We start from the raw sequence: 72,089 nt of genomic DNA on the forward strand, positions 1-72,089 counted from the left end.
CATGCTTCATCCGCTCATGGCAAAGTTGCCGGGTTCTTTTAATTTTATGTGCGGGGGTTACAATTATCCCTTCCGCCTGAGTCTCTTAAAACATTAAAATCAGAGAGAGGTATTTGGCACAGCTGCTATATCTTTTAGCTTATTTAAATTGGCAGAAAAATGATTAAATATTCTGTTAAAAATGTTGGCATTGACAGTGCAATGTTATGGGCAATGCCAATCAGCTATGATACATTTCTTTCCCATATTCTTTAATAAAAATATTTCCTTCTTGGACATTTAATTGTCATTAATGTTAGGAATGCTAGTAGCAATTTGCATATGTTCCATTATTATGCTGATTTCTATGAAACGTCAGATCAGCTAGGAATGTATGACATTCGGCGTAAAGCTCCCTTTGTGCCCTCCTATCAAATGCTCTGAAGTCATGGAGATCGTGGGCTAGATATCAGTTATTGCTTATTCCACACTCCTTTAGAGGAAAAGAGTAAAACAATTACTACGCACTACAGTCCTGGGTGATGTACAGCGTAAGACTTTCGACTATCTAAGTAAGCACCCGCAGATCAGGTTCTGCAGGGGTGAAACAAGTACTTTGCATTCCTAATTATTGCATCAAATTCTTTAATATCACATCAAAAGTGCAAAGTGAACCACAGCAAGACAGACTGCATTTGTTGGATAAAAGTAACACGTCTTCCACTCTACATATTTAAGCATTTCCAGGTATGGTGTCAAATAGACTGGTTACAGGTTAAAGCACACTTGAGACAACCTCATTAAACTCAGCTAGCTCATAAGCACCACATTTGTTAGGGAGGAAATCCCCTTCTAATGTACCCCAGAAGAGTGCCCTTTGTCGAAGGTCTGAGACATTTGTCCTTGTTTTCAAAGCTCTGAGGTAAATAGTAAAGTTGTAATGTTCATGCCCAACCTCAGAACTTGTGATATAGGGTTTAAGACAATGAAGGAAAAATATGATTTTAAGATATATCAATTAGAAACATAGAAAACCTACAGTACAACTTTGGCCCACAAAGCTATGCTGAACATGTCCTTGCCTTAGAACTACCTAGGCTTACCCATAGCCCTCTATTTTTCCAAGCTCCATGTATCCATCTTGGAGTCTCTTAAAAGACCCTGTTGTTTCTGCCTCCACCACTGCTGCCGGCAGCCCATTCCACGCACTCACCACTCTCTGCATAAAAAACTTACCCCTGACATCTCATCTGTACCTGCTTCCAAGCACCTTAAAACTATGCCCTCTCGTGACAGCTATTTCAGCCCTGGGAAAAAGCCTCTGACTATCCACATGATCAATGCCTCTCATCATCTTGTACACCTCTATCAGGTTACCTCTCATCCTCCATCGCTACAAGGAAAAAAGACTGAGTTCACTCAACCTATTCCTGCAGTAGCCTGGGGTACATCCCGTCTGGTCCCAGTGACTTATCCAACTTGATAAGTCGGATGTTCTGGAGCTGCTCTGGCCTATGGTCAGGCCACACTTAGATCCCCTCCAGTTCGCCTACCAGCCCCGACTAGGAGTTGAGGATGCCATCGTCTACCTGCTGAACCGTGTCTACACCCACCTGGACAAGCCAGTGAGCACTGTGAGGGTCATGGTTTTTGACTTCTCCAATGCGTTCAACACCATCTGCCCTGCTCTGCTGACAGCGATGCAGGTGGATGCTTCCCTGGTGTCAAGGATTCTTGATTACCTGACTGGCAGACCACAATACGTGTGCTTGCAACACTGTGTGCCTGACAGAGTGATCAGCAGCACTGGGGCTCCACAGGGGACTGTCTTGTCTCCCTTTCTCTTCACCATTTATACCTCGGACTTCAACTGCTGCACAGAGTCTTGTCATCTTCAGAAGTTTTCAGATGACTCTGCCATAGTTGGATGCATCAGTAAGGGAGATGAGGCTGAGTACAGGGCTACGGTAGGAAACTTTATCACATGGTGTGAGCAGAATTATCTGCAGCTTAATGTGAAAAAGACTTAAGGAGCTGGTGGTAGACCTGAGGAGAGCTAAGGTACCGGTGACCCCTGTTTCCATCCAGGGGGTCAGTGTGGACATGGTAGAGGATTACAAATACCTGGGGATACGAATTGACAATAAACTGGACTGGTCAAAGAACACTGAGGCTGTCTACAAGAAGGGTCAGAGCCGTCTCTATTTCCTGAGGAGACTGAGGTCCTTTAACATCTGCCGGACGATGCTGAGGATGTTCTACGAGTCTGTGGTGGCCAGTGCTATCATGTTTGCTGTTGTGTGCTGGGGCAGCAGGCTGAGGGTAGCAGACACCAATAGAATCAACAAACTCATTCGTAAGGCCAGTGATGTTGTGGGGATGGAACTGGACTCTCTGATGGTGGTGTCTGCAAAGAGGTTTCTGTCTAAGTTGCACGCCATCTTGGTCAATGTCTCCCATCCACTACATAATGTGTTGGGTGGGCACAGGAGTACATTCAGCCAGTGACTCATTCCACCGAGATGCAGCACAGAGCATCATAGGAAGTCATTCCTGACTGTGGCCGTCAAACTTTACAACTCCTCCCTTGGAGGGTCAGACACCCTGAGCCAATAGGCTGGTCCTGGACTTATTTCATAATTTACTGGCATAATTTACATATTACTATTTAACTATTTATGGTTCTATTACTATTTGTTATTTATGGTGCAACTGTAACAAAAACCAATTTCCCCCGGGATCAATAAAATATGACTATGACTATGACTATGACTTTGATGCTTTCCAAAATCTCCAGCATGTCCTCTTCCTTAATATCTACATGCTCAAGCTTTTCAGTCCGCTGCAAGTCATCCCTACAATCGCCAAGATCATTTTCCGTAGTGAATACTGAAGCAAAGTACTCATTAAGTATCTCTGCCATCTCCTCCGGTTCCATATACACTTTTCCACTGTCACACTTGATTGGTCCTATTCTCTCATGTCTTATCCTCTTGTTCTTCACATACTTGTAGAACGCCTTGGGGTTTTCCTTCATCCTGTCCACCAAGACCTTCTCATGGCCTCTTCTGCTCTCTAATTTCATTCTTAAGCTCCTTCCTGCTAGTCTTATATTTTTCTAGATCTCTATCAGTACCTAGTTTCTTGAACCTCTCATTAGCTCTTCTTTTCTTCTTGACTAGATTTACAACGGCCTTTGTACACCATGGATATTGTACCCTACCATCCTTTCCATGTCTCATTGGAACTTACCTACTCAGAACCCCACTCAAATATCCCCTCAGCATTTGCCACATTTCTTCCGTACATTTCCCTGAGAACATCTGTTTTCAATTTATGCTTACAAATTCCTGCCTGATAGCCTCATATTTCCTCTTACTCCAATTAAACGTTTCCCTAACTTGTCTGGTCCTATCCCTCTCCAATACTATGGTAAAGGAGATAGAATTATGATCATTATATCCAAAATGCTCTCCCACTGAGAGACCTGACACCTGACCAGGTTCATTTCCAAATACCAGATCAAAGTACAGCCTCTCCTCTTGTAGGCTTATCTACATATTGTGTCAAGAAACCTTCCTGAACACTCCTAGCAAACTCCACCCCATCAAACCCCCTCAATCTAGGGAAATGCCAATCAATATTTGGGAATATTTGGGAAATTACAATCTCCCACCACAACAACCTTGTTATTATTACTCCTTTCCTGAATCTGTCTCCCTATCTGCTCCTCGATGTTTCTGTTACTATTGGGTGGTCTATAAAAAACACACAGTAGAGTTATTGACCCCTTCCTATTCCTAACCTCCACCCACAGAGACTCTGTAGACAACCCCTCCATGACTGTCTCCTTTTCTGCAGCCGTGACACTATCTCTGATCAACAGTGCTACGCCCTCACTTATTAAAGAAGTGGAATTAGAAAAAATCAACGGACTGGCAAAAATACAGAAACTGCAGAGATTAAGTCAGGTTTGTTTTTGTCTATAAATGCACTCCAGATTTGCAGTCCACTTATTTTCTGCAAGGTGTTTACCACACATCTCTGTCAGCCAATCATCATAAAACATTGGGTGCTCTGAAGGGAAACTGACCAGCAACTGGGTACATTCTTAACCAATCAGATTGAAGTTTTGCTTCTGCATTATAATAAATCTGAAACAGGAAGTGTCATTTAGAATAACGAAGTCAATGTCAAATAGGTATAGAAAATGAAATAAAGAGAAAGAAAGAAAAAATGTGGAAAAAGCAAATAAAAGATTAAGAAAAGACATTTGAAAATAAATAATTTTACTTTATAGCAAGACAATTTGCCAATGATAAATGAAAGCTGAATGAATGAAATAATCATTAGTAAAAGTTAAGTTCAGATCCAGAGATCTAAGATGTCGCTTTTGTGTCTTCAGGCTGAAATGGACAAGTTTGTTTTTGGTGAGATCACTTCAAATGTAATGACTTTGCTTTTTCAATTTTAGAGTTGATTATTGTTGATGCAGAAGTTGCAGTCCAATTCATTATGGTTAGGGTTAGGGTCTGCAAATCTACGAATCTACAATTACTGCATCAGAAATGAAATGGAAAAGATCAGATTTACACAGGACAATAGAGAATCAACAGAAAACGACTTAATGAAAGAGTAGCAAACAACTTGCTGGTGGATCTCAACAGGCCAAGCAGCATTTGTGCGTGAAAAGCAATTTCTGATATTTCAGGTCAGGTATCTACATCAGGGTAGTGCATAGTCCTTGTATATCTCAGCAGATTCCAGAACCTGCAGTTTCTTGTGTCCCCATTTAATGAGATATCTCTCTCCTTGTTCTCTGTTCACAGAATCCACAGCCTTGCTCTGCCCTTTTGTAACCTCCCGGCCCACTAGCCCACAAGCCTTTCCTGAATTCTCCTTTCCTGCCTCCATTGGCAAACAAATCTTCAGATATCTAGGCCTTAAGCTCTTCCTGCCTTTGTTCCTCCCTCCTCCTCTTCCTAAAGCATATTTCTTTGACTGAACTTTGTCACCATTTCTAGTCGTCTTTTCGTGTAATCACTTGCTGGCCTGGAATGTTTTATTGCTTGAATGTTTTTTTTATGGGAGATGAAAGATACACAAAATATTTCAGGGAGAATTGTTCAATTACATGCTGCTCCTGTAAAAAAAGAGCAAAATAATAAATTTATAGCACCAGTTATTTTTCTAATTTTGATGTAGGGTCAGACAAATAGCCTTTTGGTCCAACACCTCCACGTCACCTATCAATTGCCTAATTGTCATATTACCGTATACAATTTAGTTCTCTCTACCTTCTTGTCAGATTCCACACTTCACTAAACCCTTATTGAAGCTCTGAGATATTACCCGATGTTATAAAGCACTGTGGTAGTCAAGCTGCTGTGTTCATGCCTAATGTCAGAGTCTGTGGCAGGAGTGACACCTCTCTCCCCCTTGTTAGTGAGAGGGAGAGCCTCTGGTGTGTTGAGCTGTTGGGATGAACAGTGGCTTTTAATGGACTCTAGATCATGGTCTCTTTGGGGGCTTTGCTAGTCCTTGCATGACAGGTGGTGGTGGGGAGGGGGCAGGGTTGATGCTTTTTGCTGAGGCAGGTGGGGAGGGGGCAGGGTTGATGCTTTTCCTGCTGCTTGTGCATGGGAGGGGCTTTGGGGTTCTAATGTTTACTGTCATTCATTCTCTGGGGCTTTTCTTCTGTTTTGTGGATGTCTGTGGAGAATAAGAATTTCAGGTTGCATATTGTATTCATTCTCTGATAGTAAATGGAACCGTTGAACTATTGAAAATGAAAGCTGTTAATTTTAAAATATATCCATCTTTGAAGGAAAGGTGTTAGACAATTGAGCAATCAACCAGCAAAAATTTTTGTCTAATATTTTGTGGTCTACAAGTGCACTCTTTAGACTTTCAATTTTAGAACAGCACATTAATGACAATTTACAGTGGCCATGACTGTAAATTGGGAGATTATCAGATCACCCAGGAGTAAACTGATGTGGTCATAGGGAAAATGAGAAAACTTCAAAGGGACTGTTCTAACATTTGTTCAATCACTTGTCTAGTCACTAGTCAGAGATCTCAGGAGCCCTACCGATGAGGAGGTGCCACTACGTGCAAGAGGTGACAGGGAAGTGGGGTATGAGTGTGGAGGTAGAAAAGCGGGTACAATGTGGTATGGAGGTGGGGGTGTAACCAGAGAGAACAGGTATGGGGGTGGAGGTGTAACCAGAGAGAACGGGTATGGGGGTGGTGGTAGGGAGTAACCAGATGGGTCAGATATTAGAGAGGAGTTAAACAAATGAGGTAGTAGAGATATCAGGCATTTGGGTGTCAGAGGGAAGTCAGTCTGATGGATGTTAAAGAGGGGTCAGGAAGCCAGGGGATTAGAGGGATCAGACAAGTGGGCTTTTAGGTGGAGTCAGGTGGCTGGGGAATTCAGAAGAGCCAGTTAGGGGTGGCAGGTGAGAGTCTGCTGAGTGCTGAAAAAGAATCAGGCTGAGGGTTTCTCGAGGGTTGTCAGCCAGGGTGTTCTTGGAAGGATCAGGTGGGGATAAGTGTAGAATGGAAATGAATCATGGAGCATCAAGTCATTCAGGGCGTGATAGATGGAGTGAATTAAGAATTTCTTACTGCAGGCTCGGGATCACGGGGGGAAACGGTATTTCTCTCCTTGTGTGGAGTTAAACTGGCTTGATTTTCACCACGTGCTCACACCTTGTTGCATCTGGTATTGATTTAGTTGTCCTAGTGTTTGGGAAGGATTTTACAACTGAAGCAAATTTTAAACATAGCATAGAAGTGGGTGCTTTGCTCATTCACCAAAGCGGTCTGCTCACATTTCAGTAATTTCATTCATTCAACAAAGATATGCAGAGAAGTTAGCAGCTATTTAATTCAGGCAGCACTGGAAAGGAAATGAACAGGTAGCAGCTGTAGACTCTGAGAGAGATAAAGAGGTGAATGATGATAAGGCCTGGGAAACACACACAAAATGCTGGAGGAACTCAGCAGGCCGGGCAGCATCTATGGAAAAAAGTGCAGTCAATGTTTCGGGCCGAAATGCCAACTGTACTTTTTTTCCATAGATGCTGCCTGGCCTGCTGAGTTCCTCCAGCATTTTGTGTGTGTTGCTCGGATTTCCAGCATCTGCAGATTTTCTCTTGTTTATGATAAGGTCTGGGATGTGACCCTCAAACACATTCTTGTGATGAATGAAAGTTAATAACTATACATATTGAATGCGGAGTATGCATATTCTCACTACTGTAATTAATTAGGGCTCTAGTCTGACCCGCACTGAAATTTTGTGACCAGGGCTGGTCTTCCTTGGAAGGAACATGTGTCAGAAAAATTGCAATGAAATATCAACAAATTGACGTCTAGAATCAAGGGAATTATCATCTGAGGAGAATTTTTGGTGGTGGAGAGGGCCTTTACAGTCTAGAATAATGAGAAACCTTTCTGTTAAAAACGTATAACATTTTTACAGGGTTTGACTGGGGAGCCTCAGAGATACAAGGATGGTGTTTTCAGTCACAAAACAAGGGTTTGCCATTCAGAACATGTATTTTGTTAGCCAATGGGTAGTGAATCCTTGGAAATCAGCATCTAAAAGTGCTGTGGAGGCACATTGCTGAACATATTCCAAAGCAGAGTTCACCAGATTTTTGAATATTAAAAGAAAAAATGGAATTGGGGTTCATGAAGACAATTGGTGCTGAGATAAAAGATTAGCCATTATCTTACAGAATTGTAAAGCAGGAATGAAAGACTAAATGTTCTATCTGTGCCCTGATTTCATATATTTGATTTTCCTTCCTATCCATAGTGGATAGGAGTGATAATTTACTCAACAACACATTCAATATTGGCTCAGTTGAAATGGAGAAATTGATGCTTACATAAGAACGAGAGTAGCACATCTACTTTCAACTGGCTAACCAAGTGCTTTACTAATTTTGTTTAGAGAGTGCAGACAACTCTCATAGGAACATGTCACCTGACTGGGAAGGGGAGTTGTTACAGTCCTGGTAAACCTGCTCCTTTTTAAATGCTGCAGATGAGATAATTGCGTTTGCTTAGGTGGCTGTCTGTATAAATGAAGTTTAAGGAAGAACATCCAAATATATGTCGAAGGACAAGAAAATTGGAGGTCCATGAGCCAGTTCTCATCTAGAGAGGGCCAACAACTAACTTTCTTGCTGTTACTATTTGAGATCACCTGTTTTGGGTCCAGCACATAAATGCAATTATAAAGGACGCATGGCAATGCCTCTACTTCCTTAGAAGTTTGCGAAGATTCAGCACAACATCTAAAACTTTGACAAACCTCTATAGATGTGTGGTGGGGAGTATATGGACTGGCTGCATCACAGCCTGGTATGGAAACACCAATGCCCTTGAATGCTAAATGCTACAAACATACGGATACAGCCCAGTTCATCATGGGTAAAGCCCTCCCCACCATTGAGCACATCTACACAGAGTGCTGTTACAAGAAAGCAGCATCCTTCATCAGGGTCCCCCACCGCCCAGATCACGTCTCTTCTCACTGCTGTCATCAGGAAGAAGGTACAGGAGCATCAGGACTGCATACCATCACTTTCAGGAACAGTTATTACCCCTCAACAAACAGGCTCTTGAACCAGCTGGGATCTCTTCACTCAACTTCACTTGCCCTATTACTGAACTGTTCCAGACCAATGACTCACTTTCAATGACTCTTCATCTCATGTTCTTGATAATTATTGATGAATTAATCTGTCTTTATTTCTTTTTTCTTTCTTTTTGTATTCGCACAGTTTGTCGTCTTTTGCCCACTGGTTGTCCATCCTGTTGGTGTGGTCTTTCATTGATTCTATTGTGGTTATTGGATTCGTTGAGTATGCCCGCAAGAAAATGAATCTCAGTGTCGTATATGGTGATATATATGTACTTTGATCAAAAATTTTCTTTGAACTTCGGAATTTGAAGGGTGTTGGGTGCCATTGTGCAAGACTCAGTGACTTCAGAAGTTGGTGTGTCCTCGGCAAGGATGAAATGCAAGGAATTTGGTATTATGTGAGAAGTACAGCAGTAGGTGGGCCACAAGCAGCCACACTGCATCACATGATAGAATTTCCAGGACTTTGCCCCGGATGTGTAGCTTCTGCCTGGGGAAATAGTTTCCTCGACTGGACTCTATCAATCCTTAAACCTTTATAATCTTCAGCGCTATTATCCTCAACCATTCGAACTCGAAGCAATAGACAACTCATTTTATGCATTTTGCTTTATTAATTTCATACCAAGCCCTGGTATAATTCTGGTGACTCCCCACCATAAGTCTATGATTATTTAGTGAGTTACATCACTGTTAAGCATAAGATCACAGGAAAGCAGTAAGCACTGACCAGCTTCACCCCTCTTTCACTTGACGGTCCCAGTAAGGTCAAGCCATAGCATCCGCCTGTATATTTGTACTGTTCAAAAACTGAGACAAGCTAACAGTGTGGACAAGACATAAAGCAAGGACCTCCCATTTGGAAAGATTCAGCAGCACATCTGGTGATGCTATGGTCTTTGGGCACTCCATGTTCTACAATATTGACTTCTGACCACGGTCTTACTCTCACGAAGGGCCAGGTGATAGATATCAAAGCTGCCGACACACATCCTGTTCTGAATCTTCCAATAATCTGACACAACCTGTCTCCTGCTTGAGCATCCCTAAGCACTGGCCCTCAATAAAACATAGAAAATTCCAGAAAAAGCACACTGATGGGCAAAGCACAATGGCTCCTCTGTTCTGCCAAAGGGATTCCACACTCCCCTTTTTCCTGTTATTACCCTTGAAATGAAGGCCCAACACTTCCCTTGTGCAGATCAAATCTCCAGTGAAAACATTCCCTATTGAATGGAATTTGATAATTTGGTCCATAATAAAGCAACAATAAATGTTAGAAATATTTTCTTGAAATCTGCTTCGTAATCCTGGTGTTAAGGCTCTTCAACAAGGATAAAAAGTCAGAGAGTTACTAAATAACTTAATTATCCTTATAGTTTATTATTTAACATTGGATCTGTCCAGTTACCCTTGGCAGAGTTGTCTTTTGCTGAACATAATACTTAAGGATTTCCAATGTTAGTTTAAACAGTGTGTCCTCAATGTTTCTTTCTTCAATCCCTTTCACTGGGTGATCGTTGTTCTCTCCAATTTTTGGTGCGGGATGGTATAAACTACAAGAGCTATGTAACAGGAGATAGCCATTATCAGCCAGCTACACATTTAATCCAAGAAGTAAATTGCTTCTAACTTGGAGCTACTTGGCACAAAATTCAGCTTTGTGATATTTTCACCGCCAAAATATTTTCCTGCGAGCCAATCCCTCCGCCTTCCGCTCCAACATTCCTGAACTGATTTCAAGTCAGATTCGTAACCTACAGAAAATGCTTTTGCCTGTGATACTATAACTTAGTCATAGTTTATAAATCAGTACTTCGTAAGTTCAGATAGTGGGATTAATCTCCTACTCATTCAAAAGAGGATAACATTTTTAGGGATAGGCCAAGTGATGAAGTGACATCATTTATCAACCTCAGAGATGTTGCACGTGTTCGATGAAGTAATACAGTATGTCTTATGTGTGATGTACAAATTCCAGCTCAAAATTTCCAGCGTATTACATGCAGTGTGGCCAGCTTGGGTGAAGATTAGTGCTGGGAAGCTCTCCTTTGGAATGATAAGGTTCTCTGCAGCTCAATAAAACATCAGTGTTGAGGGAGTTTATTCTCATGCAGTCCTCCACTCCAGCTCACCTCACACTTGGTGACGTATGATTAAATGTGACACTCATTGCTCCCTCATCTTAAGACCATAAGACCATAAAATACAGGAGCAGAATTAGGCCACTTGGACTATCGAGTCTGCTCTGCCATTCCATCATGACTGATCCATTTTCCCTCTCAGCCCCAGTCTCCTGCCTTCTCCCCTATCATGTTCTGACCAGACAAGAATCTATCAACCTCTGCCTTCAATATACCTAATGAGTTGGGCTCCTCAGCCGTCTGTGGCGACGAATTCCACAGATTCACTGCTCTCTGGTTGAAAAAAGGGAATGTGGCCCAGTGAGTCAACAGTAACTTAGAGTTCCTCCTCTGACCTGTGCTGGAGTTCACGTTAAGATCAGCAAGTGAGCCCATATATTGCCAGGCGTTCCCAGTATTGCTACGGGGCTGCCTACTTGAAGAGCAGATCTCCCCTTGAACATAATTCATGGCCCTATAAGGAAAAAGCTGACGCTTGGCACAAGGCACAGAGAAGCAGAGAGGCCCAAGGAACAACTGACACATTGAACCAAGTCTGACGTGCTGCCCTCACGGCCTCAGTTGGAGAACTCTGACGCCATGGCACAGCATTATAATATGGTGGCTCACGTGGCAATTCCCATTCATTTAACGTTCTTCCACAATATTCCAAGAAAAAGCTAGATGCATGCAAAATGTAGCTCCCTAGAAGTGAGCCAGGTGTCTTTTATATTGGAGTCTGGAACTTCTTTTATGCCATGATTTGTCTGTTCTGAGCTTCTCCTATATATATCCCATGATAGGTGTATAAGATTCATCTCCAAATCATTTTTCCACTAGTGAGAGGGGAGTTGTTTACCAGTGAATTGGAACCTGACACTGGTTCCTTAACAGCTCTTATCAGATGGGTAGAATTAATGTCCCCTCTGCTATGGACGTTATAGTGAGCCATTTTCAGTTCTGATGTGCTTAGGGTTTGGGTTGTGGGCTACTTAAAAAGCAAACAAACGGAAGAAGAACTATAAAAAGAACTTTATTCATCAGACGCAAGCAAGAGAAAATCTGCAGATGCTGGAAATCTGAGCAACACACACAAAATGCTGGGGGAACTCAGTAGGCCGGGCAGCATCTATGAGAAAAAGTAAACAGTTGACGTTTCGGGCCGAGACCCTTTGGCAGGATTGGCCGAGTTATTCATCAGGCTGTAATTTTCAATGAAACGGTGCTTTCTGGCAAAACGACGTATCAAAGTCTGCCACAGAGGAAATACAATTCTTAAATAACACCAAGATTGGGGGTGTAGTGGACAGCGAGGAAGACCATCTTAGTTTGAAGTGGCATCTGGACCAACTAGAAAAATGGGGCGAAAAATGGCAAATGGAATTTAATGCAGAAAAGTTTAAGGTGTTGCACTTTGGTAGGACCAACCGGGGCAGATCTTACGCAGTGAATGGTGGGGCACTGAGGAATATGGTAGAACAAAGGGATCTGGGAATACTGATCCTTAATTCATTGAAATTAGCGTCACAGTTTAATAGAATTATAAAGAAAGCTTTTGGCACATTGGCCTTCATAACTCAAAATATGGAGTACAGGAGATGGGATGTTACGTTGAAGTTGTATAAGACATTGGTGAGGCCTAATTCAGAGTACTGTCTACATTTCTGATCACCTACCCACAGGATAGATGCAAATAAGGTTGAAAGAGTACAGAGATAATTTACAAGGATGTTGCAGAGTCTGGACTGTTCCTTGGAACGTAGAAGGCTGAGAGGAGATTTGATTGAGGTGTACAAAATTATGAGGCATATAGGTAGGGTAAATGCAAGCAGGTTTATTCCACTGAGGTTGGGTGGGACCACAACTAGAGGTCATGGGTTAAGGGTGAAAGGAGAAAGGTTCAAGGGGAACACGAGGGGAAACTTCTTCACCCAGACATTTGTAAGAGTGTGGAATGGCCTGCCAGCACAAGTGGTGCATGCGAGCTCGATTTCAAAGTTCAAGAAGAGTTTAAGAAGAGGTAGGGGTATGGCGGGTTACGGTTCTGGTGCAGGTCGATGGGAGTAGGCAGCTTAAATGGCTCAGCATGGACTAAATGGGCCAAAGGGCTTGTTTCTGCAATGTATTTTTCTATGACTATGTGTTATAAACATGAGAATTAGTCTGCAAATGCTGGAAATCTGAAGCAACGCATACAAAATGCTGGAGGAGCTCTGCAGTTTAGGCAGCATCCACGGAAATTAATAAACAGTCAAGATTTTGGGCCGAGGCCCTTCTTCAGGACTGAAAAGGAAGTGGGAAGACGCCGGAATAAAAAGGTGGGGCAAGGGGAAGGAGGCTGGCTGGAAGGTGACAGATGAGGACTGGTGGGTGGGGAAAGTGGAGGGCTGGAGAAAAAGGGATCTGATAGGAGAGGAGAGTGGACCACAGGGGAAAGGGCAGGAAGACACACACACACAGAAGAAAAATTAATCCAGAAAATAGTTTTCCATTTTTATACATTTTTATCTATTTCCATGAAACTTCAGCTAATTGGAGCAGCCACTTAATTAAGCCAAAATGTACAAAGTACTAGCCTCGATGTGTCCCAATTAATTGGAATCCACTGAAAGTATAAAATTTGACAATCAGTTAAACATGTAGTTCAATATATTTAAGCATATTCATTCAGTATCTTCCTCATTATCCATTGAACTCTTTGCAGCAAGCTGCTCGTGACTTCTGGCATCTTTGGTCAAGATGTCACTGAACTGAGATGCCTGTTGAGGTCATGGCAGAGATTTAGCTGTTTTTCAGGTTGTAGGGATGTTTTTGGGGAGAATACAGGGAGTTAGGGGATCAGGCTTGAGGGGGAGTTAGAGGTCGGGGGTAGTTAATGAAGAATCAGGGACTGGAGCAGGTGGTCGGAGTCCAGGTTGGAATTCTCCGCCATTGAAGCCAGCAATCCCATGGATAGATGTTTGGTCAGCGGACCCCGTGTACAAGAGGTCATGTACCCCCAGGTCAGCAAGCTCCCAGGTCAGTGAGGCCTAGGACTGGAGGTCTGTGCAGGTAGGGGGCTGGAGAGCCAGTAATCCTCAGGTTGATGAATCTCAGGGTCGGAAATCCATGCAACTCTGGAGTTCAAAGTCCTGTGATTGGTGAGTCCTGAGTTGGATATTGGAGGCTGAAGACCAAAGATCAAAGACTAACGTTGGCATATCTAGAAGCCAAGGTCTGATGGCCAAAGCCCTTGGGGTCAGCATGTCCAGAAGTCAGAGGCTCATGTCTGCGAGGCCGGTGTGGACCAGCGACTGGACGCCAGTGGCCTGGAGGCAACGTGTCCTGGTGTTGGAGGCCCGTCTGGGTGTGCGAGAGGATGGGTGGGTGGGTGGGTGAGAGGGAAGAAGGGGGCTTGTTTTGCTGTTTTGTTTCATTGCTCTTGTTGTGTTGCTCTGCGGAATACTGTGGGCATGCTTTGTTGGCACCGGAATGTGTGGCAACACTTGCAGGTTGCCTCCTCCACATGCTTAGATTGTGTCAGTGTCAGCACAAGCAATGCATTCACTGTACATATTGAATAACAGGACCTGCGGTAAGTAAATGATCGGAATCTGATTCTGGGAAATACCCACTCCAGGTACGAATAATTCCAGTAGATCACCTTTGTTGGCTTTGAACATATCTTGTCTCACCTCAAATGTTGCCTCAGCACAGAAGTTTTCATGCTTTTGATTACATTACATTTCAGTCTTCTTGGTACCATCTTAAGCATTAAGCTCCTCTTACAACAAAAATCTGAACAGAATCCAATAAATCCAATAACTAACTACATTACTTACATTGTGTTTGGTACATTAACAGATAATACAGACTTAGCTGCATTAATTTCTACTTTGGTTGTTCTTTAAAGCCTTTCATCCCTCTGTCTCTGATACCACATTTGACAGCTTGCCTCCCACTCTGACTAGCCTAAACTTTCCCTTTTCATTCTGTCTTTCTTGAAGCCACAGAATCATCTCTGATTCTCCCTCTCTGGATTGCATTCAATAATTCGGTCTCTGACATCAGCTGCTTTTGGCTTGCCCTGTCTCATGCTGGTTACATTGTGCTGGGCTGACATCAGTGAGTCTATACTCACTGTAGCAGACCTCAATAGATCTTCAGGGCTTGTAAGAGACTCCACAATGTGGACATCAAATTTGGTCAAATTAACAATTCAGTAAATCACTGATTCAAGATTCAAGAAACTTTATTGTCATTTTAACCATGCATCAGCTCTGCAGGGCAGAATGAGACTGTTTCTCAGGAGCAGTGCAATCATAACATAACAAATGCAACACTAAATAATAAACATAATAAATAGTAAAACACAACAGCCACATGTCAGTTAAAATCAGTTATAGGTGTCCAGTGCAAGTTAAAAGTGTCCAAAGCAGAGTCAGATAGAGCAGCTGCTTAGCAGTCTGACTGCCTGTGGGAGGAAGCTGTTTAGTAGTCTTGTGGTTTTAGTTTTGATGCTCCTGTAACGTGTGCCTGATGGCAGGAGAACAAACAGCTCATGGAGAGGGTGTGAGGGGTCTTTAATGATGTACCGTGTCTTCTGGAGGCATCGACTCTGAAAGAGGTCTTGGACAGAAGGTCGGGAGACCCCAATAACCTTCTCTGCTCCCCTAACCACCCTCTGCAAGGCTTTTTTGTCGACAGCTGGAGTACCAGGTTGTGATGCAAAAGGTCAGCACTCTCAACCACACCTCTGTAGAATGTAGTTAAGATGTTAGTGGATGTTTAGGTTCTTATGGAAACTGAGCTTTCCTCTGGAACCCTCAGTCTCATATTCTCTAACAGTATTGTTGCTTCTAGATCCAACTGTTGTCACCTCCCTGCAGCACTGTGTGCTGGTCCTATTGCTTTTCATCTTCTCTGCAAACTCTTGTACTGACATGGTTGTTGCCCTAAGACACCTGCTGTACAAGGTTGTCACAGGCTCCCTTTTCGAACTTCCTGCCTTTGTGGCTTGTCAGTAATCCCATCCTTCTGCATTTGACAAGGCACGGTCAAAGTGATGTCTTGGTCTTGGACCATTTGTCATGGACTGACTTCCATTGGGCATGGGCAACACACCTTTTTCTCTGTGACAATTTGTCCTGATCTAATTTTCAGTTATTTCTCAACCTCTTCTTTGCCTCTCTGCATGTTGTAAAAATCAGTACTGCCTATCCCAGGAGATTTCTGCCCTGTTCACGTAATATCTACTTCATCTGTTGACCATCTGTGGTCAATGTATGTTCATTCTTTACCATCTGTCACCTGAACATTCGCTACAGCAAATAACCTCAAAGAATGCCTCCAGTATAAACCTTGTAAATCCAAAGGAACAGTCATTGCAAATCTTCTCCGTCCTTTTTGTAAACCCACATATGGAGACATCACATTACTGTTCATTGCCATTGCTGGTTCACCACATCCTTTGGCTCACTGCCATAGGCCTTTTGTATAGTATGCAAGACTGCATGATTTAGCCAAACCACTGACCTTCCTCCTCTCAGAAAGGTCTTCATTTGACTGCAGAGCATTCTTTTGGAGCCCAGAATTCATGCTCTCCATCAGAGGGGCTGCCTGTATTGATGCAGGTGCATCCCAACTTGTGTTACAAAGCACCTCATCTTCTTTCACGGATAAGTGAAATATCATAGTATTTGGATGGATTTCCTCTTTCAGTTGCATAGCTGAACTGCAAACTTTTATAGTTACCTTTTAGAACTGTACCCACAAGACCACTTGGGTCTGTAGATGGAGACTTTTTGATGCCTTCCAAGTTCACCCGGATTGTAGTTTCCAACCCCTTCCCTAATCCACACACCTTCCCTGACATCTGAAACCCACAGATAAATAGTCTGGTTGGGAAGTGCATCTGTGAAGTGATCCCACCACACTCCTGCTCTTCCATAATCAGATCAAGATTGCCCATTAGCAGATACCCCATGTGATCACTGATCTTCTTCCCCCTCTACAAATTGGATAATCTGAGATCAAACCTTGATATCACCATCCACGACCCCAAAGATCAGATGCAAAACCTCTATCCTGCATAGTTCCTGACACACACTACCCACAAATGACCCAGTCAGCGTTTGTGACAGGGCATCAAGGGCATTACTGATTAAACAGCATTGTCTGTACCAGTGATGCCTCCCCCCACCCCCCCATGCTCTAAACTTTTATTCACCCTTTGAGAAATGCAGTGCAATGCCATCAAAGAAAGCTCCCCCCCACCCTTCACTTGAACAGACTGTTTGTAACAGCAGCGGACCCGAGAAGGGCCCTGCAGAGAGTAAGGCTGCTGGGCCAGACAACATCCCAGGCCAAGTTCTCAGGGAGTGTGTACACCAGCTCACTGATGACTTCACAGACATCTTCACTCATCCAGACTGCGGTCCCCACATGCTTCAAATCAGTCACCATCATCCCTGCACCAAAGAACATCTACCCCTTCAGAACTAAATGACTACCACCCAGTGGCACTGATGCCAATCATGAAAAGCTGGTAATGCCACAGATCAAAAACTCCTTACCAGTCACACTAGACCATACCAACATGCTTACCAACAGAACCGCTCTGTAACAGATTCCACTGCATCTGTCATTCACCTGGTCCTGACACACCTAGAAAACAAGGATATTTACATCAGGATGCTGTATTTGGACTTCAGTTCAGCGTTCAACACTATTGTGACCAACTCCACTCGTTTGTGTAAATACATCAGTGTGCAATGGGGTGTTGAACTTCCTAACAAGCACACCTCAGAAATTCAGGATACACAACTGCTCCCCTCTCCCCATCATCCTCAACACAAGTGCCCCCACCCCCCCAGGGCTGTGTGCTGAGCTCATTGTACACTCTGCTCACATGTGACTGCGTGGCCAAACACTCGAGTCATCGCATTGCTAACTTCGCCATTGACGTGACGGTGGTGGGTCTCATCGCCAACAACGATGAGATGGCCTACAGAGAAGTGGAGGAAGAGCTCGAGGCTTGGTGCCAGGCAAAAACTCTTCCTCACTGTCAGCAGGACAAAGAAACTGGTAATTGACTTCAGACAAACTCACACCACTCATTCCTCTTTACATCGGTGGCACAGCAGTGGAAACCGCGAGCAGTTTCAGACTCCTGGGGCAGCACATCCTGTACAAACTTCCACGATCCCAGAACATCCTATACCATCAGGGAAGCTCCCCAGAACTTTGAGGCGGCTGAAGAGAGCTGGACTATGCTCATGTCTTTCTCCAGATGTGCAGCAGAGAACATCCTAACATGACACGTCACTGTACAGTGAGGAAACTGCACTGCGGCAGAGAGGAAGACTATAAAACTGACCAATGCATCACTGGCACCAGGCTACCTGCCATCAAGGATATACATATGTACAGAAAGGTGTCAGAAAAAGGCCAGCAATGTCATGTCACAAGGGGGTGCTGGGAACAGACCCAAATGCAAGACACAGACAGTGAAGTACAAGGAACAGGACTTGACTAGAGTAGGGACATAACAGGATTCAGACCAAGAGCAGGGATAAGAATGCAGACTTGGGCTAGGGAAAGTGGGACCAGGACTAGGAACCATGGACTGGAAGACAAGGCTTTGACTCCGAGCCCGAGACTGGACAAGGACCCAGAACCTGGGTCTTGCCTTGGGCTTGGACCCCAGAACCAGGCAAAGATATGACGTGGCTTTAGGGCTCGAGCCCTGGTGGCTTGGGGCCTGGGCACAGGGTCTTCCAGCCCTGGTGGCTTGGGGCCTGGGCGCAGGGTCTTCCAGCCCTGGAGCTCAGGTGCGGGGTCTTCCAGCCCTGGAGCTCAGACAGACTGGGAAACAAACATCAACATAGAGCCGGGACTTATCCCTCAACAAGCCAGGACACACTTTTAACACAACACTAACATGAGACAGGACAGAACATAGACATAGAGCCAGGACTCAACTTCATCTCCACACCAAGGTGGGACAGGTCCCTCCATCAGGTAACAGCACAATGGCCTGACTTACCCCACAGAGGCAAGGACAAGAAGAGAAACACCAAAGAACATACAGTTCCCTCTCTACTCCAGGGAAGCTCCAAGCCTCAGTTCAGCCAGCAACCTCAGCTGGCTACAGAAACAGCCAGATCCCTACCTAGCTCAGAGTAGCTGACAGCCACTCAGCTGGCCCAAGAAACAGCTGAATCCATACTGCAAAGACTATTCCAACAAGTGGCAACAAGGCCCCATGAAGCAGTGGTCCTCCAACCAGGCCTAGAGATCACAAATGGTTTCACTAGCCTTCCATCAGCAGGTTGCTCCAAGGGAGACTGACAAGACAAACCAGCCACTCATACTCAACCCCAAGGCTACTTATATTCCAAGCCTCAAGATGGGAATCAGGTGCCTATGATTAACTCAATCAAACGAGGGACAGCTGGAAGACCCGGAGTCCTGAGTCCACGGACCGGACCATGAACCGGAATGCGGACTTCATGGCCTGGACCATGACACATAAAGGATCCCACCCAGCCTGTCCCTGGACTGTTTGTCTCACTCCCATCAGGGAGGAGGCTATGTAGCATCCACTTCAGGTACACCAGACTCAGAAATGGTTACTTTTACCAAGCAGTAAAGCTAATCAACACCTTTACCTACTAACTCACCCCTCCACATCGACACCAGCACTAGTTTATCATTTTCTATCAGGGTCACCTTATGTACAGACTCTTCAGTAACCAGCATCGCTTTATGTTCATACAGTCAATCTATGTATACAAGCTATCATATGCATTTATATTTATTGTGTTATTATTATTATTATTGTGTATTTTATCTTATTGTGTTTTTTTTGGTTCTGCAGTGTATCCAGAGTAACAATTAATTTGTTCTCTCAAAATGACATTAAACAATCTTGAACTTATTTTGAATTTGAAATAAATTTAAGCAACCGCCCCCCCCCCAGCCCACGTTTGCACAGGCAGTCATTGGTCACAGATAAATTAAGTGGCCTCCTTCAGACCATTTACTGTTCAAAGGCAACAGTACTTATCAGTTGGTCTGGTCTGCCTCCGCACCGTTCCATTCCACACTCCTTGTGTCAGTACTTGTGAGAAAAAGCACCCCAGCAGCATTACTGAAGCCTACCTTTCCCCCACAGGGTCACCCCACCAGCTCAACACCCAGTGATGAATGAAGGCATTAACTCTTCCCCAGGTATAAACACTCGTGCAAAGGCAAACATCTGTCTTTTAGAAGCCAAATAATAAATAGTAATTATTAATATAATAATTGGGAAAGGGGACTGACAGAGATCTTAATTAAATATTTTGTGCCTGGCTTTCCAGTGAAGGGCACAAAGCAGACTTTTTGAGAGAAGTGAAGACAGAGGACAGGTCTGAGAGTAGTCGTGGTTACTTAGAGAAATGAGTCAGTAAATCCATGGGATTAGAGCCAGACACATTCCCCTAGCTTCTGTTCTCAAGTTCAGATGGAATCACTGATTGTGATCTTCTAAAATCTGGAAAAATTCCAGAGTAATTGAGGAGATAAAGCATGAAACTAGACACCAGTGAGCCGAACATATGTCATTGAGAAAGCCAATATCAGGGATGTGGTTATTAGAATATCATCTCATAAAACCATGTTAACTCTCCGTAGACTCTTGAACAGATGGTGAAGATTAACTCTTGATGTCTCAATCTACTTTGTCGTGACCTATGTACCTTGTTTGTCCACCTGCTCTGCACCTTCTCTGTAACAATAACTGCAAGTCTATATTCTGCATTCAGTTTTTGTCTTTCCTGGATGCGCTTAGGTTTTTGACATGCTAAGCCATGTTTTTCATTGTATAGCAACACACCCAAGATGCTAGGGAGCTCAACAGGTCAGGTAGCACCTATGGAAATGAATGAACAGTCAACGTTTCAGGCCGAGACTCTGCTATAGGACAGGAAAGGAAAGGGGAAGATGCCAGAATAAAAAGATGGAGGGGAGGGGAAGGAGGAGAACTAGGTGAAGCCAGGTGGGTAGGAAAGGTAAAGGGCTGGAAAGGAAGGTATCTGATAGGAGACAAGACTGGACCATGGGAGAAAGGGAAAGATGAGGGTCTCTGGGGGGAGGTGATGGGCAGGTGAGAAGAGGAAGGAGGCCAGAGTGGGAAATAGAAGAGGGGGGGGGATTTTTTTAAACAGGAAGGAGAAATCAATATTCATACCATCAGTTTGGAGGCTACCCAGACGGAATATAAGGTGTTGCTCCTCCACCCTGAGGGTGGCCTCATCTTGGCACAAGTGGAAGCCATGGACCGACATGTCGGAATGGGAATGGGAATGAGAATGGGAAATAAAATGTTTAGCTATCGGGAAGCTCTGCCTTTTGCTCGAAGAAGTTGTCTCCCAATCTATGACGGGTCTCACCATTGCAGAGGAGGCCACATTGAGAGCATCGGATACAATAGACGACCCTAACAGGTTCGCAGGTGAAGTGTTGCCTCACCTGGAAGGACTGTTTGGACCCCTGAACGGAGGCGAGGGAGGAGGTGAATGGGCAGGTGTAGCACTTTGGTTGCTGGCAGGGATAAGTGTCAGGTATGAAATTAGTGGGGGGAGGGATGAACGAACAAGGGAATATTGGAGGGAATAAGCCCTGTGGAAAGTGGGGGGGGGCGGGGGAGCTAAAGATATGGTTGGTGGAGGGATCCATTTGGAAATGGTGGAAGTTCAGGAGAATGATGTGTTGGAGGCTCATGGGGTGGTAGGTAAGGTCAAGAGGGACTCTATCACTGTTAAGGCAGCAAGAAGATATTCGGGAAATGGAAGAGACATGGGTGAGGACAGCATCAAAAGTGGAGGAAGGGAAAGGAGCGCCTCATTCTGGAAACAGGTGTGGCAGAGAGGAAGGAACTGAGAAAAGGGAATAGCATTTTTACAGGAGATGGAGTGGGAAGGAGTATAGTCAAGATAATTGTGGGAATCAGTAAGTTTATAAAAGATGTTGGCTGACTGTCTCCAGAGGTGGGGTTAGAGAGGCCAACAAAGGAGAGGGAAGTGTCAGAAATAGACCGGGTGAATTTAAGGGCAGGATGGAAGTTGGAGGCAAAGTTGATGAAATTGACGAGCCCAGCATGGGTGCATGAAGAAGCACCAATGCAGTTGTCAGTGTAGTGGAGGAAGAGTTGGGGAGCATTTGGGGAAAGCTTGGAACATGGACAGTTTTACATAGCCAACAAAAAGGCAGGGATAGCTGGGACCTATGCTTTGCTCATGGATACCTTTCGAATCTGGAGAAAGTGGGAGGAGGCGAAGGAAAAATTGTTGAGGGCGAGGACCAGTTCTCCAGACGGAGGAGGGTGGGGGTAGAGGGGAGTTGGTTGGTTCTGTTATTGAGAAAGAAGCAGCGAGGTTTAAGCCTTTTTGACAGGGGCTTCTTCCCTATATCAGTATTTGTAAGAAAAATAAACCTGTTACCAATTAAGCATAGTTCTATGAAAGGGACATTGTGTTTGACCAAGTTTTAGAGTTCTCTAAGGATATAATCAGCAGAGTGTATGTAAGGACAGTGGTGAATGTAGTAAATTAGGGTCCCAGGCTCTGTGACTAGAAGTGGTCAGGACTCTACCCCTCCTTGACTCAAACCCTCACTAAGGTAGTGCAACCTCTCCACTGGGAACCTCTGGCCCATGGCCACTCGAGGTAGAGGAGGAACATTTGGAATGGCATTGTGGATCTCAGGTTGGCATCAGGAGCACACAGATGCCCTATCTAAATGGTAAAAGGAGTGGACCACCTCGCGAACAACCCACCTGGCCACAGACCTCCTGCTCCACCTGTGGGAGAGTCTGCAGTTCCAACACTGGTCTCATCAGTCGTTTCAGAACCCAAAAAAACCAGAGTCGTCCTGCCCAAGAAGAAGATTAGCAAAGACGAAGAACTGGTTAACTGTCAGAACTGACTAAGAGAAAGGATAAATGGGTAACTTTAAGTTTGGCAAAGCTAAACTACTGTGGTGTTACTGTTTTAGTACTGGCAATCTGGGTTACTGTTTAGACAAAGGGACTCTGTGTTTGATTGATGCTTGTTGGCAATTGAAAGAAAGGTACTTGTGAGGAGAACATGAAGTGAATGTAAGATATATAAATAGATCAAGGAAGAGCAGAAAGTTACGGCAAATATATAATGAATGGGAAAAGTGAGGTTATTCACTTTAGTTGGAAGAACAGAAAGACAGAATAGCATTTAAATGGCAGGAGACTAATTAATGCTGGCATTCAGAATGATCTGCCTGTCCTTGACCAAAAAATGCAGAATGCGTGCAGACGGGATGTTGGCCTTTATTACAAGAGAGGGAAACTTAGGTGCATTGTACAAACCCCTGGTTACATCACACTCAAAGCATTGATCTCCTCTGATGAGAAACTATGCATTTATCTTGAAGGCAGAGTTGAGGAGCTTGATCTCTGGGATGAAGGTATTATCTTTTGAGGAAAGATAAAACAAGTTCAGCCTATCCCTTCTGTAGTTTGGGAGAATGAAAGGTAATCTTATTGAGATATACTGTGTGGGGTCATGTCAGAGCTTGAACTTGTGACGATATTCCCCCCCCCCCCCGGTGAGGAGTCTAAAACTAATCTTAACTAACTAGTAATAAGGGGTCATTTAAGGCAGAAATGTGGAAGAATTTCTTTCTTCAAAGCATTGTGAAGTTTGCAAAGGGAATCGTGTCTTCTGAAGTAAATAAAAGCCTGTGTTGCTCCTTGCGTCCTAGCCCGGGCTCATGAGTGCTATGACCTTCATGCTCTTTACAAAGTATGAGTCTCAGGCTGGTCAAGGACACATAAAAATGCTGATTCAAGGTAGATGTCACACACGTGAACCATTTTTAACAAGGTGGAAGAGGTAAGGGAAGCACACTTTAATCCTTAAGAGTATTTTAGAAAAAAAATAGGATTAGTTGCGATAAAAGCCCCTGATAATTATAATTCACAGATAAACATCAGTCAGATTTTCATTCAAACAAATTTTCACTTGTCAGGATTGAGAGGTAACAGATGGAAAGGAAAAGAAGGACTTGGAAAGGAATTGAATTAGATCCAACATCCCTCACCCTGCCCTCATGTGGTTGTAACTTAATCCCTTCAAGCTCTCGAGCTCCATGAATCTACAGTGAAAGCTGTTCACTGAAAGAGAGGGATTGTTCACGGGCTAAGGAAGGAGGACCGGACTGAGAGCAGCAGCTCTGGTAAAAATTTATAGGGGTATAATTGCTCTGTAAACATTTAGCTTTCCCATGCAGGTCTTCAGCACTTAAGACTTTAGACTCAACCTGTTCATCCCATAATGTTGGATCAGCCCCACTTAGCCAAGTTTTTAATCAGAACCTACAATTAATCCTCAGGGAAGTTCACAGTAGAATTTCATTCTCGGTATAATGAAACAGCATTGGAAACCATTTTTACACCCATTGGACATGATTGCACAGAATTAGACCCCATCTCAAAAACTCTGTACATTTATCAGATCTGCTTAAGTGTCACTGTCATTTTTAGTGGTTATTTTGCTATTTGTAACATAAAGTAACTTCTGAGACATTCCCTGTTGTGTAATTTTCATTATATCCACTAGAAATTGTCTGGATTAATTTCATTGGTTCCCTTCTCAAACTCTAATGCTGTCTCCTTTTTTCCAAGGAAAACAAGCACAACTTTCTTTGCCTTTTCTAACAGCTTAAGCTGCTGATTAGTTCTTAAAATTATCTTCATTATTCCCTCTGACCATCTCAAGAGCAGGGAGATTGTTGCTGTATTGAGGTGGTTGTGATGTCAATGTGTGGCTCTCTGTGTCTATTGAGGAAAATGTCAGGACTTTGCCTTGTAGTTGACTCTAGAACTATGTAAGTTATTCATTGCAAAGTTCACCTATGAAGTTTTCATCTTCTTAGGCGGCCTGTCAGAACGGAGGGTGGCTTGCTTGCACTCTGTGGCTTCTGAGTTGACTGATAAGGCCAGTATGGGTACCACTGAAATCGTTGATGCTTTCCATTCTCTGTCATCGAAATAGAATTATACATCCAAATGAGCTGAGTTTCACACTTTCCCATTTATTACCAAATGTTCACCATTGCAGATGCAAAGTCAACTCTGATATTTGGAGTGTATAATCCAGATATATAAGGATGCTGTTGAGACACCTAATCATTGAGGAAACTTAAAGAGACACCATCTGAAGAAGAGGTGAAAAGAAGGAAATTAAATCTGTTGCTCTAAAGGGACAGTAAAGGCTTCCATTTTATTAGGGTAACTACCTCTGTCCAGGGCTTTCAAAAGTCCTAGAAAAAAGGCTGCACTTATTCTCCACAAGACTAATGATCTTTTACTGGCTTGATAACTGGATGTTCTGGAGCAAGCTGACAACAGTTCCCAACACTTGCCCAAAGTCTATGAGGGCTGAAGGGGGAACTGGCTTAAAAAATATGTCTCATGCATCTCAGCAAGAAAGATGCTAACCTTCTGAAATTCCAATTCAATGCATTCTTCTAAAAAATTAATAATTGAATATTTTGGAATCTTGCTGTGCAAAATTGAGTGCTAGACATCAGCAGAGGTTACCTTAAAGTGAATCAATAGCTGTCAGATACTAGAAAAAAGCCAAAACGTCGACTGTACTTTTCCCATCGATGCCGCCTGGCCTGCTGAGATCATCCAGCATTTTGTGTGTGTTGCTCGGATTTCCAGCATCTGCAGATTTTCTCTTGCTGTCAGATACTTGGTGAGATCTGAGATCATGAAAGCTGCTAATAAATGTTGTTCTTCCTAAGCATGAAATCAGAGTTGAAACCTTAAATCTAAGATAAACATAAATCTCAGAACTAAGCATAATCTCAAAGGTAGGCATAAATCAGAGAAATTAGACAGGATTCTTTCATCTAATTTATCACAAATTCGTCAGTGCAACAGAACAACTTAATCCCAAACAGACAAGCAATGACAAGTTGCATTTGTTTTATGCATAGACACAAGCGAGGGAGAAGATTGGTGCGGTCTCTGCTCTGCATACAGTCAGGAAGCAGTGAACTGTTCTTGGTGACTCTTGCATGGTTCAGTTCAGATCCCCCCTCTCTCTTTCCAAAGGCCTCATTGACTGCACTGAGGGTCAGACTTACGAGGGGTGATTGATAAGTTTGTGGCCTAAGGTAGAAGGAGTCAATTTTAGAAAACCTAGCACATTTATTTTTCAACATAGTCCCCTCCTACATGTACACACTTAGTCCAGCGGTCATGGAGCATATGGATCCCTTCTTTGTAGAAGTCGGCATCTTGGACCTCCAGAAGTGGGCCACAGCAGGTGTGATTATAAGTTCGTGGCCTTGGGTAGAAGGAGATGAGTTATACAGCTCCTGTTACGGGCATGTGCAGTTCAACTCTTTGAGTGATTATGCAGAAAGTTTGAAGTTAATAACTCATCTCCTTCCACCCTGGGCCTCGAACTTATCAATCACCCCTGCTGTGGGCCACTTCTGGTGATCCAAGACGCCGACTTCTACAAAGAAGGGATCCGTATGCTCCACGACCTCTGGACTAAGTGTGTACATGTAGCAAAAAATAAATGTGCTAGGTTTTCTAAAATTGACTCCTTCTATTTTAGGCCACAAACTTATCATTCACCCCTCGTAATCCCGCTCACTGGAACTGCGAGACAGTTCTGGAGAGGCTTCATGGGCTGTTGCAGTGACTCTCTCAGGGGTGTCTTACACACCACAGGAATGGTAATATAAAAGGAAGTGGCTCGAGGGAGCAAGATGGTGATCTGAGTGAGCGTAAAGGGCAAAGATTATACTTCCCCTGATTTGATTGTGCTCCTCCCACTGCCCTCATCTTCCTATTCCTGCACACTAAGCTTTGAAAGCTGTTGGTTAGACCATATGTTGACCTGGGCTTCTTGAACAGAGTCAAACCAGTTTTACACAAAGGGCCTCAAACAGTTTTTAGACACTTTATTTGTTAGGCTCTAAAATAGCTGCAGGAATAGTATGACTTACAGGCTGTTTAATCTTGAGGTTTCTTTTGTGGTTTGTAGAAGCAGCTGAATCACTCAGTAAAGATCCAGTCTTATTAGTCATTCCCAGTCTCCTGACCATATGTACTAGATAAACAATTAATTCTCACTAATTCCCACCCCAACACATTGCTCAGTGACTGATCCACTAATGAAGCAAAGTTACCTTTGCTAGTCCTCTTCTGACCCATTGCCAGTGGAACTGGTCATATTGCGCACTGCAAGACTTTGAACCAATTCAGGCACTCAGGCCACGTTTGTCCCCGCACATCTTGAGTTCCACGCTAAGAGGGGGCAGCCACCCGAGTTAAACAATGGACAATAGGTCTCTCTTGAAATGTGGTGTGTGCATTGCCAAGGTTAATAGGGAGTGACATCACTCTCATCATGGCCAGAGCAGGTGATCAAGCATGGCCAAGGTTATCTCAATGAGATAGATTCTGTCCGTGCATCATTGATTGCCGTGTGAGTCAGCATGTTCACAAGATCACAAGATCACAAGGCAAAGGAACAGAAGTAGGCCATTCGGCCCATTGAGTCTGCTCCGCCACTCCACCATGAGCTAAACTATTCTCCCATCTAGTTCCAATTTCCGGCTTTTTCCCCATATCCCTTGATACCCTGACTAATTAGATACCTATCAATCTCCTCCTTAAACACCTTCAATGATCGGGCTTCCACAGCTGTATGTGGCAATGAATTCCATAAATCCATGCCCCTCTGGCTAAAAAAAATTCTCCTCATCTCTGTTTCAAATGGGTACCCTCTAATTCTAAGACTGTGGCCTCTTGTCCTGGACTCACCCACCAAGGGAAACAGCCTTTCCACATCTACTCTGTTCAACCCTTTCAACATTTGAAATGTTTCTATGAGATCCCCTCTCATTCTTCTATACTCTAATGAATACAGTCCAAGAGCCGACAAACGGTCCTCATATGTTAGTCCCTGCATTCCAGGAATCATCCTCGTAAATCTTCTCTGAACTCTCTCCAACATCAGTACATCCCTTCTAAGATAGGGGGCCCAAAACTGCACACAGTATTCCAAATGAGGTCTCACCAGTGCCCCATACAGCCTCATCAACACCTCCTTACTCTTATACACTATTCCTCTTGAAATGAATGCCAACATAGCATTCGCTTTCCTTACTGCCGATCCAACCTGGTGGTTAACCATTAGGGTATCCTGCACGAGGACCCCCAAGTCCCTTTGCACTTCAGATTTTTGAATTTTCTCCCCATCTAAATAATAATCTGCCCGATTATTTCTTCTTCCAAAATGTACAAATGTTATACTTGGTGAGTCAGCATTGCTGTAACTGAAAGACTGGATGGTTGTTGAGAAAGGCCTGTAGACTGGTCCAAGTGTCTGCTTCCCCATGCAGGGACATGGAAGGTGAAGACTTACTCTGAGAATGCCTGATGGGCTGAGAGAATCTGACAACATTTCACAGATGTCACAGGAAATGGTGTTACCCTGAGGTCAGTGCTAGATCCATTGCGATTTTTCATTTATATAAAATTGTTCAGATGAGAATGTACAAGGCGTGTTTAGTAAGTCTGAAAGATGACACTAGAACAGGTGGTGTTGTAGACAGTGAAGATTTTGTTGTCAGGATTTACAGAGGGATCTTAAGTGGGCCAAGGAATGGCAAATGAAGTTTAGTTTGGATAAGTACAAGGTGTTGCATTTTGGGAAGACAAATCAGTGTCGGATTTACTCAGGGAACGCTGAAGTGTAAAAACAGGACAGGGCATTGAGTATAGGAGTTGGGATGTTCTACTGCAGTTGTGCAAGAGATTGGTGAACCTGCATTTGGAATATTATGTTCAATTTTGGTCACTTTGCCAGAGGAAAGATGCTATTAAGCTAGAAAGAGTGCAGAAGTGAATTGGAAGGATGTTTTCATGCTTGAGGGAGAGGTTGGGTCTTTTTCCTTGAAGTGTAATGTAATAATAGGATTTGGGATTCAAGAACTAAGAGGACAGAGGTTTAGGGTGAGAGGGGAAAGATTTAACAGGAACCGGAAGGGCAATGTTTTCACTCAATGAGTGGTCAGTATATGGATCGGACTGCCAGAGGAAGTGGTTGAGGCAGGTATATTAGCAACGATTAAAAGGCACTCGCACAGGTACAGTGACAGAAATGGTTTAAAGGGATAAGCTTAAAAAGTCAGCAAATAGGATGAGAATTTTGGCCAGCATGGACAAGTTTGGCTGAAGAGCTTGTTTCTGTGTTGTTTGACTCTATGATTCCTATGGCTGTAAGGAGAAACCGGGCAAAGAGAAGCCTTGAAGCCTCTACTATGAATTCTCAGGGCCACTTTCATTTTTTTGTGTGGAGCAGTGAGTTGTCTTATTTCTTTCTTTCTTGATTGATTGATTGATTGATTGATTGATTGATTGAGCTGCATTGCCTAGCAACCCAGACTAGCCTAATCACAGGACTAACAAACCTACTGACTGGTACCCCTTCCATGTCACTTGGTGCTCCACTGTGAGCTGGGTGGAAGGCAGGTGGGAATTTAAGTGCCTGTGCCACTAGTGTTTTGTGTAAACTGCCGAGGCCCTTATTAGACTGAGAGAGTTTCCTCCCTCCCCTATTCAGTGATAACATCCATTGGGCCTGGTGGAGCCTAATGCATGAAGGACTGGCTGTGAGCATAGGAATCAGAGCAGCCAGCATACAGAATGATGAGAACATTATCATGAGGAAGGCCTGAACAGATTAGATATGGCAAAGTTATTTCCCATGGTAGGGGAGTCTAGGACAAGAGAACATGACTTCAGGATTGAAGGACATCCATTTAGAACAGAGATGTGGAGAAATTACTTTAGTCAGAGGGTGGTAAATCTGTGGAATCTGTTGGCACGAGAGGCTGTGGAGGCCAAGTCATTGGCTCTATTTAAGGCAGAGGGACGAGGGGTGATTGATAAGTTCGTGGCTTAAGGTAGAAGGAGTCAATTTTAGAAACCCTAGCACATTTATTTTTCCTACATTTACACACTTAGTCCAGCGGTTGTGGAGCATGCAGATCCCTCCTTTGTAGAAGTCGTCATCTTGGACTTCCAGAAAGTGGTTCACAGCAGGGGTGAAAGATAAGTTCATGGCCTAAGGTAGAAGGAGATGAGTTATTAACTTCAAACTTTCTGCATAATCACTCAAAGAGTTGAACTGCATGGGCATGTAACAAGAGCAGTATAGCTCATCTCCTTCTTCCTTAGGCTACGAACTTATCAATCACCCCTGCTATGGGCCACCAAGATGCTCTCGTTACATGCACGTGCAGTTCAACTCTTTAAGTGATAATTCAGAAAGTTTGAAGTTAATAACTCATCTCCTTTTACCCTAGGCCACGAACTTATCAATCATCCCTGCTGTGGACCACTTCTACAAAGAAGGGATCCGTATGCTCCACGACCACTGGACTAAGTGTGTACATATAGTAGCGGACTATGTTGAAAAATAAATGTGCTAGGTTTTCTAAGATTGACTCCTTCTACCTTAGGCCACAAACTTATCAATCACCTCTTGTAGATAGTTTCTTGATTTCCAGGGCATCAAAGGGTATAGGGGGAAGGCAGGGGAGTGGGGATGACTGGAAGAATTGGATCAGCACATGATTGAATGGCCGAGCAGACTCGATGGACCGAATGGCTTACTTCTGCTCCTATATCTTACGGTCTTATCATGAAGTCTGATCACAGGAACAGACCAGGGAAGATGCTTGTAAGTCAAGGAAGCCATGAATTAATCTATTTCTGGCAGTGATATGCTTCCTTGGATGAGCAGAAGATGAAACTCTCTATCCAAGGACATTGGGTAGAGGATGTACCTGCTTTTGAAAGATTGACATAGAAAAATCCCTTATTGAAATTGTATTAACTCAACTGGTTTTTAAAATTTATTTCAAGTTCCTGGATGCCAACATCTGAGGATCAATCTTGGGCCCAACATATTGATGCAGCTACAGAGAAGGCAAGGCAACAGCTATATTTTGAGGAGATGCCACCAAAGACAGTCACAAATTTCTACAGCTTTACTGTGGAGAGCATTCTATCTGGCTGCATCACCGTCTGGTAAGGGAGGGGCGCTGCCCAGGATCACTATAAGCTGCAGAGAGTTGTAAACTCAGTCAGTTCCATCATGGGCACCAGCCTCCTCAGCATCCAGGACATCTTTAAAGAGCAGTGCTTCAAAAAGGCGGCATCCATCATTAAAGACCCCCATCACCCAGGACTGGCCCTCTTCCGATTGCTACCATCAAGGAGGAGATACAGAAACCTGAAGGCACCCACTCAACAGTTCAGCATCAGTTTCTTCTACTCTGCCATCAGATTTCTCAGTATCAGAATCAGGTTTACTATCACCGGCATGTGACGTGAAATTTGTCAACTTAGCAGCAGCAGTTCAATACAATACTTAATCTAGCAGAGAGAGAGAAAAAAAAAACAACATAATAAATAAACAAATAAATCAATTACGTATATTGAATGGATTTTTTAAAAATGTGCAAAAACAGAAATACTGTATATTAAAAAAAAAGTGAGGTAGTGTACAAAGCTTCAATGTCCATTTAGGAATCAGATGGCAGAGGAGAAGAAGCTGTTCCTGAATCGCTGAGTGGGTGCTTTCAGGCTTCTGTATCTCCTACCTGATGGTATCAGTGAGGAAAGGGCATGCCCTGGGCGCTGGAGGTCCTTAATAATGAAAGCTGCCTTTCTGAGACATCGCTCCATGAAGATGTCCTGGGTACTTTGTAGGCTAGTCCGCAAGATGGAGCTGACTAGATTTACAACCCTCTGCAGCCTCTCTCGGTCCTGTGCAGTAGCCCCTCCGTACCAGACAGTGACGCAGCCTGTCAGAATGCTCTCCATGGTACAACTATAGAAGTTTTTGAGCTCATGAACACTACCTGACTACGTTTTTTTTGAACTACTTATTTAATTTAACATCTATTTACTTACTGTAATTCACAGTTGTTATTGTTATTATGTATCGCATTGTACTGCCACTGCATAACAATGAATTTCATGACATAAGCTGGTAATATTAAAGCTGATTCTGATTCTGAACTGTGTTTGCTTTTTGTTGCTTCAGCTGCTCTGAGTAATTATTTATTTGGTTACTCGTTAGACCACTAGAGGCTGATAACTTGTAGCGACTTGACTTCTTCCATGTGTTTATCTTAATGAATTTCACACAAATAAACACATGCAGTAATAATATATGGGCTGGTATACCAAGAGTTCCTCAATCATGAAGTTTGATTGAGGAACTCCAGCAGACTGGGTACTGATAAGATCATATCAGGTGCCGTAGAAATTGTGATGCAACAAAGGTTCTATTCATTTCTCGGCCATTTGTAAATGAGCAGAATGTTATCGGTTGGGAGTTGATTCAATGGTACCAGTACTTGCTTGATATTTTGAGATGAGACCTCATGCATAAGTGTATAGAGCGCAGAATTTAAGAAATGAAAACAGAAGTAGTAATGACTGACCCGTTAGCTCAGTACCACTTTCCTTCACTAAGCCCACATTCCTTGATCCCCTTAACATCTAGAAATATTGATTTCTGTCTTAAATATTCTCAGTGATTGAATTTCATCAGTCTTCTGCTGGGTGAAGAGCATTCATCTCATCTCAGTTTTGAAAGGATGATTCTTTATTTTAAGACCGTGATCCCTGGATCTAGATACTCACGCCAGGGGAATGGTCAACTCATCAGCTAACCTTTCAAGCCTCCTAAATGTCCTGACGAAGGGTCTCGGCCTGAAACGTCAACTGTACCTCTTCCTAGAGATGCTGCCTGGCCTGCTGCGTTCACCAGCAACTTTGATGTGTGTTGCTTGAATTTCCAGCTTCTGCAGAATTCCTGTTGTAAAGTGGCTTGATATGTTTTACTGAGATCATCCCTCATTTCTTTTTAACTCAAGAGGTAATGCTGCATCTGCATAATCTCCCCTCCTACAATCAATCTGCCACGCCAGAAATCAATCTGGTGAACCTTTGCTACATTCACTTCTAATTTTGTCCTTATTGGTAAAGGGAACTATCTGTACTCAATAGTCCTGATGCAGTTTCACCAGGGCTCAATATAATTTGAGGAAGACTTTTCTACTTCAATGATCTTGCAATCAATACCAACCTATCCGCCCTCATACTCCCTTGCTTAATCTGCATATTAGTACAGAAGGTCACTTGGACCCCCTTGAAAGCTATAATTTCCAATTTCTTTGCTGATTCTTTATTTTAAGACTGTGATGCCTGGATCTAGACACTCACGCCAGAGGAACGGTCGACTCCGCACCAAAGGGCTTGATATGTTTTATTGAGATCATCCCTCTTTTTTTTAACTCAAGAGGCAATGCTGCATAATCTGCATAATCTGCAGTGGATAGTGAGGTAAACTGAGAAGATCATCGGGGTCTCTCTTCCTGTCCTTACAGACATTTACACCACACGCTGCATCCGCAAAGCAAACAGCATTATGACGGACCCCACGCACCCCTCATACAAACTCTTCTCCCTCCTGCCATCTGGCAAAAGGCACTGAAGCATTCGGGCTCTCACGACCAGACTGTGCAACAGTTTCTTCCCCCAAGCCATCAGACTCCTCAATATCCAGAGCCTGGACTGACATCAACCTACTGCCCTCTACTGTGCCTATTGTCTTGTTTATTATTTATTGTAATGCCTGTACTGTTTTGTGCACTTTATGCAGTCCTGGGTAGGTCTGTAGTCTAGTGTAGTTTTTGTGTTGTTTTACATAGTTCAGTGTAGTTTTTGTATTGTTTCATGTAGCACCATGGTCCTGAAAAACGTTATCTCGTTTTTACTGTGTACTGTACCTGCAGTTATGGTCGAAATGACAATAAAAATTGACTTGATAAAAATATTTTGTCTTTTGACGTTTTGTCTAGCATATCATTGTCCATTCACTTAACCTGTCTGACCTTAGTACTTCCCTTCAACCTCTTCTCTGGCCCTGCTGCCATCCAGCTTTGAATGATTTACGAATTGTGTGTGCTGTATGTTACCCCTTGTTAAAATCAGTGATATAGATTGTGAACAGTTGTGGCCCCGGCATCTTTCCCTGCAGCAGCCCACTAATTGTTGCCCTACTACTAAAAATGTTATATATATGTATAGAATTAAATAAGTAGTGTAAAAGAGAAATAAAATAGTGAGGCAATGTACATGGGTTCATTGTCTGATGGCAGAGGGGAAGAAGATGCTCCTGAAATAGTGACTGTGTTTCCTTAGACTCCTGTACCTCCCGCTTGATGGTAGCAATGAGAAGAGGGAATGACCAAAGTGATTGGGTCCTTAATTGCGCAGAGCACCCCTGTGGCCATTCCCCTTAAAAAACAAATATACCGCTTTGGATACTTTTGTGTGGGATGACCTCCCGGGGGAATGCCACGGTGACTGGGTTACAGGCACAGCATGGGTCCGTGGTGCAGAAGGGAAAGAGACAGAAGAAGGGAGTGATGGTGAAAGGGCACTCAACAGTCAGGGGAACAGACGAGAGATTCTGCGGACGTGAACGGGACAGCCAGGTGTTACGTTGCCTCCCAGGTGCCAGGGTCAGGGACGTCTCAGATTGCGTCCACGGCATTTTGGAGGGGGAGGGGGAGCAGCCAGATCTTTTGGTACCATAGGAAGGAAAAGAAATCAGGTCCTGAAAAGAGGATTTAGAGAGCTAGTTAGAAAGCTGAGAAGCAGGACCGTAATTTCTGGATTGCTGCCTGCACCACACGCCAGTGAGGGTAGAAACAGGACGATTTGGCAGATAAATGCGTGGCTGAGAAGCTGGTGCAGGGGGCAGAGCTATAGGTTCTTGGATCACTGGGGTCACTTCTGGGGGAGGTATGACCTGTTCAAAAGTGACGGGTTGCACCTGAACCCGAGGGGGGACTGATATTCCCGTGGGCAGGTTTGTTAGAGCTGTTGGGGAGAGTTTAAACTAATTTGGCAGGGGCGTGGGAACCAGAGTGAAGGGACTCAGGATAGGACAGATGGTAAAAAAAGTAAAGACAGCGTGTAGTCAGATTTTCAGGAAGGGCAGGCAGGAGATGGAATTAGATGCAGCCAACAGGCTGAGTATCAAATCATTACGGATGATAGTCAGAAAGGACAGCAAATATGGTACTCAAGGTATTGTATCTAAATGCACGTAGTACAGTATAAGCAATAAGGTGGATGATCTTGTTGCAATATTACAGATTACCAGGTTTGATGTTGTGGCCATCAGTGAATCATGACTGAAGGATGGTTGTAGTTGGGAGCTGAATGTCCGAGGTCACATGTTGTATTGGAGGGATAGGAAGGTAGGCAAAGGGGATGGTGTGGCTCTACTGGTAAAGAATGGCATCAAATCAGTAGAAAGATGTGACATAGGATCAGAAGATGTTGAATCCTTGTGGGCTGAGTTAAGAAACTGCAAGGGTAAAAGGACATTGATGGCAGTTATATACAGGCCTCCCAACAGTGGCAGGGAGGGGTGGACCACAGATTACAACAGGAAATAGAAAAGGCGAGTCAAAAGGGCAATGTTATGGTAGTCATGGAGATTTTAACATGCATGTTGATTAGGAAAATCAAGTTTGTAATGGATCTCAAGAGAGTGAGTTTGTTGAATGCCTAAAAGATAGCTTTTTAGAGCAGTTTGTCGTTGAGCCTAGTAGGGGATCAGCTATACTGGATTGGGTGTTATGTAATGAACCGGTGGCGATTAGGGAGCTTAAGGTAAAAGAACCCTTAGGAACCAGTGATCACAATATGACTGAGTTCAACTTGGAATTTGATAGGGAGAAAGTAAAGTCTGACATAGCAGTATTTCAGGGAAGTAAGGAAAATTACATTGGTATGAGAGAGGAGTTGGCCAAAGTAAATTGGAAGAAGCTGCTGGCAGGGATGTCAGCAGAGCAGCGATGGCATGCGTTTCTGGGGAAAAATGAGCAAGGTGCAGGACATGTGTATTCCAAAAATGAAGAAATACTGAAATGGTAAAATAATACAACCATGGCTGACAAGGGAAGTCAAAGCTTTTGTAAAAGCAAAAGAAAGGGCATACAACAAAGCAAAGATTAGTGGGCAGATAAAGGATTGGGAAGTTTTTAAAAACTGACAGAGAGCAACTAAAAAAATTATTAGAAGAGAGAAGATGAAATACAAAAGCAAGCTAACAAATAATATCAAAGTGAATTGTAAAAGTTTTTTCAAGTGTGTTTAAATAAAAGAGAAATGAGAGTGGATATAGGATCATTAGAAAATGAGGCAGGAAAAATAATAACAGAGGACAAGGAGATGGCTGATGAATTAAATGAGTATTTTTCATCAGTCTTCACTGTGGAAGACTAGCAGTACGCTTGATGTTGTAGCGTGTGAAGGAAGAGAAGTGGGTGCAGTTACTATTACAAGGGAGAAGGTGCTCAAAAAGCTGAAAGACCTAAATGTACATAAGTCACCCGGACCAGAGGAACTGCACCCTAGGGTTCTGAAAGATGTAGCGTTAGAGATTGTGGTGGCATTCGAAACGATCTTTCAATAATCATTGGACTCTGGCATGGTGCCAGAGGTCTGGGAAATTACAAATGTCACTCCACTCTTTAAGAAAGGAGGAAGGCAGTAGAAAGGAAATTATAGACCAGTTAGCTTGACCTCAGTGGTTGGGAAATTGTGGAGTCAATTGATAAGGATGAGGTGATGGAGTACTTCGTGACACAGGACAAGATAGTACAAAGTCAGCATGGTTTCCTTCAGGGAAAATCCTGCCTGACGAACCTGTTGGAATTCTTTGAGGAGATTACAAGTAGGATAGATAAAGTGGATGCAGTGGATGCTGTATATTTGAACTTTCAGAAGGCCTTTGACAAGGTGCCACACATGAGGCTGCTTACCAAGTTAAGTGCCCATGGTATTACAGGAAAGTTACTAACGTGGCTAGAACATTGGCTAATGGTAGGAGGCAGCAAGTGGGATTAAAGCCTCCTTTTCTGGTTGGCTGCCAGTGACTAGTGGTGTTCCGCAGGGGTCGGTGTTGGGACCACTTCTTTTTATGCTGTATATAAGTGATTTAGATTATGGAGTAGATGACTTTGTTGCCAAGTTTGCAGATGATACGAAGATTAGTGAAGGGGTAGGTAGTGTTGACGAAACAGGTAGGATGCAGAAAGACAGATTAGGAGAAAGGAAGTAGCAAATGAAATACAATGTTGGAAAATACATGGTCATACACTTTGGTAGTAGAAATAAATGTGCAGACGGTTTTCTAAACAGGAAGAAAATCCCAAAATCTGAGATGCAAAGAAACTTGGCAGTCCTTGTGCAGAACACCCTAAAGGTTAACTTGCAGGTTGAGTCAGTGGTGATGAAGACAAATGCCATGTTAGCATTCATTTCAAGAGGTCTAGAATACCAGAGTAAGGATGTGATGCTGAGACTTTATAAGGCACTGGTGAGGCCTCACCTTGAGTATTGTGAACAGTTTTGGGCCCCTCATCTTAGAAAAGATGTGCTGGCATTGGAGGGGGTCCAGAGGAGGTTCACAGGGATGATTCCAGGAATGAAAGGGTTATCATACGAGGAACGTTTGATGGCTCTGGGTCTGTACTCACTGGAATTCAGAAGGATGAGGGGGGATCTCATTGAAACCTTTCGAATATTGAAAGGCCTAAACAGGGTAGATGTGGAAAGGATGTTTCCCATGGTGGGAGAGTCTAGGACAAGAGGGCATAGCCTCAGGATAGAGGGGCCCCCTTTCAAACCAGAGATGCGGAGAAATTTCTTTAGCCAGAGGGTGGTGAATTTGTGGAATTTGTTGCCACATGCAGCTGAGGAGGCCAGGATGTTGGGTGCATTTAGGGCAGAGATTAATAGGTTCTTGGTTGGACATGGCATCAAGGGTTACGGGGAGAAGGCCGGGAACTGGGGTCGAGGAGAAGAAAAAGAAAGGAACAGCCATGATTGAATGGTGGAGTGGACTGGTGTTATGGTCTTAATGACAGATGCAGCCTTTTTGAGGCATCGCATTTTGAGGATGTCCTGGCTGGTGCTCATGATGGAGCTGGCTGAATTTGTAGCTTTCTGCAGCGTTTTCCAGTCCTGTGCAGTGACCCCTCCATACCAGATGGCGATGTAACCAGATATAATGATACAGCCATAGAAATTTGCTGGATCTTTGGTCTCCTCAAACTCCTCACAGTAACTGACTGACATTGAGCCTCTGAATGGTGCTGGTGCACACTATCTCTGAACGCTGTGGGACTACATATTGTCAGTGGTTCACGCTGCTCTTCAGAGTGTCTGTGAAAGGGACAATTGTGCAAAGAGACTATGAATGCTGCTGGTATAGTTGATACTGCTGTAGAGTAGGGTTAGGAATGGTGAAGGTGTCCGAGACTGTGAGTCTGTGAATGATGCTGGCATGTGGGAATGGTGCTTTCATACAGGTCAGTTGGGAATGGTGGCAGGTCTAAATGGGTCTGTCTCTGGTACTGGTGCATGACTGAGTGGTGTCAGTAGATGGTGTGACTGTGATTGGCGCTGGTGTACTGTATAACAGATTAGTGTTGGTGTACAGTGTGACTCTGACTGGCGCCAGTGTAAACGACCAACTGTGATTAACATAAGAACATAAGAAATAGGAGCAGGAGTAGGCCAGCCGGCCCATCGAGCCTGCCCTGCCTTTCAATGAGATCATGGCTGATCTGTCTGTAAACTCAGCTCCATCTACCTGCCTTTTTCCCCATAACCCTTAATTCCCTTACTATATAAAAACGTATCTAACTGCTTCTTAAATATATTTAGTGAAGAAGCCCCAAATGCTTCCTTGGGCAGAGAATTCCACAGATTCACCACTCTCTGGGAAAAAGTTTCTCTTCATCGCCATCCTAAATCTTCTACCCTGAATCTTGAGGCAATGTCCCCTAGTTCTAGTCTCACCTACCAGTGGAAACAACTTTCCTACTTCTATCTTATCTATCCCTTTCAAAATTTTGTATGTTTCTATAAGTTCCCCTCTCATTCTTCTGAATTCCAGAGAGTATAGTCCCAGGCAACTCAATCTCGCCTCGTAGATTAACCCCTTCATCTCTGGAATCAACCTGGTGAACCTCCTCTGCACTGCCTCCAAAGACAGTATGTCCTTCCTCAAGTATGGAGACCAGAACTGCACGCAGTACTCCAGGTGCGGCCTTACCAGTACCCTGTACAGTTGCAGCATGACCTCCCTGCTCTTGAATTCAATCCCTCCAACAATGAAGGCCAACATTCTGTTTGCCTTCTTAATAACCTGTTGTATCTGCAAGCCAACTTTTTGCGATTCATGAACAAGGGCTCCCAAGTCCCTCTGCACAACAGCATGCTGCAATCTTTCACCATTTAAATAATAATCTGCTCTTCTATTATTCCTTCCAAAGTGGATGATCTTGCATTTACCAACGTTGTATTCCATCTGCCAGACCTTGACCCACTCACTTAACCTATCTATGTCCCTTTGCAGCAACATCATGCAATGGAGAAATAGGCCATTCAGCCCATCCATGACCGTGCTGACAATTGCATACCCATCTATAATAATCCCATTTACCAGCAACTTGGGCTGTAGCCTTCTGCTGTTTGTGAGCAAAGAGCTCACCCAGGTATGACTGAGAGGTTACAAGCATTCCTACCGCTGACAACAACATGGGCAGCTTTTTCTACTTTCTGACCACCCCATAGATGAAAAGATTCTTTCTTGTATTCTCCCTGAGCCTTAACCCCTTCCCTAAACCTGTGCCCTCTGGTTTTAGACTCCTTAACCCTGGGGATAAGTTTTTTACTGTTTACCCTCATCATTTTATCTGCTTCTATCAGTTTCTGGCCCTCATCTCCTCTGCACAAACCCAGGCTCTCCAGCTCCTCTACATAAATGAGCCTGACTGGTGCTGGTGGTATGCAGAGAAGCTCCCATTCACTCTGGTGTGCTGTGAATTTGTGACTGCGACTGGTAGACACTGTGTCTGTGAATGGGACTTGTGTGCAGTGGATCACTGGTATACAATGAGCTTATAAATTGTGTTGGTGTGAGTAGGCGAACATCAACAGTCCACAGGGTGTCTGTGAATGGTTCTGGTGCATAGTTAATCTTGTCAGTGGCACTTAACACCAGTATGTGGAGAGTCTTTGATACAGAATATCTGTCAATGATGACATACTGATGGGACGTGAATGGTATTGATATATTGAGTGCTGATGAATTACACCGATGTAGAAATGGTTGTAAGCTACCATCGTAATGCCTGGATGAATGCAGCTCCATCAACACTCGAGAAGCTCGACACCATCCAGTACAAGGCAGCCCACTTGATTGGTACCCCTTCCACAAACATCCAATCCCTCCACCATCGACAAACAGTTGCAGCAGAGTGTACTGTCTACAAGATGCACTGCAACAACACACCAAAGTTTCTAAGGCAGCACCTTCCAGACCCACGACCACTACCATCTAGAAGGACGAGAACAGCAGATACCTGGGAACACCACCACTTGCAAATCCCCCTCCAAGTCACTCACCATCCTGATTTGGAAACATATCGCCATTCCTTCATTGTTGCCGGGTCAAAATCATGGAATTCCCTCCCTAACAGCACTGTGGGTGTACCTACACCTCAGGGACTGCAGCGGTTCAAGAAGGCAGCTCATCACCACCATCTCAAGGGCAACTGGGGATGGGCAATAAATTCTGGTTTAGCTGGTGAAACCCATATCCTATGAATGAATAAATTCTAAAAGAAGTGCTGGAGTTCAGTGAATCTGTCAATAGTGTTGACGTGCAGTGTGTCTGGGAATGGTGCTTGTGAACGGGATATGAATCAAGCTGTTTCCGAGTGAGTCTGTGAGTCGTCTGCTGCGAGGTTCTGAATGATGAGAGTCTACAGGACACAGGCTGTTGATGTGCTGAGCTGGTGCACAGTGCGACTGTGAATGGTGCTTTTGTTCAAATCATCTCAACGGTGGTATGCAGGACTTGAGGGCATCTACACTGTGTTTACGAATGGTACCGATGTATACAGTGTCTGTTAATAATACACAATATATATCTCAACCCAGCACGGCGAATCTGTTGACGTTCTGTGTAACCTGAGTGTATGAACTGTGGTGAGTAGCGAGAGTTTTGGAATGCATTGGTCTACAGAGTGTCTATAAATCTTGGTCATGTACACAGAGTCTCTGGAATTAACTGGTGCAGCCTATCCTGTGACATTGCTGCAGTACCCTGAGTTCCTGCATGATGCTACCGTACTATATACAGAGAATTTGGTGTACAGAGAGTCTGAATGAAGTCAGTTTACATTGTGTCTATGAATTGGGCAGGTGGTCAGAACGGCTGTAAATGCTGCTGTTGTACAGAGAGTCTGAGTGATGCCTGTGCACTGTGAAATGTTTGTTTGAATGCTGCTCGTGTACTGTTGCTCCGTAATTGTGTACAATGTGTCTGTTAAGGGTTTGGGTATACTGTGTACGCATATGGTGTGAGTCAGTGCATTAGCTATGATCTCTACTCGTACAGCAAATCTCTTTGAAAAATGTTGGTCACAAGGACATTCTGAATGGCACATCTCCAAAGAGCCTCTCTCGTACTGCCATGCAGAGAATTAAAGGATTGTGATGGAGTAGAGAGGGCTTGAAGGATGTTAGTCTGCACTGTTGCTATAGTCCATGCTGATTCTCAGACCCTCCTGCACAATGTGAACATTGTTGCTGTAAAGACAGATGGCAATGTACACAGTCTGTGGGGAGGGAATCAGGATAATTGTCAACTGTCAACAGCCCTGGGATATATTGTGTCTGTGTACGGAGTGTGTGTACAGAGTGTCTTTGAATAGTGTTAGTGTACAGTGTGTCTGTGACTGGTGTAGGTGTACAGTGTGTCTGTGAATAGTGTTAGTGTACAGTGTGTCTGTGACTGGTGTAGGTGTACAGTGTGTCTGTGACTGGTGTAGGTGTACAGTGTGTCTCTGAATAGTGTTAGCGTACAGTGTGTCTGTAAATAGTGTTAGTGTACAGTGTGTCTGTGACTGGTGTTAGAGTACAGTGTGTCTCTGAATGGTTTTAGTGTACATTGTGTCTGTGTTAGTGTTAGTGTACGGTGTGTCTGTGACTAGTGTTAGAGTACAATGTGTCTGTGACTGGTGTTATTGTACAGTGTGTCTGTGACTGGAGTTATTGTACAGTGTGTCTGTGAGTTGTGTTAGTGTACAGTGTGTCTGTGAATAGTGTTAGTGTACAATGTGTCTGTGTCAGTGTTAGTGTACGGTTCACCCCCACACTTGCCCACATCCATCCCATAATTCACCCCCACACTCACCCACACCTACCCCATCCATCCTTGGATTTTCACCCACACCTACCCCCACCTGTCCCTGAGTTCAATCCCACACCTATCACTGAATTCACCCCACACCTATCTATAACTACCCCTGAATTCACCCCCACACTCACCCACACCAGTCCTGAATTCATCCCCACATCCATCCCTGAATTCACCCCCACACCTGTTCCTGAATTCATCTCTACACCCACCCACACCTGTCCCTGAATTCACCCACACACGCATCCGCACCCATCCCTGAATTCCCACTTACACCAGTTCCTGAATTCACCCCCACACCCATCCAGACCCACCTCTGACTTCACCCCCGCACCCATCCACAACACTGAGCACGTGAATACCAATCTGTAGCATTCTATGCCGTTGTGATTCAAATATTGTCTAGATAATTCTTAAAGTTGTGAGAGTCTCAGCCTCCAGCACCCCCTTTCTGAGCAGGTAGCAGATTCAACCTCTCTGTGTGCAAGCAGTCCTCTTCAGATCCCCACTAAAACTCTGACCTCTCACTTAGTACCTGCGTCCTGTTGTCCTAGACATTTCCGCTATGGGAAAAGGCTCTTGCTATCTACTTTACATATTCCCCTCATAATGGTCTATACCTGTATGAGGTCACCCCTCAAGCTTCTCCACCAGCCCATCCAAATGCTCCAGTCCAGACACCATCCTCATGAATCTCCTTTGCACTCTCTCCAGCACAATCACATCTTTCCTGTAGTTTGGTGACCAGGAACTGAACTCTCTGCCACAATTGTGATCTAGTCAATACTTTATAAGTTTGTGACGTGATGTCGCAGCTTATTTTCTATGCTAGAGCCGAAAGGGGGAAGCATCCTGTGTCTTCCACACTCAGAGCCTTTTCACCTATGCACCCACCTTCAGGGGTTTATAGAAGTGCTCTCTAAGGTCCTCCTGCTTATTAGCATTCCCTGGGGACCTCGCATTTACTCCCTTTGTTTGTCCCTCTGCAATGCATCACTTTACACTTGTCAACAATTAAATTCCATCTGTTATTGGTCCTTATGAATGTTCAGGTGATCTATAAATGCTGTAACTTTAGACAACATTCGACATTATCTGCAACACCTCCTATCCTTTATTTAATCCCCAACCTATTCTTCAAATCTTCTTCACTCACATCCAAGATGTTAGTGTGTATCACAAACAGAAGGGTCTGAGCACTGACCTTTGTGAAACATACCCTGGTGCTCAAATTCACCTGGACCATCTCAGACACTTCTCTATTTCTTTCCTGGATCTTGGCATCTTCACCTTGTGATGGGGTTCCGAATTACTCCTATAAACTGTGCTCCATTACCCCTATGAATTGTGTTTTTGAAAAGAGAGAGAGAGGTACTCAACCAATATCCTGGCAGGGAGATTAGCGGGGGCTACTGAGGTGACTTTAAACTAGAATGGTTGGGGGGTGGGAATGAAATTAAAGAGACTAGGCGAGAGGAGGTTAGTTCACAACAGGGGGATGGGAACCAGTGCAGAGAGACAGAGGGGTGTAAAGTGAGGGTAGAAGCAAAAGGTGGTAAGGAGAAAAGTAAAAGTGGCAGGCCGACAAATCCAGGGCAAGCATCAAAAAGGGCCACTTTTCAACATAATTCTATAAGGGCTAAGAGAGTTGTGAAAGCGCGCCTGAAGGCTTTGTGTGTCAATGCAAGGAGCATTCATAACAAGGTGGATGAATTAAAAGTGCAGATTGTTATTAATGATTATGATATAGTTGGGATCACAGAGACATGGCTCCAGGGTGACGAAGGATGGGAGCTCAACGTTCAGGGATATTCAATATTCAGGAGGGATAGACATGAAGGAAGGGGAGGCGGGGTGGCGTTGCTGGTTAAAGATGAGATTAACGCAATAGAAAGGAAGGACATAAGCCGGGAAGATGTGGAATCGATATGGGTAGAGCTGCATAACACTAAGGGGCAGAAAATGCTGGTGGGAGTTGTGTACAGGCCACCTAACAGTAGTAGTGAGGTCGGAGATGGTATTAAACAGGAAATTAGAAATGTGTGCAATAAAGGAACAGCAGTTATAATGGGTGACTTCAATCTACTTGTAGATTGGGTGAACCAAATTGGTAAAGGTGCTGAGGAAGAGGATTTCTTGGAATGTATGCAGGATGGTTTTTTGAACCAACATGTCAAGGAACCAACTAGAGAGCAGGCTATTCTAGACTGGGTTTTGAGCAATGAGGAAGGGTTAATTAGCAATCTTGTCGTGAGAGGCCCCTTGGGTAAGAGTGACCATAATATGGCGGAATTCTTCATTAAGATAGAGAGTGACATAGTTAATTCAGAAACAAAGGTTCTGAACTTAAAGAGGGGTAACTTTGAAGGTATGAGACGTGAATTAGCTAAAATAGACTGGCAAATGACACTTAAAGGATTGACGGTGGATATGCAATGGCAAGCATTTAAAGATTGCATGGATGAATTACAACAATTGTTCATCCCAGTTTGGCAAAAGAATAAATCAAGGAAGGTAGTGCACCCATGGCTGACAAGAGAAATTAGGGATAGTATCAATTCCAAAGAAGAAGCATACAAATTAGCCAGAAAAAGTGGCTCACTTGTGGACTGGGAGAAATTCAGAGTTCAGCAGAGGAGGACAAAGGGCTTAATTAGGAAGGGGAAAAAAGATTATGAGAGAAAACTGGCAGGGAACATAAAAACTGACTGTAAAAGCTTTTATAGATATGTAAAAAGGAAAAGACTGGTAAAGACAAATGTAGGTCCCCTGCAGACAGAAACAGGTGAATTGATTATGGGGAGCAAGGACATGGCAGACCAATTTAATAATTACTTTGGTTCTGTCTTCACTAAGGAGGACATAAATAATCTTCCAGAAATAGTAAGGGACAGAGGGTCCAGTGAGATGGAGGAACTGAGTGAAATACATGTTAGTAGGGAAGTGGTGTTAGGTAAATTGAAGGGATTGAAGGCAGATAAATCCCCAGGGCCAGATGGTCTGCATCCTAGAGTGCTTAAGGAAGTAGCCCAAGAAATAGTGGATGCATTAGTGATAATTTTTCAAAACTCGTTAGATTCTGGACTAGTTCCTGAGGATTGGAGGGTGGCTAATGTAACCCCACTTTTTAAAAAAGGAGGGAGAGAGAAACCGGGGAATTATAGACCGGTTAGCCTAACGTCGGTGGTGGGGAAACTGCTGGAGTCAGTTATCAAAGATGTGATAACAGCACATTTGGAAAGCGGTGAAATGATCGGACAAAGTCAGCATGGATATGTGAAAGGAAAATCATGTCTGACGAATCTCATAGAATTTTTTGAGGATGTAACTAGTAGAGTGGATAGGGGAGAACCAGTGGATGTGGTATATTTGGATTTTCAAGAGGCTTTTGACAAGGTCCCACACAGGAGATTAGTGTGCAAACTTAAAGCACACGGTATTGGGGGTAAGGTATTGATGTGGATAGAGAATTGGTTAGCAGACAGGAAGCAAAGAGTGGGAATAAACGGGACCTTTTCAGAATGGCGGGCAGTGACTAGTGGGGTACCGCAAGGCTCAGTGCTGGGACCCCAGTTGTTTACAATATATATTAATGACTTGGATGAGGGAATTAAATGCAGCATCTCCAAGTTTGCGGATGACACGAAGCTGGGCGGCAGTGTTAGCTGTGAGGAGGATGCTAAGAGGATGCAGGGTGACTTGGATAGGTTGGGTGAGTGGGCAAATTCATGGCAGATGCAATTTGATGTGGATAAATGTGAAATTATCCACTTTGGTGGCAAAAATAGGAAAACAGATTATTATCTGAATGGTGGCCAATTAGGAAAAGGGGAGGTGCAACGAGACCTGGGTGTCATTATACACCAGTCATTGAAAGTGGGCATGCAGGTACAGCAGGCGGTGAAAAAGGCGAATGGTATGCTGGTATTTATAGCGAGAGTATTCGAGTACAGGAGCAGGGAGGTACTACTGCAGTTGTACAAGTCCTTGGTGAGACCACAACTGGAGTATTGTGTGCAGTTTTGGTCCCCTAATCTGAGGAAAGACATCCTTGCCATAGAGGGAGTTCAAAGAAGGTTCACCAGATTGATTCCTGGGATGGCAGGGCTTCCATATGAAGAAAGACAGGATGAACTAGGCTTGTACTTGTTGGAATTTAGAAGATTGAGGGGGGATCTGATTGAAACGTATAAAATCCTAAAGGGATTGGGCAGGCTAGATGCAGGAAGATTGTTCCTGATGTTGGGGAAGTCCAGAATGAGGGGTCACAGTTTGAGGGTAAGGGGGAAGCCTTTTAGGACCGAGATTAAGAAAAACTTGTTCACACAGAGAGTGGTGAATCTGTGGAATACTCTGCCACAGGAAACAGTTGAGGCCAGTTCATTGGCTATATTTAAGAGGGAGTTAGATATGGCCCTTGTGGCTACGGAGATCAGGGGGTATGGAGGGAAGGCTGGTGCAGGGTTCTGAGTTGGATGATCAGCCATGATCATAATAAATGGCGGTGCAGGCTCGAAGGGCCGAATGGCCTACTCCTGCACCTATTTTCTATGTTTCTATGTTTCTATGTAACTGCAGACACCTTGTTAAAAGGAGAAAGAGAGAGTTATTTAACACTGACATCTTGTTTTTAAGAGAGAGAGATGAAGTGTTATGATTCTTCGGCAGGTTGTTTGTACTTTCTCCAAGGACATTGCCTGCATGTACATTCTTACACAGACAAAGAAGGGAGGAGTTATTTGAGAGACAGTTGGTACTCAGCACGGTGAGATAAATAGAAGGTCAGATGATAGACCAGCAACACATGATTTTGGACACTGACTGAGCTTTGTTGGGCCCACAGAAAAAGTGGGTTTTTGGAGGATCGATCAGGCGGCTGAAGAGGGTGTGACCTGTGGGGAGTTATTTGTGTGTCCAACCCTCGCCTGGATTGATAGCTCCACCACAGAAGAATGGTCTCCTTTGTTGTGGTCACAGTCAGTGACTTTTAAAGGTTTTCGGAGGACAACAGGAAGATCGACGGAGTCAGCTCACCTGAAGATTCTAATCTCTCTCTCTCTCCATCTCTACTCAACTCAGTACCACGAACTGGACTGAACTTTATTCATTATCGTAAGACTATCTATTTACCCCTAGACTTGAAGAAGCTTGGTATATATTCCACACTTGCTTATACATAATCATTGCTAACCTGTTTGATTTATTTGCATTTAAATTACTGTATTGCGTAGTTACTAATAAGTATTATTAGTTAATAGCAATACTCGACTCTAAAGTGTTTTCCATTTTTGCTGGTTCGTTAATCTGTCACTGGGTACGTGACAACCTCAAGAGCCAAACTTGCCACTGACATCTCTACAAATCCATGGACTCTCACAGCCACCTCAACTACACGTCCTCCTACCTTGCCTCCTGTAAGGACGCCATCCCTTTAAATTCTGTTTGTGACATCTATTTTCAATATGAGCCTGTCTACTCTAGGACATCTGAAATGTCTTTCTTATGCAGGAATGTGGTTTCTTCCCAGTTGCAGTGGCTGGAGTCTGTGCTCACATATCCTCCATTTTGCAGACATCTGCTTTCAACCTCAGCCCCCGAGCAACTGAATTCCCTTTCACCTCATCAGCTTCCACATTCAAAGTTCAAAGTGCATCTATTGTCAAAGAATGTATAAATTATACAACCTTGAGATTTGTTTGCTTACAGGCAAGAAACCCAAAAGAACCCAACGCAATTAAAGAGAACACCCCAGTGCCCACAGAGAAAGAAAAAAAAACACACACAAAACCAACAGAAACGAGCAACAGCATTCCGAACCAAACTGAGTCATTAGATCCAAATTCCTGCAGCAGCCCAGTTTAGGCCCAAAGCCTCTGTTTTTTGTTCATCAGATTAGCAGTGGAAATCTCTGCAAAGTTCACAGAGTCAAAGCACAATAGCTGAGGGCCGGCGTCACAGCCTTAGCATCGTGGAGAGAGAAGCCCCCAGACTCTATGGGCCGGTGTTTAAATTGTCTGACCCTCGCACTAGGACCTAGGCCCCACGCATTGCTCCTGGCCCAGATTTTAGAAACATAGAAACATAGAAAACGTACAGCACAATACAGGCCCTTCGGCCCATAAAGCTGTGCCGAACATGTCCCTACCTTAGAACTATCTAGGCTTTACCCATAGTCCTCTAGTTTTCTAAGCTCCATGTAGCCATCCAGGAGTCTCTTAAAAGACCCTATCGTTTCCACCTCCACCACCGCCGCCGGCAGCCCATTCCACGCACTCACAACTCTCTGCATAAAAAACCTACCCCTGACATCTCCTCTGTACCTACTCCCCAGCACCTTAAAACTGTGCCCTCTCGTGCTAGCTGTGGTAATTTCTACTTTGAAAAAGGCACACTCGACAACTTGATGCCAAAGAAAGAACTTTATCTCGAACTTCAAAACCGTTATGTATATACAGAGGCTTTCACAACCCATATGGCATGGCAAGAACACTATATACAAAAGCACCGGAAGTAAAAACCCCGCACCATTACCCTAATTAGTATTAACTTACTTTTAATAATGCTCTCGTTACAACACTTCTCCCCCTTTAAAATCTAACATTCCCCACATGTAAAAAACCAGGAAATAAAGACAGTGGTGTTATTAACTTGCGTACCCCTGAAAACTTATACTGGATCTCAGCAACAGTTTATCAATACAAAACATCTGGAAAACGTGACAGATTCAACATTCAATCTAACAACAACAAAAAAGAACTGTCCCGTCAAAGATTCAGTCTGTCAGGAGGTTTACGAGTGCGCTGTGATCTGCTCACTACCCCCGGTGACCCAGCAGGCACTGCTGGTGAGGATACTTTGGGTGGATCTGGTTTTGGAAGCATGAGAGGGGTCTGTGTGTCTGCGTGAGAATGTCCATCCTCCTCAGGGGACCCCAACCCCTCTGCCAGCGTCTCGCCCTCTGGCAAAGTCACTGGTGGACATGCTTCCACCGTAGTCTGACTCACAAATGGAAACTCCATGGAACTGTCTGCCTCTGAGCTGGTATCATGTTGCAGGCGCACATGGTCCTGATGTCTGCGGAAAACACGCCCGTCAGTCATCTTAGCAACATAGGAAATGGGACCACTCTGCTTAAGAATAACCCCAGGTAGCCATTGCTGATTGTTTCTCACATTGACACTGTCATCTGGTTTTAACTGTCTCTCTCGCGCATGTTGATCATGTCCCTCCTTCTGCTTTTCCTGCTTTCTCTCCACTTTCGCCTTCATGTCTGGGCACAGCAGGTCCAATCCTGACGTGGGCCTATGCCCCATCAGCATCTCTGCTGGAGTGCGGGCAGTCGTAGTCTGTGGCGTGAGGCGGTATTTAAACAGGAAACGTGAAAGCCGAGAGCTGAGAGAGTCCCGTCATCTGCTTCAGGCCTTCCTTCACTGTCTGAATAGTCCGCTCAACCAACCCATTTGAGGCTGGGTGGAAAGGGGCCGTCCGAATGTGATGAATGCCATTCTACTGTATGAATTCACTGAACAGCTCACTGGTGAACGTCGGGCCATTATCAGTGACCAGAGTGTCAGGCAACCTGTGGACTGCAAACACTTGCCTGAGTTTGTTTATGGTTGAGGGGGCTGTGATGTTGCTCATGATGTGAGCTTCGATCCATTTAGAATGTGCAGCTACCATTACAAGAAACGTCTGCCCCATAAAAGGGCCAGCAAAGTCCAAATGTGGTCTGGACCAGGGTGGTCTGGCCACTCCCATGGATGCAAAGGAGCTGGTGGTGGCATATTCTGATTAGTCTGACATTGCATGCATGATTTTACCTTGCTCTTCAGATCCTGATCCATTCTTGGCCACCAAACGTAGGATTTAGCAAGGCTTTTCATTCGAGACACTCCTGGGTGAGTCTGATGAATTTCCTCCACAATCTGTGAATGGTCAGGGGGAGGCACGATGATCCTCGCACCCCCAGAAAATGCAGCCACCCTGCAGACTGAGTTCTGTCTTGTGTTTGGCATAAGGCCTCAGTTCCTCTCCTTCCACGACTCTGCGCCAACCTTGTAACAGAGAAGTCTTGACTTGGAACAGGACTGGGTCCCTCTCTGTCAACTGCTTGATCCGGGTCGCCTTTACAGGTGTCTCTGACCACCTCTCCAATGAAAACACAGTCTCTGGAGGCACATATGTAGTAACAGGTGTCTCAGGTAAAGGTAGTCGACTCAGTGCATCGGCATTTGCATTATCCCCACTCGCTTTGTACACTATAGTGTACTGGTAAGCTGACAATGTAAGAGCTCAGCGCTGTATCCTGGCTGAGGCTAGCGGTGGGATGCATCTAGTCTCACTGAACAGGCTCATCAGTGGTTTGTGGTCCATATAAATTGTAAATATGCGTCCATAAAGGTACTGATGAAAGCGTTTGACCGCAAAAGCAATGGCCAGACCTTCTTTGTCTGGCTGTGAATATCCCTTCTCAGCAGCTGTCAGGGTACGTGAAGCAAAACCAATAGGCTTCTCTGAATGGTCCTCCATTACATGTGAGAGAACTGCCCCGACTCCATAGGGCGAGGCATTGCATGCCAGGGTGATCTCCTTGTCTGGGTCATAGTGAACAAGCAGCTTCACTGAGTGGAAGAGTTCTTTCACTTCCTTGAAAGCTTTCTCCTGCTCTTCACCCCACTGCCACTTATTGTCATTGTGAAGCAGCTTATACAGTGGGGTCAAAACCCTTGAGGGGTCAGGAAGAAACTTGCCATAATAATTCACCATGCCTAAAAATGATCTGAGTTCCGTGATGATCTAAGGGCTTGGAGCCTCCTTAATAGCTCTCACTTTGTCCTCCACAGGGCAAAGCCCCTCAGCTGTGATCTTGTGTCCCAGGTAAGTCACACTTGATGCCAGGAACACACATTTTCCGTGTTTCAACCGCAGCCCTGCGTCTGACAGCCTCTTCAGCACTTGTTCTAAGTTAGCCAGATGCTCCACCTCCGTAGCCCCCGTGATCAAAATATCATCAAGGTACACTGCTACGTACAGAATCCCCTGCAGCAAAGTGTCCATTGTCCTTTGGAAAATGGCAGGGCTGGATGACACTCTAAACACCTGGCGATTGTACTTGAATAATCCCTTGTGTGTATTAATTGTGACATACTCCTTTGAATCCTCGTCGAGCAGCAGCTGTTGGTAGGCGTGGCTCATGTCCAGCTTTGTGAACAGCTTACCCCCTGACAGGGTCGCAAACAGGTCATCCACCCATGGCAATGGGTACTCCACCAGCCTTAGACCTGATTCACCATAAACTTATAATCCCCACACATCCTCACCATTTTGTCTGCCTTCAAAACTGGAACAATGGGAGCCACCCACCTTGAAAACTGGACGGGCTCAATAATGCCCAGCCTCTGTAAACGTTCCAGCTCCTCCTCGCCTTTGCCTTTCATGGCATAGGGCACCGACCTGGGCTTACAAAAACATGGTGTAGCCTCAGGGTCGACATGTTTTCACTGTCACACCCTTCAGTGCGCCCAGCTCGTCCCTGAAAATGTCACTGTACCGCTGCAGAATGTCCTCCATCAGTTGCCAACATGCTAGTTGAGCCGGATTTTGCAAAGCCAATCGCGACCCAAAAGTCTGGGCCCACTGCCCTTAGCTATCACAAGCCTGGCTTCAGCCTTCTGACCCCCGGCTGAAATGTCCACACATAACACCCCTAAATGAGGTATGGGCTGCCCCGTATAGGTCCTGAGTTTGAGCTTTGACGGTCTAATGGGAGGCAGGTTGGATCTCCATGTCCTCCTGTAGGTCTCCTCACTAATGACCGATGCAGTAGCCCCTGAATCAATCTCAAACGTAATGTCCGTTCCCCTGACAGTGACTGTGGCATAATATGGATCAGGTGGTTCCTCATCTGTTTCCACTGCAAACATTTGTAGACACTCGCTGCCTCTCCATCTGCTTCTTCAAGATGGTGTGTGGCTGCCTGAGCCTGTTGAGCTATCCCCTGCCCAGGCTTAATCTTACCCTTTGAACTTCTGCACTTTTTAGCTAAATGTCCCTTTTTGCTACAAGCATGGCAGACAGTGCCTTTGACTTTGCAATCATTTGCATAGTGCGTCCCTCCACACCGGAAACATTCCACCCGCCTTGCCCGTTTACCAGTCTCCCTCCTGGCTTGGTGCACTGCCACTGACTGCGACCCCCCCGCCCCATGTCCTTTCTGGATATCCTTGACATTATCAGCAGCCATCTCCATGCCTTGGGCAATCTCTAAGGCTTTCTTGAAAGTCAACGGTAAGGTTTCCCCTAACAGGCGGCATTGTATGATGTCATTATTAATGCCACATACCAATCTATCATGGAGCATGTCTTCCAACACCGCTCCGAAATCACAATGCTCCCACAGCTGACGAAGCTCGGACACAAAGTTGGCCACAGACTGACCTGGCTTTCTGAAACGGCTGCGAAACTTAAACCATTGGACTATCACCGAAGGTTTCGGATTGTACTGGTTCCCCACGAGCTTGACCAGTTTATCGTATGGAATGTCCTCCGGTTTCCGCGGTGTGGCTAAATTCCTTATTAGCTTGTAAGTCTTTGCCCCACACGCACTCAGGCGAATAGAGCGCTTCTTAGCCCCCTCAGTAATTTCATTAGCACAGAAAAAGTGTCCCAGCCTTTCTTCATACTCTGGCCAGTCCTCATTTACCTCCACAAATTCACCGATAATCCCAAACGTAACCATCTGAACGTGAAGCTCCTTATCGGTGCTGCTGCTCCCATTTGAAATGTGCCAACATGTCCTCAAAACCAGTTCACCTCGTCGCCAAAAACATATGGTAACTTCTACTTTGAAAAAGGCACACTCGACAACTTCATGCCAAAGAAACAACTTTATCTCGAACGTCAAAACCGGTAGGTATATACAGAGGCTTTCACAACCCGTACGGCATGGCAGGAACACTATATACAAAAGCACCGGAAGTAAAAATAACGGAAGTAAAACCCCCCACGATTACCCTAATTAGTATTAACTTACTTTTAATAATGCTCACATTACAACACTAGCCATTTCAGCCCTGGGGAAAAGCCTCTGAACTATCCACACAATCAATGCCTCTCATCATTTTATACACCTCTATCAGGTCACCTCTCATCCTTCGTCGGTCCAAGGAGAAAAGGCCAAATTCACTCAACCTATTCTCATAAGGCATGCTCCCCAAAACAGGCAACATCCTTGTAAATCTCCTCTGCACCCTTTCTATGGTGTCCACATCCTTCCTATAGTGAGGCGACCAGAATTGAACACAGTACTCCAAGTAGGGTCTGACTAGGGTCCTATATAGCTGCAACATTACCTCTCAGCTCCTAAACTCAATCCCACGATTGATGAAGGCCAATGCACCATATGCCATCTTAACCACAGTGTCAACCTGCGTAGCAGCTTTGAGTATCCTATGGACTCGGACCCCAAGATCCCTCTGATCCTCCACACTGCCAAGAGTCTGACCATTAATGCTATATTCTGCCATCATATTTGACCTACCAAAATAAACCACCTCACACTTATCTGGGTTGAACTCCATCTGCCCCTTCTCAGCCCAGTTTTGCATCCTATCAATGTCCCGCTGTAACCTCTGACAGCCCTCCACACTATCCACAACACTCCCAACCTTTGTGTCATCAGCAAATTTACTAACCCATCCCTCCACTTCTTCTTCCAGGTCATTTATAAAAATCACAAGAGTAATGGTCCAGAACAGATCCCTGAGGCACACCACTGGTCACCAGCCTCCATGCAGAATATGACCCATCTACAACCACTCTTTGCCTTCTATGGACAAGCCACTTCTGGATCCACAAAACAATGTCCACTTGGATCCCGTGCCTCCTTACTTTCTTAATAAGCCTTGCATGGGGTACCTTATCAAATACCTTGCTAAAATCCACATAGACTACATCTACTGCTCTACTTTCATCAACGTGTTTAGTCACATCCTCAAAAAATTCAATCAGGTTCGTAAGGCACGAGCTGCCTTTGGCAAAGCCATGCTGACTATTCCTAATCATATTATGCCTCTACAAATGTTCATAAATCCTGCCTCTTGGGATCTTCTCCATCAACTTACCAACCACTGAAGTAAGACTCTCTGACCTATAATTTCCTGGGCTATCCCTATTCCCTTTCTTGAATAAGGGAACAACATCTGCAACCCTCAATCCTCCGGAACCTCTCCCGTCCTCATTGATGATACAAAGATCATTGCCAGAGGCTCAGCAATCTCCTCCCTCGCTTCCCACAGTAGCCTGGGGTGCATCCCATCCAGTCCCGGTGACTTATCCAACTTGATACTTTCTAAAAGCTCCAGTACATCCTCTTCCTTAATATCTACATGCTCAACCTTTTCAGTCCACTGCAAGTCATCCCTACAATCGTCAAGATCCTTTTCCATAGTGAATACTGAAGCAACGTATTCGTTAAGTACCTCCACTATTTCCTCCAGTTCCATATACACTTCTCCACTGTCACACTTGCTTGGTCCTATTCTCTCATATCTCATCCTCTTGCTCTTCACATACTTGTAGAGTACCTTGGGGTTTTCCTTAATCCTCTCCGCAAAGGCCTTCTCATGGCCCCATCTGGCTGTCATAATTTCATTCTTAAGCTCCTTCCTACTAGCCTTATAATCTTCTGGATTCCTATCATTACCTAGTTTTTTTTTAACCTTTTGTAAGCTCTTTTCTTCTTGACTAGATTTACAACAGCCTTTGTACACCACGGATCTTGTACCCTACCATCCTTTCCCCCATGTCTCATTGGAATGTACCTACTCGGAACCCCATGCAAATATCCCCATAACATTTGCCACATTTCTGTACGTTTCCCTGAGAACATCTGGTTCCAATTTATGCTTCCAAGTTCCTGCCTGATAGCCTCATATTTCCCCTTACTCCAATTAAACGTTTTCCTAACTTGTCTGTTCCTATCCCTCTCCAATGCTGTGGTAAAGGAGATAGAATTGTGATCAGTATCTCCAAAATGCTCTCCCACTGGGAGACCTGACACCTTACCAGGTTCATTTCCCAATACCAGATCAAGTACAGCCTCTCCTCTTGTAGGCTTATCTACATATTGTGTCAAGAAACCTTCCTGAATACACCTAACAAACTCTACCCCATCTAAACCCCTCACTCTAGGGAGATGCCAATCAATATTTGGGAAATCAAAATCTCCCACCACAACAACCCTGTTATCGTTACTCCTTTCCAGAATCTGCTTCCCTATCTGCTCCTCAACGTCCCTGTTACTATTGGATGGTCTATAAAAAACACTCAGAAGAGTTATGGACCCCTTCTTATTCCTAACTTCCTGTTACAGAGACTCCGTAGACAAACCCTCCATGACTTCCTCCTTTTCTGCAGCCGTGACACTATCTCTGATCAGCAGTGCCACGTCCCCACCTATTTTGCCTCCCTCCCTGTCCTTTCTGAAACATCTAAAGCCTGGCGATTGAAGTAGCCATTCCTGCCCCTGCACCATCCAAGTCTCTGTAATGGCCACAACATCATAGCTCCAAGAGCTGATCCACGCTCTAAGCTCATCTGTTTGTTCATAATACTCTTCGCATTAAAATAGACACCTCTCAAACCATCGGTCTGAGCGCGTCCCTGCTCTATCACATGCCTATCCTCCCTCTCACACTGTCTCCAAGCTTTCTCTATTTGTGAGCCAACCTCCTCTTCCTCTGTCACTTCCTCCATTCGGTTCCCACCCCCAGCAATTCTAGTTTAAACTCTCCCCAATAGCCTTAGCAAACCTTTCCGCCAGGATATTGGTCCCCCTCGGATTCAAGTGCAACCCGTCCTTTTTGTACAGGTCACACCTGCCCCAGAAGAGGTCCCAATGATCCAGAAATCTGAATCCCTGCCCCCTGCTCCAATCTCTCAGCCTCACATTTATCCTTTACCACATTCTATTCCTATACTCACTGTCGCGTGTCACAGGCAGTAATCCTGAGATTACTACCTTTGAGGTCCTGCTGCTCAACTTCTTTCCAAACTCCCTGTAATCTGTTTTCAGAACCTCCTCCCTTTTCTTACCTATGTCGTTGGTACCAATATGTACCACGACCTCTGGCTGTTCTCCTTCCCACTTCAAGATATTGTGGATGCGATCAGAAATATCCCGGACCCTGGCACCTGGGAGGCAAACTACCATCCTTGTTTCTTTCCTGCATCCACAGAATTGCCTCTCTGACTCCCTAACTATAGAGCCCCCTATCACTGCTGCCATCCTCTTCCTTTTCCTATCCTTCTGAGCCACAGGGCCAGAATCTGTGCCAGAGGCGTGACCACTGTTGCTTCCCCCAGGCAGGCCGTCCCCCACAACAGTACTCAAACAGGACTACTTATTGTTAAGTGGGACAGCCACTGGTGTACTCTCTAGTACCTGCTTCTTTCCCTTCCCTCTCCTGACTGTTACCCACTTTTCTGTCTCCTGTGGTCCTGGGGTGACTACCTGCCTATAGCTCCTCTCTATCACCTCCTCACTCTCCTTGACCAGACAAAGGTCATCGAGCTACAGCTCCAGTTCCCTAATGCGGTCTCTAAGGAGCTGCAGCTCGACACACCTGGTGCAGATGTGGCTGTCCAGGAGGCCAGGAGTCTCCAGGACCTCCCACATCTGACACTGAGCACAGAAATCCGGCCTCACACACATACTTTCTGTCTGTATTCTAAACAGATAACCTACCTGGCCTCGACCCCTTATCGCCTAAGCCCCATTGAGCCAAAGCCTTCCTACTCTGTCTCCCTCTACTCCATCACCCGCTCTGTAACGCTGTCTTCTTTTTAAACTCTTCCCGCTGTTCTCACTGGCCAACCTCCACGCGCATGCGCAGTCTGCCCCGTTCAAACTGCTGAAGAAATAATTTTGCTGCTGTTCTTGAGCTCTTTAGATTGGCTCGGCACCCAGAGCAGTCCAACCTCACTCGACTCTCAACACCCTGCCTTTCTGGTCTACATGGGCTGGCATTTCGATCGTCCAAACCGCGGATTGTACCTCGCATTAGGGCCTGAGCCTCATCATGGCGAATTGCTCCAGGCCTTGAACATGCCACCCAGTGATTTGCTGCATATCGTCCTCTGCCATTTCCGCCAATCCCACGGTTGATGAATGCCAACACACCATATGCCTTCTTAACAACACTGTCAACCTGTGCAGCAGCTTTGAGTGTCCTATGGACACTGACACAAGATCTCTCAGATCCTCCACACTGCCAAAAGTCTTACCATTTACATTATATTCTGTCTTCAAATTGGACCTACCAAAATGAACCTCTTCACACTCATCTGGGCTGAAGTCCATCTGCTACTTCTCAGCCCAGTTTTGCATTCTATTGATGTCCCGCTGTAACCTTTGACAACACTCCAGACTATCCACAACACCCCCAACTTTTGTGTCATCGGCAAACTTACTAACCCATCCCTCCACTTCCTCATCCAGGTCATTTATAAAAATCACAAAGAGAAGGGGTCCCGGAACAGATCCCTGAGGCACTCCACTGGTCACCATCCTCCATGCAGAATACGAACCATCTACAACCGTCCTTTGCCTTCTGTGGGCAAACCAATTGTGGATCCACAAAGCAAGGTCTCCTTGGTTCCCATGCCTCCTTACTTTCTGAAGGAGCTTGTGTATCATTATTATCTCCCTCCCCCCAAGTACATTGAAGCTTGCAGAATTGTGATCACTATCCACAACATGCTCCCCCACTGACACTCCCGTTACTTGCCTGCTTGATTTCCCAAGATTTAAGTCCAGTTGCAACTCTTTCTCTAGTAGGACTCTCTACATACCGGACTGTCAACAATTTCATCATGGAGAAAATTCCATAGTAATCCAACTGCAGGGGCAACAGGATAAGTATGAGTCAATAATTACTCAATAATTATTGGTTCTGCTTCTCTTCACTTCATGAGAAGCTTTCTGTCATGGTTGGGAGAAATGTACTTGGCTCTGGATGTGTGATCATTGACTCCACCAACCTGTGCCTAAAGGAGAATTCAATGCAAAAGGAGAGAAGTTAATGAATTCCAGTCAGTCAGATGGGAATTCAGACTGAATACATGGGATGCCGGAGGCAGTAGATTGGCTCCCTCTACCACACAAAGGAGCTCAGTCAATGAGAAAATACACTGATATTGGAATAGCCATCTGTACCACATCTGGAAGTAAATTCAGGTAGTCCACAGCCCTTACCTTTGACTCAGATAATGCCTGCTTTAATTGAGTAATATTTGGATAATACTTTGCCAGGATCCAGTCTCCAAGGACACAAAAGTCATGATTTGATCATTTCTATTGCCTTCTTAAATTCTGCTCCAAACCTATTCCCTCTACTTGTCTTATACAATTCGGCATTCCTCCTTTTCAAATGTTCACCCAGTCCCACTTTAAACAATATTACTGTTCTGTTTCTGCACATCGTAGGCTGACACAGCATGAGGTACTGCGGAAATGCTTAAAGGAAAGTTTAACCTCATTTCTGTGTCTCAGAAATATGACTTATCTTCTTCTGAATACGGGGTACATCAGGAATAATGAAATTCATTGACCTGTTAGGGCTGGGCGGTATATCATGCACATGGATACATTTGTGTGATTTGTCACTTTTAGGTAGTAATTGATCAAATTTTATAAAATTTAAACCCACGAGATCCTGTAGATGCTGGAAATCTAGAGCAACACACAAGACAGATGAGGGTCTTGGTCCAAAACATTGACTGTTAATTCCCCTTCATAGATGCTGACTGATTTGCTGAGTTACTTAGAAAATTTAATTATTCAGACATTTGTTTTAACATTCCATTTTCCCTGGAGCTGATGCCTAAACAATTTCTTCAGAGCAAATCCCAATAGTTGCCCACATGAAATATTTTAGAATTAGCAACACACACAAAATGCTGGGGGAACTCAGCAGGCCAGGCAGCATCTATGGAAAAGAGTAAACAGTCGACGTCTTGACCTGAAATGTCGACTGGACTCTTTTCCATAGATGCTGCCTGGCCTGCTGAGTTCCTCCAGCGCTCTGTGTGCATTGCTTGGATTTCCAGCATCTGCAGATTTCCTCTTGTTTATATTAGAATTATACTTTTTGAGTTTGAGTTTTGTCTTTATATTTAAGGTTGTGGTGAGATGGGATTCCTTTTTATAGTCCATTGTCCATCCAATTTTGTTTGATGTTGCAGGTGAAGTTGATGTATATAAATTTGTGATGTAGGTGTGTAGAAAGTGTTGGTAAAGAATTGAGGAAGCCTGTTGCACTGTCCTCTGTACTACTGTTTTGTTTTTAACGACGCACACAAACATACACACACACACACACACACACACACACACACACACACAGAGTCCGTCAGTCAGTATTACCCCTATCTCTTACAGACAGATACTTACACATCCTGTCTAGCTGTCCGCCATGATGATTCCAAATAGCTATACCTGTATTACAGTATTTTTTCACAAGTTTACAATTGTTTCCTTTCTCTTCAGCTCCTCCTACTGGTCAACATCCAGTGAGTCATATCTATTTTGTAAAAGTAGTTTTAAATCCATTTTATGCTAAAGTCACTGGAACTGCTCTCTAGAACTGGAAAGCTTTGGGGTGTCAGAAAATGAACAGCTTCCTTTCACCACAACCATTTTCCTTAGTGTAATGAATGACTCCAAGCAAGGATGTGTTTCCCTGTTGATTCCCATTGTTTAAAGTTCAAATTTATTATCGATATGACCTTGAGATTCATTGCCTCAGATTTTATCGGAGTCTCCTTGATGGCAAAGGCCACCACTCTCTTCTCACAATGGAATTTAACTCTTTGACCCATGCTTGGGCCAAGGCTGCCGTGTCTGCTAGAGCTGAGTGGGGTTTGTGATACCAGATTGTACATGGATGATCAGATATTTGGTAAGTATTATTATTATTTCCTATTTTTCCCTTTATTTTTGTATTCACACAGTTTGTTATCTTTTGCACACTGGTTGTCTGCCGAGTTGGTGTGGCCTTTCATTGGTTCTATTACGGTTATTGGATTTATTGAGTATTCCTGCAAGTAAATGAATCTCATGGTTGTATATGGTGACATACGTGTACCGTACTTTGTTAATAAAATTAACTTGAACTTTGACATATCACTCCTGAGAATCCTTTTCATCACTTTGCTGTTGATTTTAGTGGACAGGGACACCCGGACATGCTTAAGTATTTTCCCCATTGTTGGACAGATGCCAGAAGATTCCAGAACAGTTTGGTTAGAGCAATGACTAATCCTGCAACACAAGTCTATACTTGCAAGTTGTCTAGTCCCATAGTCTTTGCTGCATCTAGAGCTCTCTGGTGTTTCTTGATCTCACTTCGAGTGAATGCCTTCTCTGAAGAATGACTTCGGCAATAATGTGGATTTCAGAGGATGCTGGAAAGAACCGTCCACTCAACGCTTCACCTTGAAGATGACTGCAAGTGCTCCAGCTTTGCCTTTGCATCCTGTGATCTGCCACGATCGATCCTGGCTTGCTATCAATGCTCATGTGAGGGATATTCGAGAAAAAAACCAGTGAATTACGGTAAGTATATATAAAACCTTTAAATTAAATAAGTAGTGCAAAAATAGAAATACAAAAAGTAGTGAGGTAGTGTTCATGGGTACAATGTCCATTTAGAAATCGGATGGCAGCTGGGAAGAAGCTGTTCTGGAATTGTTGAGTGTCTGCCTTCAGGCTTCTGTACCTGTTTGACAAAGTTTAGTGGAAGTAAGATAACATCCTTTCTCACAAAGGACATTTCCTCTTTCCTGCACTTTAGCTTGCCTGCAGGTCAAGCAGGGACTGGACAACATGAAGACAGGTGGCTGGCGCCACTGGTGTCTCCAGATCCAAAGGAGGAATGGAGACTGTGGGCATCGATACCGATACCTCTCGCACGCAAAGTGAGAGTTAGTCGCAGTCTTCTAAGTTCCTCTAGGGGCTGCTGGGAAAGGGAGGTGAATCTGAGGCATTCACTTTGCAGGAAGCTGAGGAGGCCAAGTCACTGGGTGCATTTAAAGCAAAGATGGAGAGGTTCTTGACTGATAATGGGGTTAAGGGTTGTGGGGAGAGGGGATGAAAAAAACTCAGTTTGATTGAATGGTGGAGCAAACTCAAAGGACCAAATGGACTAATTATGCTCCTACGAGGGGCAATTGATAAGTTCATGGCCTAAGGTAGAAGGAGTCAATTTTAGAAAACCTAGCACATTTATTTTTCAACATAGGCCCCTCCTACATGTACACACTTAGTCCAGTGGTCGTGGAGCATACGGATCCCTTCTTTGTAGAAGTCGGCGTCTTGGATCTCCAGAAACTGGTCCACAGCAGGGGTGATTGATAAGTTCGTGGCCCAAGGTAGAAGGAGATGAGTTATACAACTCTCGTTACATACACGTGCAGCTCAACTCTTTGAGTGAAAATACAGAACGTTTGAAGTTAATAACATCTCTTTTTACTTTAGGCCACGAACTTATCAATCACCTCTGCTGTGGACCACTTTCTGGAGGTCCAAAACGCCGATTTCTACAAAGAAGGGGTCCGTATGCTCCACGACTGCTGGACTAAGTGTGTAAGTGTAGGAAAAACAAATGTGCTAGGTTTTCTAAAATTGACTCCTTCTACCTTAGGCCACAAACTTATCAATCACCTTCGTATGTTTTATAGTCTTATGGAGAGTTGTCTAAACCAGCAGTCCCCAACCACCAGGCCGCGGACCGGTACTGTGCTGCAAAGCATGTGCTACCGGGCCGTGAGAAAACGATGTGAGACAGCTGCACCTTTCCTCATTCCCTGTCACTCACTGTTGAACTTGAACATAGGGTTGCCAACTGTCCCATATTTGCCGGGACATCCCGTATATTGGGCCAAACTGGTTTGTCCCATACGGGACCTCCCTTATCCTGTATTTCCCCCGCTAAGGTAGAGCGTTCCTACGAAACCTTTCGTGCCAAAGTGGCATGAAGCGAAGAAGCAATTACCATTAATTTATATGGGAAAAATTTTTGAGCGTTCCCAGACCCAAAAAATAACCTACCAAATAACATATAAAACCGAAAATAAATAACACTAACATATAGTAAAAGCAGGAATGATATGATAAATACACAGCCTATATACAGCAGAAATAAAGTATGTACAGTATAGTCGGGAAGATGAAGGCAAAACCGATTTGTGGGGGAAAAGAATCAGCACGTACATGCATGCGCACGTCACACATGCGCACATAGGTGCCCGCGCAAGGCTTCATGGTCATGGTAGTCTTTCCTGGGGTAAAGTGTCCCAGGATTTGACTGCTACTTTTGTTCCTTATTTGGGAGTGAGAAAGTTGGCAACCCTAACTGTAAAAGACATGCTGAGGTGAGTTTAACCCTACTTGAACACCACCCCCCCCACCCCCCGGGTCGGCCGGTCCGCAAGAACATTGTCAATATTAAAGCGGTCCACGGTGCAAAAAAGGTTGGGGACCCCTGGTCTAAAATGTGTGTTGACTGACCTGTTGTCTCCTGCAGATGGCTATCCTTGTCTGCTTCCAAACTTTCGCTGTGAAAAATACATGTGGCTCACAGATTCACTGAGCCAAAGCATTGATTGTAACAAATGATGGCAGAAAAGGGTAGGTGACATTGGATACTTCAGACTAGTGAGAGTCACAGGAGCAGTGCTCAGAGGTTCTGTGACCATGGTAATTAAAATAGGAGGTTTGAGCTAAATCAGCAGAATCTGGCTACTTAACTGAAATCAGCTGCTCTGTGATGTACAGTTTGCTTAGAAACGGAGTTTTACATGGCAGGAAGTGAATGCTTCATAGGAATTCACTAATTGGACCTTACTGTAACCAGTCCCAATAAAATCAATTCACGGTAGATGCCTATAGTGCTTTTCCTAGTGTTTATTATCTGACTGAGGAATGAGCTTTGCAAAGGAAGCTGGTCACTTCAAGCTGCGAATGTTGACAAGAGTCCTATTCATATCTGTAAATAGAAAAAATCATTGCTTATTCAAAAATCTATGTTTCTTTATTTTATTAATGCAAAATAAATGTTTTGGACCACAGGGTCTCAGTGAATTGATTATCCATCTTCTTTCCTGTAAAGTATGTCTGTCTCAGTCTCACTTGCAATTGATTAAACATCAGTTGGCTGTGTGGCATCATGCTGAAATCATACATAGCCCTACAGACCTCTTTAAAGCGAAATTCACCATCATTATCCCCTGTACAGAGGTTTACGACACAAACTTTGTCCAGTCATATTTCAGAATCAGAATTAATGTCACTGCCATATGTTGTGAAGTTTGTTAACTTTGTGGCAGCAGTGCAATGCAATACATGGCAAATATAGAAGAAAAGAATTACAGCAAGTATATATACGTATGTTAAATAGTTACATTTATGTGGAGATATGTGACAAATATGATTATATGATATATATGTACAGCATTTGAAATACATCTTATGCAAATGTTTGTTTGATGATAAAATTCAATTAAAAATAAATTACAAAAAAAAGTGCAAAAAGAAGAATCATATAAAAAAATTCATGGTTTTAATGTTCATTCAGGAATTGGATGACAGAGGGGAAGAAGCTGTTCCTGAATCGCTGAGTGTGTGCCTTCAGGCTTCTGTACCTCCTAGCTGACGGTAACACTGAGAAGAGGACGTGTCCTGGGTGCTGGGGAACAATCCAAGAACAAACTCATCTGCCCCTGCTCTAATCAAGGCCCTGTAATTGCTTGTGCTTTGCATTGTCCTCCCTTAAAAGGAGCTGCATTCTTTGCCTCGTGTTTTCAAGGTGCTAAAGTATCCCGTGGTCCAGTATCCCGATATGCTGGAAAGTATTTCTCCTCATTCTCTAAGTGATAGTGTTAATTTGGAACCTTTATTGCTGTCCTTCCGACCAGAGAACTGTTTGTAGATTTAGTCTGTCATAATATCATGCAACATAGAAACAGGTCTTTTGACCCAACTCATCCAATCCAACCAAGATCCCTAAGTAATTGAAGCCTGTTTGCTTATATTTGGCCCTTGGATCTCTAAACTTTCCCTGTCAATGTAATTGTCCAAATATTATTTAAATGGTGTAATTGTACCAGCTGGTAGTATCTCCCCATATAGTTGCCACCCTCTGCATGAAAAACCTGCTCCTCAGATCTCCTTAAGTCTTTCCTCTCATTCGCCCTGATTAAACGCTTCCCAGTCTGTCTCAGTGGGAATAACATCAGGTTTGAGTTTGCTGCAATTACTGAGAAGATTACAGTGTCACCAGGGAGACTGGAATGTACAGCAGGAGCTGACTCACCAGGTTTCTGAGGCATTCGAGTTCTACATTGGATTGAATTTGGGAGTTAGTCCACTCTTCCACATCATAATCAGGCCCAAAGTGGTGGATAGGATGCTTGGCGGTGTGGTGCAAGGCACTGTTGCAGAACATATGATATGTGTGCCTTCAGCCGGTGAATGAAAACACCCTCTTCTACCACATGGCATAGAAGTGACCAAAGTAAACCTATCTTTCCTGTGTTGCAAATTCAAAACTGATGCAGGAACACACGCAAAGTGCTGGAGGAACTCAGCAGGCCAGGCAGCATCTATGGAAAAGAGTACAGTGGATGTTTTGGGCCGAGACACTTCATCTGTCCTGCTGAAGGGTCTCGGCCCGAAATGTTGAATGTACTCTTTTCCATAGATGCTGCCTGGCCCGATGATTCCTCCAGTATTTTGTGTGTGTTGCCTGACTTCCAGCGTCCGCAGGTTTTCTTTTGTTTGTGATTGGACTAACACAAGAAAACCTGTTTACATGGATACACAGAAATGGACAACGTTCACTCAGTGCGATAAGGAGTGCTTTATTTAGGTTGAAGTTGAACCTAAGACATATTTCTCAGTTGCACTTGATATTCTGGTCCGGTTTTACACTTCTCATTGGGCACAGTTTGCAGTGGCTTGGATTCAGTCCTGACATCTGGTGCTGTTTGTGTGCAGTTTCCACCTTCTCCTCGTGACGTCCGGGTTTCTTTTAGGTGCTTTGGTTTGCTCCCACATCCTGAAGGCGCCAAGAATGTGCAGGTTGATAGGTTATTTGGCCACTATAATTTGTCCCTAGTCAGTGATAGAACCTGCGGAAAGTTAATACGAAAGTGGGAAGGCAGTGGTAACCAGGTGGGAAAATGGGCTGAAAAACGGCAGGTGGAATTTAATGCAGTTAAGTGTGAGATGTCGTGCTTTGGGAGGACAAACTAGGGTAGCACTTACACAAGGAATGGTAGGGCAGTGAGGAGTGCGGTAGGGCACTGAGGAGTGGGGTAGGACAGAGGGATCTGGGAATGCAGATCCATAATTCCTTCAAAGTGGCGTCAGAGGGAGATAGGGCTGTGAAGAAACATTATGGAACTTTGGCCTTCATGAATCAAAGCACTGAGTACAGGAGTTGGGATGTTATGTCGAAGTTGTATGACGTGTTGGTGAGGCCTAATTTGGAACATTGTATGCAGTTCTGGTCAACTATCTACAGGAAAGATCTAAGCAAGATTGAAAGAGTGCAGAGAAAGCTTGCCAGGACTTGAGGACCTGATCTATAGAAAAAGGTTGAAGGAAACCGGAGCATAAAAGAATGATGGGAGATTTGAAAGAAGTATACAGAAGTATGAGGCGTATAAATCGGTTAAATGCAAGCAGGCTTTTTTTCCCAGTGAAGTTGAGTGAGACTAGAACTAGAGGTCAAAGATTAAGGGTGCAAAGTGAAATGTTCAAGGGAAACATGAGGGGGAATTTCTTCACTCAGAGGGCAGTGAGAATGTGGAGAAAATTTCCAGCTGAAGTGGTGGCTGCAGATTTAATTTCAACATTCAAGAGAAGTTTGGATAAGTACATGAATGGGAGGGGTGTGGAGGGAAATGTTCCAAGTGCAATTTGATGGGACTAGGCAGAACAAGCATTTGTCATGGATTAGATGGGCCAAAGGGCCTGTTCCTGTGCTGTACTATTCTACAACTCTATGCCTCTATAATCAATAAAAATGGGCTAAGATAGGATTATGGTAGAAACGGGTGCCTGATGGCTAGCACAGATTCTATTTCCATACCATATCTCCTCATGACTCCGAGATTCTATTGGAAGACCATGAGGCCCAGCAAAAGCTATTTTATGGATCTTGGATATTTCACACTGTTCCCATGCCCCTACTTAGTCACTCTTTCCTCTCCCCTTTCCAGCGTTGCCGCCAAAGTATCAGCAGAATCTTATTTTGGATACTTGTTCTCAGGGAGGTCTACAGAGAGCAGGTAGTTCATTCCGGCCACAAAGACTGATATGAATCTTCAGAAGGCCTTTGACAAGATGCTGCACATGAGGCTGTTAAATAAGAAAAGCGCCCATGGTGTTAGAGACAAGGTACTAGTGTGGATAGAAGGCTGGTTAGAAGTTAGAGAGAGGGGATTTTCAGGATAGCTGCTGGTGACTCGAGAAGTTCCACAGGAGTCAGTATTCGGGTGGCTATTTTTCACATTGTACATTAATGATTTGAATGAAGGAACTGAAGGCATTGAGGTCAGGTTCGCTGATGATACCAAGATAGATGGAGGGACAGGTAGAGTTATGGAGGGAAAGATAGAGTTGTGGAGGCAGGGAGTATGTAGAACCTCCTGGGCAGGTTGGGTGAGTAGGCAAAAAAGTGGAATATAGTGTGGGACTATGCACTTTGCTAGAAAGAATAAAGGTGAAATTGGAAGAAAATTCAGAAATCAGAGGTGCAAAAGGTCTTGTAAGTCTTAGTTCAGATTTTCCTCACAGGCTGAGTCAGTAGTTTAAAAAAAAAGGCAAGTGCAACGTTAACAATCAATTCAAGAGGACTAGGTTAGAAAAACAAGGATAGACTGCTGATACACGAGGAATTCTGCAGGTGCTGGAATTTCAAGCAACACACATCAAAGTTGCTGGTGAACGCAGCAGGCCAGGCAGCATCTCTAGGAAGAGGTGCAGTCGACGTTTCGGGCCGAGACCCTTCGTCAGGAGGCTTTGTGAGGTGTTGGGTTATTGTGAACAGTTTTCACCCTGCATCTACGGAAAGAAGCTTTGGCCCTGGAAGGAGTCCAGAGGAGGTTCACAAAAATGATACTAGGAATGATAGAGTTAACATATGAGGGGACCTTGATATCTCTGGGTCTATACTTGATGGAGTTCAGAAGGAGGAGGGTAGATCTTATTGAAGCATACTGGAAACTGAAAAGTCTCAATAGAGCAGAGGTTCCCAACCTTTTTAATGTTTTGGACCAATTAAGCAAGGGTCCATGGAACACCTGCGAGTGAATATGGAGAGGATGTTTCCATTTGTAGAGCAGCTTAGGATCTGAGGGCACAGCTCGGAGTAAAGGGACATCTCTTTAAAAGTGAGGTGAGGATGAATTTCTTCAGCCAGGTGTTGGTGACCCTGTGGAATTCATTGAATAAGGCTGTCAAAGCCAGGTCATTGGCAGGGATTGATAGTTCATTGACTGGTGAGGGGGTTAAGGGTTACGAGGGAGAAGGCAGGAGAAAATGGGGATGAAAAATCAGCCATAGTGGAATGGCAGAGTAGACTCGAATGACCTATTTCTGCTCCTATATCTTATAGTCTAGAGTAGCCAAGAATCTCTGGGAAATTTAACAAACAGAGCATTTTAAGTAGAGATACTTTTGAGGCCAAAGTGTTGAATATCGTGCTAATCAAGGCACAATTTGTGTAGAGTCGAAACCTTTCCAGTTTGGATGTTTATGAACTGACTATTTACAGGCAAGGTTGGCTCACTTCAATGATTTAGTGGAGTGCTCAACAAATTGCGCAATGCCCGTCAGGGACCGGTGGGTCTGAAATGTCAAATGGCAACAGAATGATTGAACACTATTGCCAGAGTAAAATTTACTGTTTGTCTGCTGGTCACGGAATTCTCTGTGCTGGAAATGGTGCTTGGAAGCTAAAAATAAAATGAAGGATAATATAGATACTAAGGTAAAGGAAAATCCAGGAGTAAAGTGACCAGAAGTTGCCTGAAGAAGCTGACATCAGCCAGCAATGTGACCAACGGCAACATCCTTCAGACGGTTCACAAACCTGCTTTTTTCCCTTCTTCTTCTTGTTTTGAATATGATTCTGCTGCTGCTGGAGCCTGTGACTTACATTGTGTTGTTGTTGTTTTGAGTCTCGGACTGGCGCTTTGAGTCTCTGAGGGCGTTTGGTGAAGTTGTGCAACCTGGAGGCTAAGATGCCTGGAGACAGGGTGTGAGCTCGCGATCGATGGCATTTCTCACCGATCTCGCTGATGAAAGTTTTGAGCAGGATTGAACTCAACGAGGACGAGAGTGGAAGGCAAGCGGGTGTTCAGCACCATCTGCCTGCGTTTGACCGGTCTCTCTCACCCTCTTGCTTGCCGTTGCGGGAGGAAGGTGCCCGCGTTTGAATGGCTTCTTTCTCTCTTCTCACTCAGTGCTACTGGAGGATGGTGCCGGAGTCTTGGGTCTTGGGCAAGGTTTAATCGATGCGGTTTGTAGATTCACACTGCAGTTCCTGTTATATAGGTTTCTGGTTTCTGGTTCCTCCTTTTGTTATTGCTATCTTGTGCGATGTTGATTGGGGTGGACTAGCTCTGTGGCTTGCAGTCAATTAATGACACAGAGCTAAATTGAACTGAACTGAACTGAGCAGGCCTGCACTGTTTCAATGACTCTGTGGTTTGATGGTTTACATTCTGTGGTTTTTGCTGTTTGCATGATTTGTTCTTTTTTTTGCATGTTGGGTGTTTGATACTTTCTTTGAAAGGGTTCCATGGTGCTTCTTTGTTACGTGGCTGCCTGTAGGAAGACAAATCTCAGGGTTGTATACTGTCTACACACTTCGATAATAAATGTACTTTGAACTTAAGACATCTCTTGCACTGAATTGACACTGATCTAGACAAATGACCGCTTTATGCATGTTATTACACGAAGATTTTCCGAATGATATAATTGAGTTACGGATACTTTAAACCCATGAAATTAGTAACATCAGATGACGTGGAGGCAATTAAGTAAGTGCTGTAGCTGAAATCCCTGTGCCCAAGGTAGAAGTAATGTGCTTCAATAAAACAGCAATGCTCCCCCATTCTGAGGATCTCAAAGGTTGGCTTCCATCATCAACAGCCGAATATCAATTCTTCACCACTGGAACAAAGCACTATTTCTCCAATTTAGTCACCTCACAGTTGAGACTAACATTTCTATCTTTAATACGCATCCGTTAGTCTCATGAGACCATGAATTTGCGCCTTGGAAGGTTTCCAGGGCTCAGGCCTGGGCAAAGTTGTATGAAAGACCAGCAGTTGCCCATGCTGCAAGTCTCCCCTCTCCACACCACCAATGTTGTCCAAGGGAAGGGCATTAGGACCGATACAGCTTGGCACCAGTGTCGTCGCAGCACAATGTGTGGTTAACTGCCTTGCTCAAGGACACACACGCTGCCTCAGCCAAGGCTCGAACTAGCAACCTTCAAATCACTAGACGAACACCTTAACCACTTGGCCACACGCCAACACATTTCTATCTATGTTGCTAGTTATACACCACAGACCAGAAACTGTCAGTTACCAAATGAACAACAAAGTCCATCAAAGGGATGCTCTTGGCAGTAATGAAACACACTCAGACCTCCTGTGCTCATCTGCCACAGAATGCTTTAAGCTAACTAGGGGGATATGGGCCATCTATATGGACATGGGATTAGTTTAGAATGTCATTTTGGTGGGCATGAACTGTTGAGCCAAAGGGCCTGTTTCTGTAGAGTATGATTCTATGACTGTGACCGCCCCTCTCTAAACATTCCCTCACCTTGCAGATGTGGCTGAGGAAGAGGGGGTGACAATCAGGCCGAAGTAGTAACTTTCCTGCCACGGCACCCCCTGCCTGCCCTGCATTGCAATTGAAAACACGAGAAAGTTTGCAGATGCTGGAACTCCAAGACAACACATGAAAAATGCCGGAGGAACTCAGCAGGCCAGGCAGCATCTACGGAAAAGAGGATAGAATCCACGTTTTGTGCTGAGATCCCCCAGCATTTTGTGTGTGTTGCTTTGGATTTCCAGCATCTGTAGAGGTTCTTGAGTTTGTGATACTACTGCACAGTCTCTTTGAGGGATGCCTACCCTGAGGAAGTTTAAATCTTCCCTGCAACAGGAGTTCAGTGATACTCTCTCTCACTGCTCCCCCTTCTGTGATCTCTGCCACCCTCTGCCTCTTTGACTATGTGCTCACCCAGACCCGCTACCATTGCCATGTGTCTTTCCTGGGAACTTCTCTTTACTCCACCCCCCCCCACGCTCTCCCGGTTTCACGTATCACCTACCACCTTGTACTTCTTTCTCCCCTCCCCCCACCTCCTTATTCTGACTGTCTTCTCCTCTTTCTCTCCAGTCCTGATGAAGGGTCTCGGCCCGAAACGTCGACTGTTTACTCTTCACCATCGATGCTGCCTGACCTGCTGAGATCCTCCAGCATTTTGTGTGTGATCCCAATCAAATGCTGCCTGGAATTGTGGTTGTCCATCTTGGTCAGGTCCAGGGCGTGTCCCAGCAGGAGTTTAAATCAGGTTTCGAAGGGGTTGGAGGTGAGTGTTTACATTGTTGGCACAATGCCTGTCGAGAATAATGGAGGGCTGACTCATTGGAGGTTGGATGGCATGAAAGGTGACATCAGGGTGGTCCACACTGTACGTTCACAACGTGAGGGAGTGCTGCGTGATCGGAGAAGCCATGGCTCTGTCAAGGTGTGGAACATCGCACCCTTTCCTGTTTCCCAGCGCAGAAGCCTTGTGTAGGTGGCGGAAGTGGCTCGCTATCGACCCGCCCACCCATTAGCCTCCCGCTGCAGGTATCTGCCCCGCCTGTGGAAGTTTATAGTTCATCCATAGGCCTCATTAGTCACCTCAGAACCCACAAACTGGGAGAGGAAGCAAATCATCTTCAGTCGCAAGGACTGTCCAAGGAGTTAGTCACCCTGCTGCAAGTGCTCCACCACTGAAATTCATTCTGTTGGAATCAGAATATACAGTAACGTGATTCCACTACTACATTTATTGCTAGTCCAGGTTTATCTTCTTTTATTTATCTTAGTTAGAGATACCGCACACTAACGGGACCTTCAGACCCAATGGACCCAGGCAGCCCAGTGACACCCATGTGACCCATTAACCTGTAGATGTTTGAAACCTGAAGAAAAGCAGAGACCCCGGAGGAAACACAGAGGATCAGGTGGAGAATGTACGCACTCCTTACAGACAGCGACGGAAATGAGTCCGGATCGCAGGCACCGTAATAGCCAGACACAAAACACTACTCTACTGTGTCACTCACTTTCTTCTGAGAGTTTCAAACTGAAAATGGTTTTTATTTGTCTTGATGCTATTTCTCCTTAGACTGAGAAGAAGTGAAGCCTTCAGGAGATTTCATGAGGTTACTGCTTGACCTTGGAACATAGAACATAGAGCATAAAGCTTTACAGCAAAGTACAGGCCCTTCAGCACATAATGTTGAGACAACATTTTAACTTACCGTATGATCAATCTAACCCTCCTTTCCCACATAGCCCTCCATTTTTCTATCATCCATGTGCCCATCTAAGAGCCTCTTAAATGTCCCTGTTGTATCTGCCTCTACCATCACACCTACCAGCGTGTTCCACGCACTCATCACATTCTGTGTAATAGACCAATCTCTGACAGCCCCCCATACTTATCTCTTACCACCTTAAAAATTATGCCACTGTCTATAAGCTATTTCCACCTTGAGAAAAAGTCCTCCAATCAATCTGTGCCTCTTATCATCTTGTACACTTCT

The 72,089-nt window shown here is 44.3% G+C and overlaps 1 pseudogene; it reads right to left on the minus strand.

The window, feature by feature from the left end:
• Positions 1-18,479: 18,479 nt before the first annotated feature.
• Positions 18,480-52,914, minus strand: LOC134337007 (uncharacterized protein K02A2.6-like; annotated as a pseudogene).
• Between the last annotated feature and the right edge of the window lie 19,175 nt (positions 52,915-72,089).

The sequence above is a fragment of the Mobula hypostoma genome, chromosome 23 (assembly GCF_963921235.1).
Source record: "Mobula hypostoma chromosome 23, sMobHyp1.1, whole genome shotgun sequence".
In the NCBI taxonomy this organism is placed as follows: Eukaryota; Metazoa; Chordata; class Chondrichthyes; order Myliobatiformes; family Myliobatidae; genus Mobula; species Mobula hypostoma.